This window comes from Terrapene carolina, unplaced genomic scaffold, assembly GCF_002925995.2.
Source record: "Terrapene carolina triunguis isolate 2854851 unplaced genomic scaffold, T_m_triunguis-2.0 Scaffold32982, whole genome shotgun sequence".
NCBI classification, from domain to species: Eukaryota; Metazoa; Chordata; order Testudines; family Emydidae; genus Terrapene; species Terrapene triunguis.
Genome location: NW_020697333.1, coordinates 1 through 70,541, shown reverse-complemented (window position 1 = coordinate 70,541; position 70,541 = coordinate 1). Strand labels below are relative to the sequence as shown.

General features: G+C 49.8%; 1 protein-coding gene across 1 annotated transcript; it reads left to right on the top strand.

The window, feature by feature from the left end:
- Positions 1–34,279: 34,279 nt before the first annotated feature.
- Positions 34,280–66,441, top strand: LOC113409400 (the record flags this gene model as incomplete). The annotated part of the gene is made up of 8 exons (XM_026663259.1): positions 34,280–34,291; positions 48,554–48,665; positions 50,201–50,457; positions 50,898–50,986; positions 54,991–55,098; positions 58,322–59,926; positions 64,793–64,866; positions 66,344–66,441. Coding segments are annotated over exons 1-8 (2,355 nt in total), but the record flags the coding sequence as incomplete, so codon positions are not given.
- Between the last annotated feature and the right edge of the window lie 4,100 nt (positions 66,442–70,541).

Below are 70,541 nucleotides of genomic sequence, written 5' to 3'. Positions count from 1 at the left end.
AAGGGGAAACTGAGGCACACCCACTCACTGATTTGATGGCTGAATGCCAAGATGGGTCAACTCTGGAAAGTATGGAAATCTGTAGTGAGCTGACACCAGTTGAAAAGGAAGGAAGCGTTGTCAACGCTGCAAAGGTACAGTGAGATATTTTCCAACAAACCAGGGAGGACACACTTGCTGTCCCATAGAATCCTCACGAAAGGGGCTCAGCCCACCCCTTCCAGGCCTTACAGGGTGAAGGTGAAGGAGCAAATTCGGGCTGAGATACAAAGCATGTTGGACCTGGGGATGATTAAGGAATCTGACAGTGATGGGCTTCAGCTGGGGTCTTGGTCCCCAAAAGGGTTGGCACTGTAAGATTTTGTGTAGACTCTAGGAAGCGCAGTGCTGTCACTGTAACAGATGCCTACCCCATGCCAAGAACTGATGACATGCTGGATGTGCTGAGCCAAGCCAAGTACCTGAGTACCTTTGATCTGACCAAAGGTTATTGGCAGATCCCTTTGGAGGGGGAGGCACAAAAAAATCAGCTTTTATCACGGACATAGGGCTCTATGAATTCACAGTGTTACCTTTTGGTCTGGTAAATGCTGGTGCCACCTTCCAGAGACTGGTCAACAGAGTGTTAAATGGTTTGCAGAATTATGCTGGGGCATACAGAGATGACATTGCTGTATTCAGCAACCCCTGGGGTGACCACAAGGAGAACCTGGCAGTTGTGCTATCAGAGCTCAAAGAAGCTGGGCTAACTGTGAAACCCTCTAAGTGCAAGATAGGGGCAGCCAAAGTCCTTATCTGGGACACTGGGTAGAGGGGGCAAAATATCCCCCGACCCTCTTAAGGTGGAAGCCATCCTAAAATGGCCTATACCCCAACTAAAAGGCAAGTCCAAACCTTCATAGGCTTGGCAAACTATTACAGGAGGTTTATGGAGGGGTTCAGTGACGTATCCCCAATCACAGACTTATGTAAAAAGTATCAGAGGGGTAGCCGTGTTAGTCTGAATCTGTAAAAAGCAACAGAGGGTCCTGTGGCACCTTTAAGACTAACAGAAGTATTGGGAGCATAAGCTTTCGTGGGTAAGAACCTCACTTCTTCTTGCATCTGAAGAAGTGAGGTTCTTACCCACGAAAGCTTATGCTCCCAATACTTCTGTTAGTCTTAAAGGTGCCACAGGACCCTCTGTTGCTTTTTATGTAAAAAGCATCAACCTAATAACGTAATTTGGTCAGAGGCGTGCCAGAAAGGCTTTGACAAGGTAAAAGCACTCCTGTCTGCGGAGCCTGTGCTGGTCAGCCCTGACTTCGATAAGCCTTTTGAATTGTGTACTGATGCATCAGACACAGGGTTGGGTGCTGTGCTGATGCAGACAGGGGAAGACAGCAAGAAGCATCCCATTGCCATCCTAAGCAAGAAGCTGTCCCCTGCTGAACAGAATTACTCTATCATAGAGGAGGAATATGTAGCCTGATTTAGGGTGTTCTAATAATATTAATTTAATTGATCAATTTTATTTTATTTTAATTAATATTAATAATAATTAATTATTAATAGTATGGGTTTTAGGTTCACCAATCTGTTTGATCAGAAGATAAAAGTTCTTGTCCCAAATCAGGCTGCACAGAATTTACAAAGGACCCTCGGGGGTATGACAGGAAGCTCACACTGAGACAGATCTAGTCATAAAGACTTTTTATTAAAATCAGTAATAGTAAGTAAATGGTAAAATACTCAGAGTCACAAAGTTACAATTGCATTACTGCTATTCAAAAGATACATATGATAATATAGTATTATATTTCACAAAGCTTTGGTTAATATACTCACACCCTTCCTTGATAACCTGGTGGTAAGAGACACAGGACCAGCCTTGCGGTTCAGGTTTCTCAATTCTTGAGTGAGGGATGCCGTGCTTAGAAGAAACTAATGCTAAGAGCTATCAAAGCTGACTACGGTTTACTTGACTAACTTAAACTTAAAATCAAAACCTAATAAACAAACTAAGAAAAAAACTTAGGGAAACCAAACTTAGGCCTGGTCTACACTAACACCCCAATTCGATCTAAGGTACGCAACTTCAGCTACGTGAATAACGTAGCTGAAGTCGACATACCTTAGTTCGAATTTACCGCGGTTCAGACGCGGTCCACACACGGCAGGCAGGCTCCCCCGTCGACTCCGCGGTACTCCTCTCGCTGACGTGGAGTACCGCAGTCGACGGCGAGCACTTCCTGGTTCGAATTATCGCGTCCACACCAGACGCGATAAATCGAACCCGGAAGTTCGATTGCCAGCCGTCGAACTACCGCGGTAGTGTAGACAAGCCCTTAGGCTAGTTCCCTTGAAACTTAAAGTTTAAGAAGAACAAGTACAGCCTACGAATAGTAGTAGTCATAGTAGATCGATAGAATAAAATAAAATAGAAAGAGTGAGTGAAAGTAAGATAGAGTAAGTGAGAAAGCAGTACTCTATTGAAGTGGGTTACCTCTTTTATAGGGCACAAGTGCCGGAAATCCTTCCTCCTATGCCCAAATTTCATTCCTCACCCACGAAATGTTAGAGTACACTTACCCCATAGGCTAGTATGTAGGTGCGTATTGATGACATGTACGTACACACATAAGTTTCCTTGTGGTGTACCTGTTAAGTCTGTGGATACAACATTAAAAAAAACCCTATGCCATTCTTCATTGTCAATTGGTCTAGATAAAAGGTCTTAGACATAGGCGTCGGTACTTATCTATTTAGGTAACAAGATATAGGTCAACTTTAATTTCTGGGTAGAAGGTCTTAATATAGATATGTTAACTTTGCTTTAGCTTAACATACAGGATATGGCCTGTAGGTCTCTTGCCTTACAGCCAAACTTACTTTAATATAAATCTATAAACCTATTACAATTAACCAAATATTTAAACTATAAGAAAAGATATATATATGAAGAAAGCAGGTTGGTCCTATAGGCTACAAGTGCTATACCATTGTGTGGGCAGTCAAACAACTAAGGCCTTACCTCTTCAACAGGAGGTTCAGGATACTAACTCACCATCCACCTTTGGTATGGCATCACCGGACTAAGGGCACAAACTCCAAACTGCTACTCTGGAGCCTGGTCCTGCAGGAATTTGGCGTGGAGATTATGCATATTAAAGGAAAGGAGAACTTGGTAGCAGATGCCCTGTCCAGAAAAGAGGAATTTTAGGTATACTGCCTCTGCCATGGACAGTGTCCAAGTCTCTGGCAGTAAGTTCAGGAGGAGGGTGTGACATTATTGACATGAATTGTGACTGAGATCATTGTTGCAACCAAGGTCCTATAGATGTACCAAATCTTATACAAAGAGATCGAGAAGGGTGTCTATAGAAAGGTTGTAATTTGCTGGTTATGATTATGCTGTCTGTATGTGTGTATCATTTTTGTATATGAAGTTATGAATATTGGCTATGTACTTGTATCTCAATGTGTTTGATTCTAAGTAGCCTCAGTGAAGCTTCTTGAGAAAGGGCTATTCTCAGTAAGTGCCCAATCAAGAAACACTTAACTGACAATGGACTTTGGGAGACACCAATCCACATCTGAGCTTTCTTAGGAATGTTCAAACTAATATGTAAACAATGGCGTTGGTCTGCAAAAAGCTGAATCATTCGTGGACATGTGGCTTGCCCAGGTGGCTACAAACTCCATCTTGTTGCTGTGATTTTGCACAGAAGAACAAAGGGATTTCCACCCACAAGAGAGAGAATATAAAAGGCCCTGGAAGCCCCTCCATTTTGTCTTCAGCTGGCTCAAGAAATTGCCTCTCCACGCCCAAGAGATGCCTGAAAGAAACTGGAACAAAGGACAGTAACAATGGGGGCGGGGGGTGACTGGTTGCTGGACCCAGACTAGAAAGGAGTCCAGTCTGTGAAAGAAGCTTATTTGAACATCCCTGGGGGTGAGTTTTCATCTGTAATCATTTTCTTAATGTATTAGGCTTAGACTTGCATGTTTTATTTTATTTTGCTTGGTAACCTACTTTGTTCTGTCTGTTATTACTTGAAACCACTTAAATTCTACTTTTTATACTTAATAAAATCACTTTTGTTTATTAATGAACCCAGAGTAAGTAATTAATACCTGGGGGAGCAAATAGCTGTGCATATCTCTCTATCAGAGTATCACTTTATACAGAGTAAAACAGATTTATTTGGGGTTTGGATCCCATTGGGAACTGGGTATGTGGGTGCTGGAGACAGGAGCACTTCTTAAGCAGTTTTCAGTTAAGTCTACAGCTCTGGGGCACATGGTCAGACCCTGGGTCTGTGTTGGAGCAGACTGGCATGTCTGGCTCAACAAGGCAGGATTCTGGAGGCCCAAACTGGCAGAGAAAACAGGCTCAGAGGTAGTCTCAGCACATCAGGTGACAGTCCCAGGGGGGTCTCTGTGAACAAACCCGTCATACAGCTAAACACTGCGGTTCTGAAAATGTTGATGAGGCACTCATCCACGTGGTGTGGCGATATGCGCTCCAGGCGCATGATTTCTAAGGCGCACTAATGTGTTTTGCATTAATTGGTCCTTAATTGGACTACAATATGTCGACCAACTCTGGGGGAAAATGGTAGGTTTCAGAGTAGCAGCCGTGTTAGTCTGTATCCGCAAAAAGAACAGGAGTACTTGTGGCACCTTAGAGACTAACAAATTTATTAGAGCATAACCCACTTCTGGGGAAAAAGTGATCAATGTGCCAGACGCTAGCTGTGCAAATACCATATTCCTTCCTCGATGTTAGATAGTACGGTCCTATAGAATAAGTGTAACTTGTCGGCAGGTGAGATCGAACCTATGAAATCTGGAGCTTAATGCATGAGCCTTTTCTGAATGAGTTAAAAGCCAACTACCTCTCATCTAACATTGTAGAGCAGACTAATTTGATCTCTCCAAGTGCCACTAGATGGGGCGGAACACCACACCCAGGAGATGTGTGGGTTACATAAGCATCCCCCTCTCTTTCGTGTCCTGTTGAGCATCTGGTTTTGGGTCTGGGCAAAACCAGATTGGGCCCAATCTGTTTGCCCCTTCAGAGCTGTCGGAGTCCAGAATCTCCAAGTCCTCTGAAGAACCACTGCTCAGCTGCTAAAAAATGTACAGTAAGAAATACATGTAAGACATCTTTGTACTTTTTCCTAACTTTTTAAAAAACCTTTTTAAAAAACTCCTTCAGCTTGCAGCTTAATAAAACAAAACAAAAACAATCTGTCGCTGTGCAGGCTTGATCCAAAAGCACTGGTGACCAGGACCCCGCCAAATCCCCCTTGAACATTCTTACATAAAATGTACGGGTGCCTCGTCTTCATACATCCCTTTGTTTGAATCATTTGGGTTCTCCTGGTCGGCGTCCGGACTGTCAAACAAAACTTGGCTCAGCGGTCTGGCCTCGTGTTTCTCCTCTGTGTCATTCTTGTGGTCACAGACAGTTGTCATTGGCTATCATTGTTTCGCCACTCCCATGACCCGTCTCAAACACCGTTTGTGTCAACGGTATGTTTGTTTCTTCAGGTCCCATGTCACCTGTATAATGCCTCTTCATGAGCGGTTAGGCTGCTGGTGTTGGCCGGGGTCTTGCCATCTTTAATCAACAGGTTTCCCCGCATTTAAATGGCTCATCCTCTTTCATACAATGGACGCACGATACTCTTAGCCAATAGTCTAGGGCTAACAATTCAGAAGTAAATCAGTCTCTCTCCCTAAGTAAGGAGGAGCTTCTATTTAAAGACATAGGAGGATGGAAGCTGTTGCACCTTTAGTTTTGTACTATTTTTATACCCTTATAATTAATTCCTCTTACACTTTTATTGTAAATGATATTCGCCCTTTACAAAGCTAAAGTCAGTTTTCAGTAAACGAAATAAAGAAGTTTGATATAATTTTCACAAGTGTCTTTAACAAAACTAAAGAAGGAATCTACGCACCTGTTCCCTTTAATTAATGTTTTAAAAGTTTGTCCTTGGTTTAGATTTAAAAAAACATTAGGAAAGAAGAAAATGTGGGATGGGGGGTGTCAATTTTTATCTACCTCCTTCACACAATTTTCTTCTAGGGAAAAAAACGTGAGGGGACCTATTGCTACATAATTCCTCTCCTTTAAACTTTTATTGTAAAACAGTTAAAAATAACATGTTAAATACTTTTTTTTCCCCCCTGTAAATGGTTATATTGCTATTTCTTTACAATTGACATTCCTGTACACAGGGGTTTCTTACTAGGCATGGCCGTTAGACTAAAATCTTTATGTTGCAGAGATAACTATTTAGTTATGGAAATTGAGTAAACTTAGGATCTTTTTTAAATGTAAAAATACGCTTACATTATTTTTAAAAGTTGTGATAACATAGCTTTTAATCACTTTATTTAATTTTATGCCTGTGCTTTTGCTGCAGCTTTAAAAAAAGCGTTCAGCTTCCAATAGGCCTCACTGCATATGAAACATTCCTAAAAGATGCCTTGTAATATTACAGCTCATTCAAGGCTGTATTTTCATGTTAAAATTTTGAATAACTGTATTTGATATGATACTGCATGTTTAACAAAAGTGTTAAATGAAGGGGGGGAGTCAGCAAGGAGCGGGAGGGGTGTTTCTTCAGATAGGCTATCTGAACTTCATGCAGTCACAAGAACATGGCTCTTGTCTTTTCAAATTTGTATAAAGTTTTATTCCTAAGAAACATTATTTTGTGGCAGTAGTTAACAACTTCAAATAATATGGGAGGGGGATATTTATCTTACTCCTTCGTGCAGTTATTCATTCCTCTTACACTTTTATTGTAGATGATATTCACCCTTTACAACACTAAAGTCAGTTTCCAGTAAATGAAATAAGGATGTTTGATATAGCTTTCATAAGTGTCTTTAACAAAACAAAACTAAATAAAGAAATTTACAAGCCTGTTCCTTTGTGCTTCTTTAAATGTTTTATATATTATTTAATTTCATAGAATCATAGAAGATTAGAGTTGGAAGAGACCTCAGGAAGTATCTAGTCCAACACCCTGCTCAAAGCAGGACCAATTCCCAACTAAATCATCCCAGCCAGGGCTTTGTCAAGCCAGGCTTAAAAACCTCTAAGGAAGGAGATTCCACCACCTCCCTAGGTAACCCATTCCAGTGCTTCACCACCCTCCTAGTGAAATAGTGTTTCCTAATATCCACTGAGAACAGTTTAGATCCATCCTCTTTGGAACCCCCCTTCAGGTAGTTGAAGGCTGCTATCAAATCCCCCCTCACTCTTCTCTTCTGCAGACTAAATAACCCCAGTTCCCTCAGCCTCTCCTCATAAGTCATGTGCTCCAGCCCCCTTATCATTTTTGTCGCCCTCCGCTGGACTCTCTCCAATTTCATTCCATAATGTATATAATATGAGGCATTGTGCTGCAGGGAGGGGGGTGGGGACTCAGTAGGGGGCGCTCTCCCCAGCAGTCAGTGCTGGCCCCAGTGCCCCAGGGAGTGCTAGGGGAAACTGTGCTGCATAGCAGAACCCCGCCGAGCCGAGGACTGGCCAGAGCTTCTGGAGCCACCTGCTGACCAAGGCACTGAGGAGTCGCTGGGCCTGCCACTGGCCTTCTACCCTGAGGAAATGGAGAACCCCCATGGATCCAGGTACACCCCAAGGGGAGGGGAGGAAGTGGCTCAGGGGCACCTGACCCCAGTCTGGCAGGGTTGCTGGGGTGGCAATCTCCCCTCTCATGGCAATCTTGTGGTCGGATGTTCTGTCCAAAACCTCCCAGAAGCTGGTGTCAGTTCATGTTTCTGTGGTTGGCTGATGTCATTATCCCCCCTTACGTTCTTCCAGTTCCCCAAAACTTATCCATTACCTAAGTTTATCTATGCCAAAGGCCTCAAGCCTCATGTTAGCTGCTGAAGCCAATGTCTTACAGGAGCCAAGCCTGTCTATATATAATAATATAATCAAGCAGAATATAATGCAAAGCCGAGGTAAGCTGGACCCCTGGGCTACAACAGTCATGACCAAGGAGTGAGGTGTGTAGAGTGCTCCAAAGCTGGCAGGGTGGGACAGGATCTGGCATCCAGGGAGCTCAGGTTTCAGGAAGCAGAGGGCTGATGATTTGCCATGGGTGTGGCAAAGTGGTGAGGTGGCAAGCCAACTGGCGAGCAGGAAATCCTCTAGGGGGTGGCCAAGGGGAGGAGCCCCCAAGGGAGGCTGTATATATGGGGCTGGGGCTCCAGGGCTGGGGCAGTGTGGATGGGACAATGGCTTCGCTCGCAGCCACGTGTGTCCTAGCCTGGGCCCTGGCACTGCTCTGCGAGGGGACCCAGGGTAAGGGAGGCAGGGGCTGTCTCGGGTCGGTGTGTGTTGGTGTATAGTGTGGTAGAGTGTGTGGCAATGCAGCAGGGTGTTGGTGTGTAGCAGAGTATATGTTGTGGAGCAGTGTGTTGTGTTGTGAGCAGTGTGCTGTGTTGTGTAGTAAAGTACATGTTGTGGAGCAGTGTGTTGTAGTGGAGTGCATTTTCTGAAGTGGTGTGTTGGGGAGTAGAGTGCATGTTGTGGAGCAGTATGTTGTTGTGTTGTGGAACAGTGTATTGTTTTGTAGTGTATTAGAGTGCATGTTGTGTTGTGTAGTAGAGTGTGTGTTGTAGTGCAGTGAAGTGCATGTTGGGGAGTGTTGTGTTTTGTAGTGTAGTAGAGTGCATGTTGTGAAGCAGTGTGTTGTGTTGTGGATCAGTGTGTTCTTGTGCAGTGGAGTGCATGTTGTGCTGTGTAGTAGAATGCATGTTGTGGAGCAGTGTGTTGTGTAGTGTAGTAGAGTCTGTGTTGTGGAGCAGTGCGTGGTGGGTGTAGTAGATTGTTTGGCTCTGCAGCAGAGTGTTGATATGCAGTGTCAGAGAGTGTGCGCTGAGGAGCAGTCTGTTGATGTGTAGCTGTGTGGTGTGAAGTGTAACAGACTATATTGTGAAGTAGCGTGTTGTGCAGTAGAGCCATATGGTGCTGTTCAGGGGATTGTTTTGTTGTGGAGTGTAATACACTATGTGTTGTGGAGCAATGTGTTGTGTTGTGGAGAAGGCTGTTGTGTTGTGTAGTAGAGTGCATACTGTGAAGCAGTGTGTTGTTGTGTTTAGTAAAGTACGTGTTTTGGAGCACTGTGCTGTAGTGCAGTGCAGTGGAGTGGTGTGGTGTGTAGTAGAGTAGAGTGTATTTTGTGGAGCAGTGTATTGTGTAGTGTAATAGAGTCTGTGTTGTGGAGCACTGTGTTGTAGTGTAGTAGATTGTGTGGCTCTTCAGCAGTGTGTTGGTGTGCAGTGTAGAAGAGTGTATGCCGAGGAGCAGTCTGTCGTTGTGTAGCTGTGTGGTGTAAAGTATAACGGACCATGTTGTGGAGCAACATGTTGTGTTGTGGAGCCATACGGTGCTGTTCAGGGGACTGTTTTGTTGTGGAGTGTAATACACTGTGTGTTGTGGAGCAGTGTGTTGTTGACTAGTAGCGTGGTGTGGGGATTGTGGTGTAGTGGATGCTGTGTGGCAGTGTGTGTGTGTAGTGCAGTGTGTGCTGAGGGACGTGCTGTCGTTGCGTAGAGTAGCACAGTGTGTTTTGTGAAGCTGTGCGAGATATACCAGCCTGGCAGGAGGTCGGAGATGGACAACAGGAGTCCTGGCTCCCAGACCCACCCTCCCCCACCAGATCGCCTCGCCTCCCAGAGCCAGGGAGAGAACCCAGGAGTCCTGGCTCTCAGCCCCCCTGCTCAAACCACGATGTCCCCTTCCCAACCTGAGCTGTGGCTAGAACCCAGGCGTCCTGACCCCTGCCAGGGCTCTCCCTGCTGGGCTTTGAGGGGCCCCCTGGCAGCCGTTGCCCCTTTTCTGATCTCTGCCCCTTGTTCATGGGCAGGTGCGGACCCTGCCCCCTGCGTCTTCCCCTTCACCTACAAGGGCAAGGTCTACACGGAATGCACAACCGTGGACAGCAGCCGGCTCTGGTGTGCCACCACCGCCAGCTACGACCGAGACAAGGCCTACAGGTTCTGCTCTGAGAAGGGTGAGCGCCCAGAGGCGGGAAAACCAGGAGACAGGAAGGGAGGGAAGCCGGGGGATGGGATGGGGAAAGGGGGTAGCCGGGACACAGTTCAGGGACAGGGGCAGCCCGTGGACAGGATGGGGATGGGAAAGAAGCCGGGGGATGGGGGGCAGCACCGGGCAGCATGGAGGAGCGTCATGTTCCCCGTTTGTGATCCCACACGCCCAGAGTTGGCGGGTCTGGCCTGTGTCCTGTCTTCCCGCCACCTGCCCCAGCGACGTCTCCAGAGCTGGGCAGGGCAGAGCCACCCAGTTGGTCTGTCTGTCTAGCCCCATATACCCTCTGTCTGACTGTCCAGCCCAATACACCCCACCCATCTGTCTGTCTATGGGTCAGACCCTTGCAGGGTGGCAGCAGAGTCCCCATCTCTCGTGGGCCTTACCACCCCCTGATGGTCCCTGTCTGTGTTTCCCCTCAGCCTATGGAGGGAACTCAGGCGGCCAGCCCTGCTTCTTCCCCTTCGTGTACAACGGCTGCACCTTCCATGCCTGCACCAGGTTGCAGAGCCACCTACCCTGGTGCGCCACCACGGCAAACTACGACACGGATCAGCGCTGGAGCTACTGTCCTGACACAAGTATGGTGCCTCCGGGGGCTCCCTGGCCAGGGGGCATGGGCAGGGGATACGGCCATGCCCAGTGTCCCCCCACGCACCCAGCCCTGCTGGTGCCCTTCACTCCTGACCCGCAGCCCCTGCTAGCCCAGCCCTGGGCTCACCCCCAGCTCTGCCTGTGCCCCTCACTCCCGACCCGCAGCCCCTGCTAGCCCAGCCCTGGGCTCACCCCCCACACAGCTCTGCCAGTGCCCCATAAGCCAGTCCCCCATTCCCTGCACTACCCCACGGTTGTTGGGGGCAGTGGCCAGGCTGTTGCGTGGCTCAGGGGAGACAAGGGGTTTTATTTACCTGGAAATGGGCTCAACTTGTGGTGATTCTGGTTTGAGTGTGAGCCGCATTACCCAGCATGCTCTCTGTCTCTTCTGTCTCCCACATCCCATCTCTCTCCCCCACTCCATCTTTCCCAGTGCTTGGCGGGAACTCAGAAGAGCCCTGTACGATCCCATTCAGCTACAAACGCAGGAGGTACACGGCTTGTACCATGGATGACAGCAAGCGGCCCTGGTGTGCCACCACGAGCAACTACAAAGCGGACCGTAAATGGAGGTACTGCGGCACAGCAGGTATGTGGGGCCAGGAGAGGCTTAAGGGATGGGTTTGCTTTGCAGCTGGTATGTACACAAACATTGGGGTAAGAGGCAGCATGGCCCAGTGGAGAGAGCACAGGAGAGGGAATCAGGACACATGGATTCTATTCCTGGTGTTGGCTCCGTGTCTAGGCAGCACCCGGCATGACGGGGCCCAATCTCAGTGACTGTGTGTCTGGGCAATGCTCTATTCTACTCCGGGGGATTTTAGTGTCTCCATTACTGTGGTATCTGAACAGTCAAACAAAATGAGTAGACAAGAAGCATTCATTTGTATATAGGTCCTGTAGGAGCAAGGAACATCTCAGTGCCCAAATTGAATCAAACCAAAATTTTGCCCAGTGCTGCCGATCGACACCTTGGAGCTTTTTCCTAGCCTAGAAATATTTCTGGGAATTCAACATTTTTCCCCTCTGGGATTGGAGGGGGGGAAAATGAAATCTCGAAAATATTCATGAACTGAAAAGCCAAACTCTCTTTCATTTCGGCTCAGTTAAAAAGTTTAGATTTGAAACCTTCTGTTTCCATTTCAACCTTTTTTCTTTTTTAAATTTTTTTTCACTCTAATTAGCTTAAATTCCTGTAACCACAGAGTCTGAGTGTAGGAAAACCTTTTAATAAAAGGAGGGAAGTACCTCTGCCTTAATTTGGGAAAACGCCACAAACAGGGTTCATAAACACAAACCATGAGCAAAAGACCCACCCCAAGTAGGTTGGGCAGTGTTCTTTTCCCCTGAGGGTCTTAAGTCCAACAACCAAAAGTTCCTTCAACATGCCCATCCCTTCTCTGCCCCCCACTCACAGTTGTTGTCCTTGGTCAGTGCAGACCTAGAGTTCAGACGTGCATCTGCCGAGTTCACCTCCCTCCCTGGCACCTTACTTGTTCCACTGCTCAGGCACTCACTCGCTGCCCCTCTCTGCGGGGCTCTGCTCTGGCCCTCTCCACCAGTTGCCCTGCTTGCCACTCACTAAGGGCCCATCACTTATTACAGTTCTCAGTGATTTCAGCTGTTAGTGGGGGAGCCTCACTGCTGGTGCACATGGGTCAGTCTCTTGCATCAGAAGCACTGTCCCAAAGCAGGCCTAATATTTAGACCTAGATATCAGTGATTTTAGCTTTGCAGCATGTAACAAGACCCTCAATTGACTTAAATTAGCTGTGTTATTACACAGTGGAGAGAGGAAGAGTCAGAGAATCTGGGGGCCTTGGGCACAGCCCGCATCACCACACACAAGCACCTATCCCCACCCTCCCTCTGTTCACTGGGCTTTGGAACCCATGTCCCCGGCCTAGTGAGTGCCATTCAATTGAGGGTGAATCCCACCATTGGGATATGCCAGGTACAGTTCTGCTGCCCTTGATTCACACAACGATAACAACCCTTTATTACTCCTGCCCCAATAACAAGGAGACTGGGGATCCCACACCAGCCAAAAGTGATCCTTGGGCCAGCAATCCCATCATGCTGAGCACCTAGGCAGGGTGGGTGTGCCCATGCAAGTGAGATCAGCTCCTGAAATCCTCTTCCACAGCTCACCACTAGATGTCAGGGGAGAGCTCATTCAGACTCTGCTTACATTTCAAAAGAAAAAGGTGCTTCCAACCGAGAACCCAGATAATTTTTTTTCCATTTCAAGCATGTCTAAACGTTTCCACTTTTTTCCCTCGACATTTTTTTCAAGTCGGGAAATGCGTCAAAACCAGCAACATTCATCAAAATGCTCAAACACTTTCGATTCCCATGAATTGGCATTTTTTCCACTTAAAAAAATCGTTTTGTTGGGAAAATTTGCACCCACTTCTTCCAGCAAATCGCCTGCCCTGCATCCTGCCTTCTGCCCTGTTTTTAACCCTTTCCTCCCTTGCCTCTTTCTCCACCAGCGGCAGGGGGAAATTCAGACAGCTCCCCTTGCATCTTCCCTTTCATCTATAAGGGCAATACCTACCACAGTTGTACGGCCGTCAATGACCAGATGGGAAGGCCCTGGTGTGCTACCACTTCCAACTACGACAAAGACCATCTCTGGCGCTTCTGCTTGAGCAAGGGTGAGTCCTGGTCGTGACCAGAGCGCTCCGTGTTGGCACAGAGGTAAAGAGTTTGTGGAGGACATGCCGGTATGTGGAGCTCTAGCACAGTTAGAGCTGTCACCCAGTCTTGTGGGCCAAATGAGCTCACTGGAGGGGCTGTGTGCTACAAATGGCTTCCCCTGTGCAGCCAGATTGCCTGGCACCTCCTTGTGATGCGGCCATTAGAGACGGGATGCCAGGCTAGATGGGCCCCGGGGTGATCCCATGCTCCTAGGAGCAATGCCATTCACCCACTGTACAAAATTATCTTTGGCTTTCACCGCAGCAGTGAGATGAGACACCCCTACCCCAGCTTTTCTTCTTTGCTAAGAAAACGGCCACGACGGTCACTCTCTTTGGCATTCCTGCTGTTCACTCTGATTTACTCGTTGCCTTTGCAGCCTATGGGGGGAACTCGAATGGCCAGTGCTGCATATTTCCTTTTGTCTACAAATCCCGGCTATATCACAGCTGCACCAACGCTGGAGACAAGATGGGAAATTTCTGGTGTGCCACAACCCAGAACTACAACCAGGATAAGCTGTGGAGCTACTGTCCAGATATCAGTAATGTATCCACTCTCTTTGTATGTTCCCTTTGGGGCAGATCTGACTCTGGCTTTTCCCATATAGCCGGGCAAATAACTAATTTGTGGTTTGCTGGTGATTCTGAAAAATCGGGGTGGGGAGATGAGCTTGTCGTGGATTGCCATGAAAATGAATTTTTTGAAATTGTCATTGAATCAAAAAATGGGGGAGGGAAATCATTTCAGGTAGATCATGAAAGTTCATTTTTTAAAAAAATTTTCATTGCATTGAAAAATCAGAAAAATGGTTTAGAGGACATTCCTAAAATGAAATTTCTGAAATTTTCAGTGAGACAAAAAATTAGAAAAAAAATTGTCTCGGGTTGTCCAGAAAATGAAATATTTCACAGTTTTTACTTAATCAAAAAAGAATCAGGGGATAATGTGTTTTGGGAGGATTCTGGAAACAAACTTATTTGAAATTTTCCATCATTTGTAAGATCGGGGAAAAAACATTTTGGGTGGATCCTGGAATTGAAATTTTCTTTGATACTTTTTGTGAATTAAAAAATCAGGAAACAAAATTGTTTTGGGTGGATCCAAAAATGATTTGTTTTAAATTTTCATTGAACTGAAAATTTAAGGGAAAAAAATCCCTTTGGGTTGAATGAAACATTTCATTTAAATTTTGAGCATCTTTTAAACTTTTTAAATTTTGGTTTTAATAAAATAGAAGGAGATTTTGAAAGCAAAAGTTGTTTGAAATTGAAGAATTGACTTTTTCTGAATTTTTAGTCATTTTTCCAACACGAACAACCCCACAAAACTGACACAAATTCACAACACATTTTGGCTTCACTGAATCCTTACTTTTCGCCAAAAACATTTAATCTGAAAAGTTGCATCCACCTCTATTTACCCAGTTGTCCAGGGTCCTCCAGATCTCCTGTATGATCTCATCACATCTCTGCTGTGCTCCTGAGCCAATGAGGAGTTGTGACACATTGATACCAATGGGAGTTGGGCAGTGGGAGTCTATCTGATTGGTGGGTGGGATAGTGGCTTACAACACACCCCTCCCAGCAGCTGAAGGAGCCTCTAAGGATTCCTTCAGGAAAGGTTCAAAGCCAGGGTCTAGGAGCAGCCATAGAATCAGATCCAGAAGCGATAGAGTCAGTGGGTTTTGGGAAGCCAGGTTCCTGTTGGCTCTCCTGGAAGACGCTTTGGCCATGATGATGTCTTCAAATCCAGATTGGACACCGTTCTAGAAGATACTTGAGTGAAACCCAAGTTATTGGGTTTAACACAGAGAGAACCAGGGGAAATTCACTGGCCTGTGTTCTACAGGTCAGACTAGATGATCACAATGGTCCCTTCTGGCCTTGGGATCTATGAAAGCCTACCTGAGATTTCTTGGCTGTTGGTGATGGGTGGCTGGGTCATAGTGGGATGCGGGAGCTGTTAGTTCGTAGGCAGGTGGGCGTGTTGGTGGTGTCTATAACCACCTCCCTTTGTCTCCCTAGTCCTGGGTGGGAATGCAGTAGGAAAGAGCTGTGCATTCCCCTTCGTCTATAAGAAGAAAGTGTACTACACCTGCACCAGCGACGGGGAGAGCTCGGGAAAACTGTGGTGCAGCACCACCAGGAATTACGATGTGGACAAGAAGTGGACTTACTGCTCCATGCCAGGTAGGACAGGGGATGAAGGAAGCTGAACCTTGCGGTTAAGGTGTTTGGCTCAACGAGGTCTGGTTCAATTCATGGCTCTGTCATAGACTCCTTGGGTGAGTCACTTAAGAGCAGGTTGGTTGGTTTTTTGGTCCCCACCCTCCGCCCTTTAGGAAAAGCTGAGCAAGCTGAAGTTCATGGATAGCAGCTGTTCAGCAGTTCTTAAAACCATCCCCCAAATCACCCTAGAACTGTGGGGCTCCTTCTTTTGGCTGTTTAGATTGGCAGCGCTTTGAGACAGGGCCTGTCGGTCTCTGTCTGTCTGGGCAGCGCCTCGCACAACCCTGATCTTGGTGATTTTGTGTCTGGGCAGTGCCTGGCACGATGGGGCCCCAATCTTGGTGATTTTGTGTCTGAGCAGCGCCCAGTGCGATGGGGCCCTGATCTCAGTGACTCTGTGTCTGGGTGGCACTCAGTGCCCCAATCTCAGCAACTGTTTACCTGGGCAGTGCCCAGCAGAAGGGATTCCAGATCTCACACTAGTATCTAGAAGCCTTGACTAATGCATGTAATAACCACAGAGGATGTACCCCGAAAACACATCTGGGGTGTGGCTGTGTCTAACCACCTGTGCCTGTATAAACTGGCTAAACGGACTTCCCACGGACACAGAAACCACCTAACACATTTTGCATACGTAACCCCCAACAGCAGAGACATTGTTTGCCTGTCTCCTTGGCATCTTTGAATCGTTAGCCCCATGTTGCAGAAGTGGGGAAACAGAGGCATGGAGCTGGGCCGTGCCTTGCTAAAGGTCACCCAGCAGAGCCAGGCATAGTACCCAAGTCTCTCGTTGCTCTGCCTGGCGCCCCTGTCATGGGGCCGCACTCTCTCCCGTAGCCCTAAGCTGTATGGGGAACCATCTAACAAAGTGTCCCCTGCATTTGCTATGTGCTGCCTGTGATTCTGGCCATTGTACTCACCTGCTGTTGGTGTGTTTGGTCTGCAGACTACGACAAGCCCTGCGTCTTCCCCTTCATCTACAAGAATTTTAAATTCCTCACCTGCACCAACCTGGCGGAGGGCAGCGGGAAGTTCTGGTGTTCCACCACAGACAACTACGACCGGGACCGTCAGTGGAGCTACTGCCCTACCTGAGACAGGTAGGACAGGGCAATGGGATGGTCTCTGTTTATAGCATCTCTATCTGGACCAGGGGTGCGTGTGATGGGTTCGGTCACAGAGATCCCCTTGGGACGGTCACCTGATGTGCTGAAATTACCTCTGAGCCCATTTTCCAGTGCCAGCTTGGGACTTCCAGAACCCTGCCTTCTTGAGCCAGACACGCTAGCCTGCGGCAAACACAGACCCAGAGTCTACACCACACCTCCAAAGCTGCAGACTTTAACTGAAAACTGCTCAGCAAGTCACCTATCTTCAGCACCCAGACACCCAGCTCCCAGTGGGATCCAAACCCCAAATCAATCTGTTTTACTCTGTATAAAGCGTACACAGGGTAAACTCATAAATTATCCACCCTCTATAATACTGATAGAGAGATATGCCGAGCTGTTTGCTCCCCCGGGTATTAATCACTTACTCTGGGATTATTAATGAACAAAAGTTAGTTTATTAAGTATAAAAAGTAGGATTTAAGTGGTTTCAAGTAATAACAGACAGAACAAAGTAAGTCACCAAGCAAAATAAAGCAAAAACACGCAAGTCTAAGGGCACGTCTATACTACCCGCCGGATCGGTGGGTAGAGTTTGATGTAACGGGGATCGATTTATCGCGTCTCGTCTGGACGTGATAAATCAATCCGCGAATCGACGCCCGTACTCCAAATTGGCAGGAGGAGTAAGTGGCGTCGATGGGGGAGCCACGGCAGTCGACTCGCCGCCGTGAGGACGGCCAGGTAAGTCGAACTCAGATACTTCGACTTCAGCTATGCTATTCGCATAGCTGAAGTTGCGTATTTTAGTTCGAACCACCCCGCTAGTGTAGTCCAGGCCTAAGCCTAATGCATTAAGAAACTGATTACAGGTAAAATCTCACCCTCAGAGATGTTCCAATAAGCTTCTTTCACAGACTAGACTCTTTCCTAGTCTGGGCCCAATCCTTTCCCCTGGTACAGTCCTTGTTAGTTCCAGCAGACATCTCAGGTGGTAAGCAGGGGGTTTCTCATGACTGGAAGCCTCTTTTGTCCTCCTCCACGCCTTTTTATAGCTTTGGCACAAGGCGGGAATCTTTTGTCTCTCTGGGTCCCCACCCCTCCTTCTAAATGGAAAAGTACCAGATTTAGGATAGATTTCATTATCAGGTGACATGGTCACATGTCACTGTAAGACCCCTAGTCTCCATTCCCCATGGGCTGGCCCACACATACACAGGAAGGCTTTCAAGTAACTAAGGCCATTTACAACTGATTGTTTCTGGAGCGCCCTTAATGGCCTCCAATTAATATGTTTACATCAGTAATACAAGTTTATATCTTATTCTCCTAACTCCAGATATAGAAATAATACATGCAAACAAATAGGATGAACACACTTAGTAGATTACAAGCTTTCTAATGACACCATACAAGGAGTATTTATTCCAGTTATGTCATATTCATAGGCATATTTCCATAAAGCATATGGAGTGCAACGTCACAGGATGATCTTCCTTCTTTTGTCTATTTATACTGGGAACTCGTCCAGGCAGGGACCGTCTGCGGCACCCGGTGCAAGGGACCCCCGATCTCAGTGACTCTGTGTCACGGCAGTGCCCGGTGCAACAGGGCCCCAATCTGGTGACTCTGTGTCCATCCATCTATCACCACATGCATCCATCTATCCTTCCCCATACACACCCATCCATACATTCCCATACGCATCCATCCACCCACTCATACATCCCTATCCACAGTCACCCGTCCAACCATCCCCATACACATCCACCAGATACCCAACTATGGAGTCAAGTGATATAGGGCTGGAAGGGACCTGAAGAGCCTCCCTCCCTCTGCCCCATGCTGAGGCAGGACCAAATATACCTAAACCATTCCTGACGGGTGTTTGTCCAACCTCCAATGACGGGGATGCCACAACCTTCCCCTAGGTAACCTGCTCCAGAGCCAAACTATCCGTAGAGCTAGCAAGTTTTTCCTAGTATCTAACCTAAATCCCCCTAGCTACAAACTCAGCCAATTCCTCCTTGTCTGTCCATCGGTGGCCATGGTGAACAATTTATCTCCATCCTCTTTCTAGCAACCTTTGGCATATTTGAAGACTGTTATCAGGTTCCCCCCTCAGCCTTCTCTTCTCAAGACTCAACCTGCCCAATTTTTTCAACCTCCCCTCCTAGGTCAGGTTTTCTAAACCTCTGATCATTTTGGTTGCTCTTCTCTGGACTCTCTCCAATTTGCCGACATCTTTCTGCAAATGCAGTACCCGAAACTGGACACTGTCCTCCAGCTGAGACCTCACCATTGCCAACTACAGCAGGACAATGACCTCCCATGTCTGACATATAATGCTCCCGTTAATACACCTCAGAATTGTTTTTGCCTTTTTCACAACCTCACCATGCTGTCAACTCATATTCAATTTGTGATCCACCCTAACCCCTAGATCCTTTTTTGCCGTCCCACTGCCTAGCTAACGAAGTGGCGCTGAAGGTGTGTCCTTCTGTCCTTTTCAGGTGACAGCCCCAGAGCCAGGAGGAGACAGAACGATGACATTAGAAATTAAATGAAAGGTGTGAGCCCTGCTCTGGACACCTCTGCTCTCCCAACAAAGATCGCTTCTGATCAACAGATACCAGTGGCATAATCACCCTTGAATCCAAATCCAAATGTGCTCATTTCTCTAGTTGATTTTAGTAAATTCAAATAAAGCATCTTCTGAAACATGGCATCTGTGAGTTCTGTGTCTGGGCAAAAGGCAATAAATGACCTGTCCATTTCCCTAGGGTGAGAATGACAGTGCGATGGCTTTTGCTTCTGATGCATATTGGTCATTTCCCAATGAACATGGCTTATTGGAAGGGTTATAAATCCTCATGCTTCAGGGTTGAAGATGATCACTCTTAGTGATCAGTGTGACATTGCACTCCATATGATTTTATGAAAATATGGAAATGAGTATGAATATAATGTATCAGGAATATGCTTCATGCAAAAGGTCTCTTGTAAGGTATCATTACAAAGCTTATAATCTACTGAATGTGGTCATCCTATTTGCAAGAATGTATCCTTGTATCTGAAACTAGAAGTATGAAATATAACTCTGAGGTCCTACTGTAATTATGCAAAGTGTGGGCCATGTAGACCCCTTATAGTCCATGTAGACACACCGGGGTGACACCCACTAGGAGAGATGCTTCCAGTTTAGACAGCTGGTTGTGAAGGACCTATTCAAGGTAGCGGTCCATTAGGGGAAACAATAGGCCTTTGAAGACGCTTATTCCGCACCTGGTGAGCCTTCCTGAAAATGCTCCAGACAGCCTATGGATAATGGCTGCTATGACATGCAAGGGCATTTGACCAGCCCACATGACACTAAACTCCATTTTGGTACCTGTATTTTTCCACAAACTGGATTGGGAACTGAGTTTGGAACAAAGGGTTCCTGCCATATGGAAAATCTATAGAAGGCAGGATGTGACATCATCTCAGGACCTCACTCCCCACACAAAAGAACTCCTGGAAACACCTGAGGACCAAAGACTGAACTGGGGGAAGTGCTGGTCGCAGGCTAAAGGGATTTCTAGCCTGTGTATGAAAACTTGGTGGACTGCTTGTATCATTAGTCAGGGTGAGAAATTGCTAATTCAAATCCTATTCATCTAGTATGTTAAGCTTAATTGGCGTTTTTTGTTTTGTTTTGTTTTTTTGCTAGATAATCTGCCTTGATCTGTTTGCTGTCACGTAAAATCTATTTTTCTGTAGTTAATAAACTTGTTTTATGTTTTCTCTTTATCAATGTGTTTTGATTGAAGTGTCTGGGGAAAATCTCAGCTTGGTTAACACAAGCTTGTTGTGTATATGTTTCCCACATTGAGGGAACTATAGAGCAAACTATATTAATATACTACATTGTACAGATCCTTGTTCAGTGCAAGTCAGTATAATTCTGGGTTTATACTCCAGCAGGGGTGCAAAGCTGGGACACTTGATTGTATGTCCTGGAGTGGCTTAGGTAAAGCACTCAGTTAAGTCATTTGGGCTTGTGGCACCACCTGCTGTCATGTTGGGTGATACACTCAGCCTCCTCAGTGCCTGTTGTTTCCAGCAAAGCCCACAGTAGTTCCTGCACCTCCCAGACTGCACCCCAGGGGTGATAACCCACCCCAGGGGGGATAGGGCGCAGTGAGAGGAGGGGGGATTATGGAGGGGGGATAAATGGGGAGGCGTGGAATGGGTCCTGGTTTGAAGCACCGGGGCTATCAGCAATTTTCCCTCTAATTTTTTCCAGACTTGTGTGGAATGAATTTCGTTATGTGCACCGTATTGAGGTAATGCGCATGTGATTAACTAAAACTCATGTGATTAAAAAAAAAAGCAATTAAAAATGAATCGTGATTAAACTCGCTGTTAAACAACAGAATACCAATTCAAATTCATTAAATATTTTTGGATGTTTTTCTACATTTTCAAATATATTGATTTCTATTTCAACACAGAATACAAAGTGTACAGCGCTCACTTTATATTATCATTTTTATTAAAAATATTTGCACTGTAAAAATGATAAACAAAAAAATAGTATTTTTCAGTTCATCTCAAACAGGTACTACAGTGCAATCTCTTTATGGTGAAAGTGTAACTTGGAAATGTAGAGGGGGTTGTTACATAACTGCACTTAAAAAAAAAAAGTATAAAACTTTAGAGCCTGCAAATCCACTCAGTCCTACTTCTTGTTCAGCCAATCTTGTTCAGCCAATCGCTCAGACAAAACTGAGTGCTTTACCTAAGTACGGGAGATACTGCTGCCTGCGTCTTATTTACAATGTCACCTGAAAGTGAGAACAGGCGTTCGCATGGCACTTTTGTAGCCTGTGTTGCAAGGAATTTATATCCAAATATGCTAAACATTCATATCCCCCTTCATGCTTCACCCACCATTCCAGAGGACATGCTTCCATGCTGATGATGCTCATTAAAAAAATGTGTTTATTAAATCTGTGACTTTTTTGAAGTTCTTGGGGGAGAATTGTTTGTCTCCTGCTCTGTTTTACCCACATTCTGTCATATATTTCATGTTATAGCAGTCTCGGATGATGACCCAGCACATGTTGTTCATTTAAGAACACATTCACTGCAGATTTGACAAAACGCAGGCAGTACTGTAACGGGGTATTGACTCATCACCGCTGGCGCCCCGCGCTGGTTGCTCTGGGAATTAGCTCTTGTCAGTCATGGAGCGCCCTCGACGCATGGTGTCTCATCCGTCACCTGCTCTGCTGCTTTGGGAACCGCGTTGCTGCTCACTTCAGGACACTGCCCTCTGGCAGTGCCCACTACTCCAGTCTCACCCCCTTCCAGGGGGGTTAACAGCAGTCTTTCAGCTTGCACCTGCCTTGGTGGCCAACCACAACCCCAAAGTCTAGCCCCTTCTCTCAGGAGTCAGTTGCAGTCTATCTTGGCCACACTCCTCTGTGGCCAGGTACAGTGTAAAGGGGAGACCCAGGCCCACCTGCTACTCTGGGTCCCGACGCAAGGACCCTCTAACGGCAGCCTCTCTCTTCCCTCCTTTGCTCCCCTCTTGTCCTCCTATTTTCCCTGGGCCACTTCCCCTTTGGCCCCATGCACCTTCTCAACCCTTTTTAGCAGGGGCCGCAGCCTGACAGGTAATTGGGCCAGAGCTCTCCTCTGTTCCCCCAGAGCCTGCCCAGCACTGCTCTGTCCAAGGTGCTACCTCCTTTCCTCAGGAGCCAGTCCTTCTTGCTCGTCAGGGAAAGACTGCCTGCTCCTCTGCTAGGCAATCTTTATATAGGGCCCAGCCTGGCCCTGATTGGCTGCCTCTTTCTTGGCCCTGATTGGCTCCCCACAGGCCCTTGCCGATAGGCTGCTGGGCTGCGCAGCCTCTCTGGCCTATTGCAGCCCAATTACTCATGGAGTGGAGCAGCAGCCCCACTGCAGTACCAATGTGAGATTTCTAAAAATAGCTACAGTACTTGACCTAAGGTTTAAGAATTTGAAGTGCCATTCAAAATCTGAGCAGAACGAGGTGGAGCATGCTTTCAGAAGTCGTAAAAGAGCAACACTCTGATGCGGAAACTACAGAACCCGAACCACCAAAAAAGAAAATCAAGTTTCTGCAGGTGGCAGCTGACTCCGATGATGAAAATGAACATGCGTCGGGCCCCTCTGCTTTGGATCGTTCTTGAGCAGAACCCATCATCAGCATGGACGCATGTCCTCTGGAATGGTGGTTGAAGCATGAAGGGACATATGAATCTTTAGCGCAGTGGTTCTCAAACTTTTGTATTGGTGACCCCTTTCACACAGCAAGCCTCTTGAGTGTGACACCCCCTTATAAATTAAAAACACTTTTTTATATTGAACTCTATTATAAATGCTGGAGGCAAAGCGGGGTTTGGGGTGGAGGCTGACAGCTCACGACCCCCCACATAATAACCTCATGACGCCTTGAGGGGTCATGACCCCCAGTTCCAGATCCACTGCTTTAGTGTATCTGGCAGGTAAAAATCTTGTGACACCAGCTACAAGAATGCCATGTGAATGCCTGTTCTCACTTTTAGGTGACTTTGTAAACAAGACGCAGGCAGCATTATCTCTTGCAAATGTAAACAAACTTGTTTGTCTGAGCGATTGGCTGAACAAGAAGTAGGACTGAGTGGACTTTAGGCTCTAAAGTTTTACATTATTTTATTTTTGAATGCAGTTATTTTTTGTACATAATTCTACATTTGTAAGTTCCATTTTCATGAGAAAGAGACTGCACTATGGTACTTGTCTAAGGTGAATTGAAAAATACTATTTCCTTTGGTTTTTACAGAGCAAATATTTGTAATAAAAATACACCTCTACCCCGATATAACGCGACCTGATAGAACACGAATTCGGATATAATGCAGTAAAGCCGCGGCTCCCGGGGGGGCGGGGCTGCGCGCTCCGGCGGATCAAAGCAAGTTCGATATAACGCCGTTTCACCTATAACGTGGTCAGATTTTTTTGGCTCCCGAGGACGGCGTTATATCGGGGTAGAGGGGTACATATAAAGTGAGCACTGTACACTTCGTATTCTGTGTTGTAATTGAAATCAGTAAAGGTAGAAAACATCCAAAAATATTTCAATAAATGGCATTCTGTTATTGGCTAACGGCGTGATGAACGGTGCGATTCATCGTGATGACTTTTTTTAATCGCGCCATTAAATTGCGATTAATTTTTTTATTCACTGGACAGCCCCCCTGGCAACCCTTAGATTTGAACAGCTTGTTATTTTGGATCTTGTTCCTCACACTGTGGGCCCTGAGAGCCCGAACCAAGGATCCCTGGTGTCCCTGCAGGCCCTGGCAGTGTCCTGAGCCGGTGACTCCCCAGACCGGCTGGGACTGCGTGAGACAGGAGACAAGATGCTGGGACTGCCTTGATACAGGGAATCATAGAATCATAGAAGATCAGGGTTGGAAGGGACCTCAGGAGGTCATCTAGTCCAACCCGCTCCTCAAAGCAGGTGGCAAGAAGAGACCGGGGAAGGGACTGGCCCAGGGGACCAGAGCTGGTCAGTGGCAGAACTTAGGAAAGAACCCAGGTGTCCTGACCCCCAACCCAGCGTTTTTGGGGTCTAGACCAGCCCTTGAGACCCCTCCCAGCTCTTGCTATCCCATGCTGTCTCTGTGCGTTTCTGGCCGAGAGGTCCAGGATCTCCCACGATCCCAAAGCCTGTCATTCAGACACAAGGTGCTCAACCCTGGAGGACCTTCTCTCCCCAGTGCAGATGGATTTATGGCCCAGGACAGGCAGAACAAACAGACTTCCATGCACCCCACCCCCAGGAAACATGCAAAGCAGGGCACGTCCTGGCAGCCCCACCACAGACGTGTCTGACAACGACTCCAGGTTGTGCCTGTCAACGTGGCACATGCCTGCGAGAGCTGGGAAGGGGCCTCTGACTTCCGACAATGGGCCAGGCCCCGGGCTGACGTTACCGGATCAGCAGTGAGTACAGAGCCGGGATTTTGCTCCCCTTTATCCCACCGAGCTCTCCCTTCAGTGAACCCAAGTTCTGCACGTGTTCAGGACATGCAGCTTCCCTGCCGCTGCCTCAGTCTCCCCAACACGGCCTTCTGGCTAGTGGGAGTGTTTGGCCCCCCCAGAGCAGAACTCCCCCAGGAATAGGGGTCTGTCTCTGCCCCATGGCCCCACTCAGAAGCTCCCTGCCCCTGGCTAGGTCAGTCTCACATGCAGACACCCTCGTTCCAGAGGGGATGGGCCAGCAGCGGAGCCTCCTTCCAGAGCCACAGCCCGTGCATGCCGGCTGGCTGGCTCTCCCCACACTAGTCCTTGCTGAGACACAAAGCACCCCCTGGCAGGCATCTGGGATTGGCCCCTGGCCGGCTGCTCAGACACGGTCAAACTCCCTTCCAACACACAACACGTCCTGGGGTCAGGATGCTTGGCGCAGGCCTGGCCCAGGTGGTAACAGAGGGAAACAGTTCACCGCCTTCCTCTCCGTTCTCCATGCCTGGGCCCGTCTCTCCAGCTGACCGCTGCCAGAACCGCTGGGTTTTTTTTTTTTTGGAATTACTCAGCAAAGCCCTTGCAAGTTCCCCAGACATTCACTGGGCGAGAGCCAATTCTGTTGTCTCTGGACTGGACCCACAAGCAGACGGCATTCTCCAGAGTGCAGGCTGAGCTGGGTGCCCTGGATTTACCGCCTGTGCCATCGCCCTGCTCTGCAAACATCGCCTTGCCAGTGCTAGGCTTAGGGCCCCCACCCCTGTGGGGGGCAGAGCGGGGGCGCCAGGCAGTAAAACCCCTCTGGCTTGTGGGACCAGTTCCACAGCCGGATCGAGCTCTCCAGAACTCAGACTGGCCGGAGGTTAAACAGTAACTGAACGGAGTGAAGTTGATTTATGCTGGTGCCAGCCTGTGTCAGCAGAAACCTGGCTTCTCCCCCTGCTACCCCTGCACCCCACCTCCCTTAGCCCAGCAGCGAGTGGCAGACGAGCGCCCCCTCTTGGCCACTCACCAGAATGCTGTGAGGGGACCCAGCCACTGGATCTGGGAGTCTGAACAGACCCCAGACCCAGGTTCTGTCTTGGGGTCCTCGGGCACACTCTCGGGGTGCAGATCCTCTGTCTAGCACCTGCCCTGACAGCTTAGACACACGGCGTCCTGCCCAGCCCCTGCAACCAGGAGTGACCCCTCAGAATCTCCTGTAGCTTAATCACCCCCCTGGCAGAGCTCCACCAAAAGGTGGGAGCCGGGGGGGCCCTCTTCATCGGCCCCCCTGGAAGGTGCAGCACAGACACACAGACACTGAGCACAGAGATCTGACACAGATCTACACACCCCTCCCTATCCAACCCCTGCCTCAGTTTCCTCCCTGCTCTGGATTGGAGACATCTGGAGCCACCCAGGGGCCTTCTGCTGCCATTTATGGCTTGTGATCTGAAACATGGGGCCGGGCCTGAGGGTGGGGGAGGCCCCATCACTGTGAGCAGAAAATTCTCATCTAAAACTCTTGTTAGAAACCAAACACCTGAGAAAACCAGGAAAGTCTTTTCTTCTGGAAGTGGGGCTGGGGAATAACCTGGGCTGGGGGAAGGGAGGGATGCAACAGAGGAGAGTAGGAGGGGGATGTGTCTGGTGACAGGGGATGTCTGACCACAGTGATCGATTACTTGGGCAGCTGGGCCAAGCACTCATCACACAACTGGCACTGCTGGGATGTTTACAGGCACTAGAACGGGTCCCTCTACATGAGCTGAGAGTCACGCCTCCCAGTCAGTGTTGCCCGATACCAGGTATCTGGTTTTCCACAGGAACACCTGGTCAAACAGGGACCCTGGTGGCTCCGTTAAAAGTCCGGTTGCTGGTGCAGGCAGGCTCCTTACCCGGCTCCGTGCAGTTCCCGGAAGCAGCCGACATGTCCCTCCAGGGTGTGGACTCTAGGCACGGGGGCAGCCATGGAGGCTCCAAAGCTCCCACTGGCCAGGAACCATGACCACTGGGATCTGTGGGGGCAGCGCCTGTGGACAGGGGCAGCACGTGGAGCCCCTGGGACGTGCCACCCCCTAGGAGCTGGAGGAAGATGTCACAACTTCCTTGGAGCTGCCTGAGATCAGCACCACACAGAGCCCGCTCCCCAAACCCCCTCCTGTACCCCAACTGCCTACCCCAGCCTGGAGCCTCCTCCCACACTCCAAACCCCTCATTACTGTCCCCACCCCAGAGCCCGAACCCCCAGGCCAGAGCCCGTACACCCTCCCACATCCCAGCCAACTGCCCCCACCCCAGAGTCTGGTCCCCAAACCCTCTCTCACACCCCAACCCGCTACCCCAGACTGGTGAAAATGAACAAGTGAGCAAGGGTGGGAGAGAGTGAGTGAGGGGGATGGAGTGAGTGGGGGAGAAGCTTGGAGATGGGGCAGGTCAGGGGGTGGGTCAAGGGGTTCAGTTCTCTGCTATTAGAAAGTTGGCAATGCTGCAGTTGCTGTGCAGACACTTACCTGTCACATCAGTCACCTGTGGGCCCTGGCTCTGTGCACACACTGGTGGGTTGTCATTTCCGTGGCTGCCTTCAGATTTGTGCTGGTTGTTAACTCCCTTATAAACCTCACAAACGTTATAGATCCAAATTTAGAGAGGGGCAAACTGAGGCACCCAGACAGGAGGGGACCTGCCAGAGACAGGCACAGAGCTAAGGCTGGAACCCAGGTGTCCTAGCACCCGGACCCAGGTGTCACCCCCAGGATCATTCTTCCCACCCTCTGCAGTGGAAGGGCCGGTGTCTGGTCCGTGCCCTGAACAAGTTTCAAGAAGCAAAACGTAACCAGGGGCTGGAATCTGTCTGGATGAGGTGCCGTGGCAGTGACACCAGAGCTAGGGTTCTGTGCAACACGTTTGTGTTTGGGCAGTGGCAAGGGTAGTTAATCTCTTGTGTTGCTGAGTGAGTTCTAATAAAACAAAACCTGGGTTGTAATTTTTGGCCCGTGATGGAGAGAGAGAGAGACAGAGACAGAGAGAGAGTGTGTGTGTGTGTGTGACATTTGCAGATATCATAGTTCACAGACCAGATCTATGGTCTCCAAGAATACCATTGTTAGGTACTTGCGTGTGGTTTTTTTAAAATACTTTAAAGGGATCATGGTAAATGTTGTGCCTCAGTTTGAAGCTGCCAAATTTCAATTTGATGACAAAAATGTGGTGTGTGAAAAATGGCAAAAAATGTCCAAGCCCCAGGTCTCTAAAATGACAGAAGCCTCTTTGATCTGCTGCTGCCCCACTCGGTCTGTCAGAGTTTCCAATCCAAGTTGAAGTCTCAGATTTCTAACCACTAAGCCACACTCCTCTCCCAGAACCCAGGGTGGGGAGAGAATCCAGGATTCCTGGGTGCCAACTTCCTACTGCTGACAAGTGAATGCTTGGGTAACCCACTGAGACAGCACTACTCGCGTCCTTCTCCGGTGGCTGCTTGAGGAAGGGGCTAGTAATTGCTCCTGGAGCTCAGAACAAGCTGGGGATCTGAGGGATTGAAACCCTGCTGCTGATCTATGTGGGGGCTGAGTGTCTTTTCCTTCTGGGCTTGTACAGCACCTAGCACGATGGGGCCTGGTCCAGGACTGGGGTCATAGGTGCTACCACGCTCTGGTTTCATGTGATTCACGCAGTGAAAAGCCCCCTTGAAAACAGGTTTTGTGCTTCACAACTCTGACGCTGGGTCAGATACAGTGTGAATCACTGACACACGCACGTCAGGTGTTTGTCGCACGCTTTGCCTGTGGAAGCCCCGGCATGGGTGTGTGGTCGGCCTCCTGCCCCGGGCCCCACATGCAGACCCGGGGAGTCTGTGACAAGGCTCAGCCTGGGAGCCTGGAGTTGTTGGTCCAGTTCCTAGTGTTGGCCGTGGCGGCAGCCAGCCCAGTGGCAGGTGTCCCTCATTAGCCTGCTCCAAGGGGGTAAGGTTTGGTTCACATGGGAGGGCAGGGGAGAGCCTGGGCAGATGGGCTGGTGCCACGCAGGCCCGGCTGCGCCTGACCGTAGCTAATTTCCCTGAGCGCTTTGGGAGGTGAGTGATTATGTAATACGTGCCCCACTAATGCAGCCTCTGAGCAGTGACCCCTCTGCTTGTATCTCCATTACAGCAGCCCGTCCCACAGCCACACACTGCATGCACTGGCACCATCCTTGTGCCCGGACCCAGCAGAGGTCACTTTGACGGTGCTGCCTTCCCTGCAGGTTCGGTGGAGCTGGGGATGGATTGTTCTTGGGTGTCTGTCGGGGAAGGCCGTGAGAGGCGAGTTTTGGGCAGCCTTGTGGGCAATGGGAAGATGGGGAGGGACGCACAAGTCTTTCCCTGTCACTTCCTACTTGTGCGATTGAACAATCCTTGTAATTTTCCATTAAATAGAATTCGTTCTGATTGCTACAATCCCTTCCCTGCGCATTGCCCAGATTTTAAAGCTTTATCGGGTTTCTCTTGTGTTTGATTCGAGCCGCCTTCATGGAACAGAAACCTGTTTCTTCTCCTCTGAATTGTCTTATGAAGCCTGGGCTTTAGCGACAGGTACCTGACCCTAGCCGTGGCCTTTGTCACACATCTGTCCACGTCAGCGGATCCCTGCCTGGTTAACAAGCAGGTGAATCTGACTCAAGGAGAGAAGCTGAAGAAACGAACAGGCATGTACGACTCACCAAGCCAGGGCAGGCCCAGGTTTCTGTCTAACTGGCTCTCCTGCCCCCTGTTCTCATCCCCCATCCCCAGCGCAGCATCTCAGAGCCTCCAGCCGCTGACTGGAACCTTGTCCTGTCAGTCCGAGAAGCTGCAGGTCCCCGCGGAGTGATGGGGCACCTACATGCCCCACTGCAGGTGGACGTGCGCCCAGTGCTGGAGCCCCAAACTGAGGTCTGCCCATTGTGTTTTTCATGTGTCTATCTCCACATCACCAGCAGATGGCAGGAGATGGCCAGGTTATTCCATAGCGAGCTGGGTGTCTGGCAAAGGGTGCCCTGCCTCTCTCCCAAGGGGTGACTCTGTGCCAGGGGTCTGGGCTCAGGGGGAGCCCCAGGCAAAAAGTGGGGGGCCAGGCCTGGCCTGATGAAGGGGGCACTGCCAGGGAGACTGGGGGGCCTCCCACACTGAGTAAAGTCCAGACGCACGGACAGAGAGGAGGGAGACAGACACATGGACAGAGACACGAGGCTCCAGGAGGCTCCAACACTTTATTCGTGCTAATCATTCAGGATGGGGGGACTCTGCAAAATCACAGGCCTTGAGAGAAGAAATGTCCCACCCCCTCCATTCCCTGCATCCCCCCATGTCCCTGAACCCTCCAACGGTGGCTGCTGCCCCAACCCCTGACAGTGTCCCCTGCCCCATAGCCCCCCCAACCCTCCAATGGAACCTCCTAACCCTCCATCCCCCTTTCCCCCAATGGCAACCCCTGGCCCGCCATCCCCCCAACCCTCCAGTGGCGCCCTCAGCCCCGCCATCCCCCAAGCCTCCTGCCCCACCGTCTTCCACACCATGGATTCCGCCCTATGCCCAACCATGGCTTACACTCCCAACGGTGCCCCCCACCCCTCCATCGCCCATGCCTCCGATGAAGCTCAATGTCCGGCCATCCCCCCAATGTTATGATGGCACCACCGGCCCTGCCGTTCCCCCAACCCTCCAATGGTGCCCCCTGCCCCACCATCTCCCCAGCGCTCTGAAGGGGCCCCATGCTCTCCCCTACATCCTCTGCTCTCCCCTCTACCCCTTGCTCTCCCCTCTGCCCCCTGCCAGGTAGGTGCAGCGGCTGCCTCATGGCTCGCATCTCATCCAGGCAGGCATTGGTGTCGGTGTTGGGGTCGTTCCCTCTGCAGTCCCTGCAGCCCTTGGCGTCGCAGTGCAGCAGGGGCATGTTGGGCAGCCGGTGCCAGGCCTCCAGCAGGCTTTGGGGATCCAAGTCCCGGTCCTGGCGGTAGATCTGCCGGAAGACGAAGACCTTGTAGTTGTTGTCGATGGGGCGGAAGGTGTCGCTCACCATCTGTAGGATGTTGTGGGGCCTCTTCACCAGCAGGCACGTCCCCGCGCAGGGCGAGTGGACGGTGAAGAAGATCAGGCAGCTTCTCTCGTTGTAGGGCCGGGCTAGGAGCTTCTGCACGGGGCTGTTCTGGTCGCCCTGGAGCAGGTGCCACTCGGCGTGTTCCCCTCCCCTGCCCAGGTGCTTCATCCGGGCAGCCACAATGGGCCCTTCGTCTGGGTCATGCAGGACACCCTCTGGGTTAATGGCCGCCTGCATGTCCTGCAGTTTGTTCCTGTGCAGCATCTGTTCCAGACCAGATGGGTTCTCACAACTGGCTTTCTCCAGGCTGACGGCGAAGGTGTATTCAACAGCCAACCCATCCCTAAGGGAAGGCAAAGCAAAGGGCAGTGAGGAGACGGGGGGCTCTGAACTGCTCTGCCCCCAGCCCTGAAGGGCAAACTTGGGCTGGGTCACACATGGCGCCGTCACTGGCCGGTTCTAGGCTCTCAGGGCTCCAGCCTGGGTGAGGGGATGTTTGCTCCCTGGGAGAATGAAATAAACGTGGAGGGTGATTTTAAGAAGAAACTGCCACAGGTGCCCCCAGGGATCATCAGCCTGGTGTGAGCTTTGGTCTCTCAGCGCCACAGGGCTGAGTGTTACCGCTTGAGCTCCAGGAGCAAGCCGGAGCTTTTATGCGGAGCCACCCCAAGAGAGGGACGTGACACACAGTTGGCCCCGGGATACACAGCGATTTGCTGGAGAGCTGAAGAATACTGGAGATCGGGGCTCCTCATTTCTCCCCCCAGCTCTGGGAGGGGACTGTGACTGTGGTTAAAGGGAGGATAACAGTGGACATATATGTGGCACATTCAGTGTGAAAGGCTCTGTGTCTGCTACGTTAGAGAGCTGGGTTCTCATCCTACCTCTGCCTGAAGTGGCCTTGTGCAACTGAACTGGGGATGGTTGGGGGCTCATAACTGACTGAGGACAGGGCACTAATCTGTAAGGTCTGAGGCCTTTTTCGGCAATAAACAGTGGCAGCCGTGAGCCAGGAAACAGAGAGTCACATCCTCATATTCCTTCTAAATTATAAAAAAACAATGCAACATCGGGCTGTTAAGGAGGCGCTTCTGTCCTAACAGTCCCCACCATCACCAGGTCTTAATATCTTTAATCAAAACTTTGTTTGACAGCATTCAGCAGTCTGGCAAGAAACCATTTATCAGCAGTTGTCATTGTTCAATCTGTACTTCTATTGTTTTGCCTTTATAGTCCCCCACTTCTCTACTGTTTATCTAGATGGACTTTGCCTGGTTCTTTGATTGTTTCTGTCAGTTGCATAACTAATTTTGCAAGATTTAAATCAATTAAGGTGGCTGGTTATGATTGGGTAAAGAATTGTTTTGTAATGAGCTAGGATTGGTGAAAAACACGATTTTGTAGTATTTCAGTTTACAATGATTGGGTCAGGTACAGCTAAGCAGGACTCAAGTTTCACTATAGAAACTGGTGTCCAAAAAGAAGGAAGTTCTTTGGACGCTAACTCCAGGGCACAGCCCAAGATCAGAGCTGCCAGACCTCAGCACCCTGCCAGCCCTCAATGCAGCAGCTGGAGCGCCAGATGACCTGACACTGGCTGGCCCCCAGGAAAAGTCCGTCTGCCTTATTGGGAGCGGTGAGCATTGTCTGCTTCCCCTGTGTGTTCTGTTTTGGTAACTGTTCGTAAATAGAGGTTAAGGATATGACTGTACAAGGCTCTTTCACTGGTAAAAGGCCCCACAAACCTGCAGAAAATTACTCCCTGACCCCTAGGAACTGGGAAAGCACAGGGGTACCTAAATGAACCGGGTTACGCCTTGAGCCCATGGAAGGGTAAAGGTGGGTGGAGTGTGCAGGTAACAAATCAGTAACAAGGGCTGTGATGAGCACTAGACAGCAGACATGGCAGCAGAGCTCCTGGCTCCCAGCCCAGTGCACCTTCGCCTTAGCTATGATCTACTGAAAGGGAATCTTGCTCTGGGTGTACACAGCATGGGCTTGGGGGAGCACAGGTGTCACCCGTGGGGGCAGGGTGAGCCCTGAGACCTTCATCCTCTAAGCTGAGCTCCCCCTCCCTCTGCAGCCCCCAGCCTCTGGAGCAGGGGGTGGGAATGAAGCCGGGTTCATGGTGTTTTGTCCTATTATAGGACCTGAGCGCTATCGTGAATATTCATGCTAATGCTCAGCCTCCCATGTCCAAATCTAACATCCTCAACCTGATAATACTGGGGGGCACTTATCCACCAGGCCAGATCTTTTCAGAGTCTTGGGTGCAAGGTATCTGGTCCTCATTTATTCCAAAGGGAGTGTACAGCAAGCACATGACTATCGCTGGTCAAAATTTTTCTGACAGAAGAGTTTTCCTTAGGGAAAGGCTGATTCTACAAAATCTAAACGTTCCAAGGGAATACATCGATTTTGTGTAATTTTCTGATGAAAAATTATCAGAACAATTTGTTTAGATTGGAACATTTGGTTATGACTTTATTTGTTTTACTTTTGTTACGTTATATTACTATTTATAATATACAGGTGAAAACATCTGGACTTTCATATTATATTATATTATATTATATTATATTATATTATATTATATTATATTATAAAGCAGGAAATTCAAGTTGCTAAAGCTGAAATGGAAATATTTTGATCTTACTGAAATGAAATATTCAGATATGGTCCAACTGAAATCTGTTTTTAATTTTTCCAAAACAAAATTTGGAATTCCCATTCCGTGGACGTTTTCAAAGTTTAGTACTAATTCGGACTGAAAAGAAAATAGAAATTTTAGAATTTCCAAGGGAATTGGAATTCCAGTTTCCAACCAGTTTTTAACAATAGTAATGAGACCCACCTCCCACCCCCGTGCACCCCTAGAATCACCCCTCTCCCAGCTCCAAGCCCCAGCTCCCCCTGCACCCCAGAATCACCCCTCCCAGCTCTGCCATGCACTGAGCCACCTATGCCATAGAAAATCACATAGGGCAAATGTGAAGCATCTTCCTTCATTTACCACCCGGGGAGAGCAGAGGGGTCACATGGGAAATGCTCACTCACTTATGTGCATGATCCACAATGTCTCTGAGCGCGGCTGGGTTGATGCTCCCGACAGTTTCTGGCCCAAAGCAGAGGAGAAGGGGCAGCAGCAGGAGTCCAGCCCTGGGCAGCCATCCTGACACCTGCACAGGACCCCACAGAGTCAGCGTCAGCGCCCCTGAGCCTGGTGGAGATTGATGGGGTGGGGTGTGAATGGCAGACAGGTCTTCTGTGGGGCTCCATGGGCCAGGAGTGGGAGACAAGGGGGATTCACCTGGAATTCCATAGGGCAGGAGGAGGCGGTGGGGATTCACCAGGTTTCCATGGGGCAGGAGGTGGGGGGGACGCCTCACCAGGGTTTCCATGGGGCAGGAGGTGTGGGGGATGCCTCACCAGGGTTTCCATGGGGTAGGAGGTGGGGGGGATGCCTCACCAGGGTTTCTGTGGGGCAGGAGGAGGCGGGAGGGACTCATGAGGGTTGCCATGGGGCAGGAGGTGAGGGGCAGCAGGGACTCACCAGGGTTTCTATGGGGCAGGAGGAGGTGGGGTCAGGGAGGACTCACTAGGGTTTCCATGGTGCCGGAGCAGGGGGTGCTGTCACTCACTGACAGAGGCTCACACCGGATCCCCAGTGATGGGCTCTCAGCTCCCAGCCCCTCTTCTTATAGCCCCGTTCTCCCCCCTCCCTTGCTGCAGAGGGGTGGTGCCCACTCCTGCTGTCCCCGTGCCCAGTCCAGCAGCAGGGGAAGTGGGACTCAGCTACTTCATTCAATATTTCCTTGAAAGAAAACTCCATGGGGCTGAGCCAGGACGGGTGGGGCAGACAGGGGAATGGGATGGAAGGTGGCCAGGGGGAGGGCAGACATGGTGGGGGATGGGAGGTGGCGGGGCAGATGGGGAGAGGGAGGGGAGGTGATGAGGGCTAGTACAGATGTGGGTGAGAGATGGGCCAGGGCAAAAAGCAGTGGGGGATGGGCAGTGGTGAAGGCCGGCCAGGGCAGACTCCAGGCTGGAGCGTTGGCCCCGTCCGGGTGGGGTTGGTTTGTCTCACGCTGGTGGTGACAGGGTGAAGTTCCTGATTCTCCTCCTCATGAGCAAGGCCTGGGGCCTCACATCTCTGTCCCTGTGTCTGGCGCTGTGGCCCTCTGTGCTCCAAAGCAGCACCCTGGCACCCCCATATTTACCATGGTGATATAATTATGCTATGTTGTGTACACATTGTGTCTTGTGAGGCATCATTCACAAAGGCTTGATCTGTTCAACATTAATGTTCTGGTGGATTCTATGTGCTGTCATTGTATGGGCAGTTATGAAGTTGTGCTTGGTGTGTGTCACTGGAAAATATTGTGAAGTTGGGAACACCCACAACCAGTCTTTCAGGGACAACAGTGTAGAAGCCAGACAGTGCTGATGGCCCATTAAGGGGAATGCACACTCCCAAGGATTATCACATGTGTTCAATGAAGGCTTCTCAGAGGGAGCCCGTAGACGATGGACACGGCTTGATTCATGTCATAGCAAAAGATCTTTCCAGCAAGCTGGAAGAACCTATAAAGGAAGGAAAGTGACTTTTGGCCTCTCGCCCCCCACAACTCAACATCTGGAAGCACGTCTGGAGAATCATAGAATATCAGGGTTGGAAGGGACCTCAGGAGGTTCTAGTCCAATCCCCTGCTCAAAGCAGGACCAATCGCCAACTAAATCATCCCAGCCAGGGCTTTGTCAAGCCTGACCTTAAAAACCTCTAAGGAAGGAGATTCCACCACCTCCCTAGGTGGTAGAACAAAGACTGTGAACAGGGGAGATGGTTCCAGGCTGCAAAGGAGAATCCCAGCCTATGTACTGAGGAACTCGACCATCTATCGGGTGTAGCCAATGATTACAGTTTGGTATTCATTTATCGTGTGATGTTACGATTACATTCTATATGCTCATTATATGTTAATCAGAATTGATTTATAGGATTATAATAGTATAAGATTAAGCAATATTTCGAGGAACTAGGTAATAAGTCAGACAAGCTGAAACACAAGAAGACTGAAGGCTGAGGCCGGCTGATAGACTTTAGCTTATCTATTTTACGCCTTGGATACAAGCTGGCGACCTAAAAATGACCTGATCCCCTAAAATTCTAAGAAAAGAGGCAGAAACAGGTAATATTGAGAAAATAAAAGTGGGAAAGTTAAATTTAAATCATAAAAATTCTGTAACAACAAAATGTGCTTATAACACGTGCCTTAAACCACAAGACAAAGGCGGTACATCGACCTACCCAGCCTATAGAATTTGGGGTCCCTCGTGTCTGCAGGGAATATAGACCAATAAGAAAGAGAGGGACGATGCTGTCATGTACATGTGCAGACTATAGATATAGACAGAGTCACAGTATCAAAAAGGATGCCCAAAGAAGGCAAATTGAGCTTCCTATGGGAAACTCCAGCAGAAACCACTCCCATATTGACAATCAATCCATGCGAGGACCGACAGATTTTGAGAGGGCCGACAGATTCTAACGCCACCTAGGAGGATGTAATTATGTCTATAGTTATAATTAGTGCATGGCACATATCTTGATTTGGAATTATATGTGCGGTAAAGTTTTTGATTATATTGGCAACTTTAATAAAACTACTAAAAGATAAGTTTTAAGCTCTTGTAATTGTATGTGTTACTTGCCTATGGTTTCCTGTGTTCCTGTGGGTCCCAAATCTAGAACAGAGACATAGAATCATAGAATAACAAGGTTGGAAGGGACCTCAGGAGGTCATCTAGTCCAACCCCCTGCTCAAAGCAGGACCAATTCCCAACTAAATCATCCCAGCCAGGGCTTTGTCAAACCTGACCTTAAAAACCTCTAAGGAAGGAGATTCCACCACCTCCCTAGGTAACCCATTCCAGTGCTTCACCACCCTCCTAGTGAAAAAGTTTTTCCTAATATCCAACCTAAACCTCCCCCACTGCAACTGGAGACCATTACTCCTTGTTCTGTCATCTGGTACCAGTGAGAACAGTCAGACAATTCTGTTGAACCTGAGACTGTAGCCACCAGAGCTGAACCCAAGGAAATGTGATTGACGTTAAATAGAATGAAAGGCGACTGATCTGGTGCCAAACCCCAGGACCATAGAAAACACTTGAAACCATAAAGAACACGTGGAACCATAGTAAACATAGAAACCCGATTCCCCCCGCTGGCCCCTGGGCACCTGGCTCCACAGGAACTTGAGTGCCCTGGGGCCCTGCTCCAGGTGGCCAGGGCCCAGGGGAAGGGATCCTCAGGGGTCACAGCTCCCCTCCTGGGAAGGGGCGGCCAGGCTGGGAGCCAGGGACCAAGCTGAGGGACTGCGGGGCAGACCGAGCAACACCCACATTTCCTGCTCTCCTCCTTGCCCCCTACCCTGCCCCCTGCTCTCCCCCAAACTGCCAGAAATACCTTCTCTGCATCCCCACGGAGACCCCATCACTGTGCTGCTCTACCCCCTCTTGTCCAGCCCACTGGGCATCCTCGCTCTGCCCTGGTCCCTCCTTCTCACCCGGATCCCAGCCACATTCTCCTGGGGGGGTCCCTTTGCCCCCAGAGGAAGGGTGAGGGGATCAGGAGGGAAGCCCTGGCCTGCTCCCCACTCCCTGCCACAGACAAGGCCACCAGTGGCTGGTCCCTCAGGAGTGGAGGCTGCCGGCCCCACGGCTCTTGTTCCACCACCCTGGCCACAAGGGTCGTTTATTTCTCAAGCTGTGGCTGCGCCAGCAGGGGAAGCTTGGGACCATCACAAGCCAAACCTTCATCCCAATGTCCCCAGAAGGCTGTAGGGGGCAGAGATGCTGCTGGCGTGGGGCTCTCGGTTACATTTCTCTGTCCTGGACCCACCCCAAACCTCCGTCAGTCCTGGATCCTAGCGAAACGCCGTCTGGTTTGGCAAAGGTGGTTCTGCGTTTCTGCCAATCCCTGCAGGGCGCTTTCCAGAGGGAAAATCTGCCCCTGCTGAGCACCAGTATGGAACCCACACATATGTGCCAGGCTCCAATCTAGAACCCCTCCTCCCCGAGTGTGTAACAGCCTCCAGTCTAGAACCCCTGCCCCTCCTGAGTGTGCACCCGGCTCCGATCTAGAACCCCTGCCTCCGTGTTCATGTGGCTCCTATCTAGAACCTCTGTCCCATCTGGAGTGTGCACCTGGCTCAAATCTAGAACCCACACCCCATCCTGACTCTGTTCCACACTCCAGTGTAGAACCCCCTCACTTCTTATCGACCTCTGTGCTTCAGTCTAGAACCTCTGCCCCTTCCCCGAGCAAGAGTTGAACTCCAGTCTAGAACCCCCACCCCACTTCACTTCAAGCTCCCCGCTAGAACCTCTCCCCACCCCGGGGTGACCTTGGAGTGAGGATTCACAGCTGGAGCAGCTCCACTGAGGTCAGGGCCAAATGGCACCCGCTGGGACCTGCCCCATTGTCTCCAATAGCTCGGGGCCGATTGGCACCCACTGGGACCTGCCCCATTTAATCCAATGGCTTGGGGCCAATTGGCACACGGTGGGACCTGACCGACGTCCCATTTCGTTGCACAGTGCTGCTGGCACAGACAGCCGCAATCCAATCTCGCTTGATCTAAATGTTTTTGTAATGCTTGCAGGTAGGCTTTTAATTTTATTTCCTCTACCTCTGAGTCACTGGTATACCACAAAAGATGCTCTGGCATTCGCATAGTTTGTTTAGCTATAACCTCAAAGGGTGTGTGATCTGTGGAGGCAGCTGGAGTTGCCCTGACGGCCATTAAAATGAGAGGATGTTCCAGTTCCATTTACTGGCATCTACCAGTTTTCGCAAGCATAAGTTTGATGGTGCGATTTGTTTGCTTTGCCATCCCTGATGATTGAGGTCTATATGGAATATGCAATTTTTGTTGCACTTCCAATAATGGTAGGCATTTTGGAAACACTTGTTCAGTAAAATGTGTTCCTCTGTCTGACTCTACCCCAGCAGGGAGTCCCCAGCGAGAAAATATTTGTTCAGTCAAGATTTTGCAGTAGCTACAACAGTATTTGCTTTTAAAGGAAATGCTTTTACCCACTCGGGTTAATAATAACCAAAAGGGATTGGTTTTCCCTTGGAGTTTTTGGTAAAGATCCCACAAAATCATTTTGAAAAGCTTGCCGTGGGCGCTTATATATTTGAGATCTTAAAGGAGCATTTTTTGTGGGGGTAGGAATTTGTTTTGTGCACAAACCATACCAAGTAACTGGTCAGATCTATAATGTATCCATATTTCCTTAGAAAGTTTATTCCCAGTAAGTTATAAGGTTCTTTTAGATTTGCTAGTGCAAACATTTCCTTTTTAAGTCTTCTATTTTTATCACCACTGGTTTTGATAATACAGCTGTGATCTGGTTACTTGCAAAGGCTGCTAACACTTCGGGTTGTCCTGATGATAAAGGGGATAATTCTGGATTTTTGTCATTGATTATGTTGATTGAGGCTTTAGTATCAATAATAAATTGAAAATGGTGACCCCTCACCATTGCTGAGAATGTGGGTTTTCCATTTACATTTCTTTCTAATGAGGCTATAATTTTACATGGGGTCTTTTGGAATTACATATTCTGTTCCTTTAGGCGTACATTTTTTTTGTTTCTTGGCTTTTATGCTTCATATGCGGTGTTGAAATTCAGGCTGCCAGTTCAGTCCCTACTACAATGGGCTGAGGTGGGGTGTATTGGTTGTCCAACATTATGGCATTCATTTGCTGTTGTATTTCTTGCGTTTCACGTTTGTGAAAATCTAGCGTTTTTCCAATTTGGCGAAGTTCTTTTATAATCATCCATCCTAGGACTAGGGGGGTTGATCAATTGGGCTTCTCAGATGGAAGCGGTAACGATTCATGTCAGGCATGAATTGTTTCCTGCTTGTGATTGGTGAAGATGGTATGGAGCGTGTCCCTGTCTCATCATTCATGTTTCTAGGGTTATAATATCTGGGATTTTGAAGTTGGGGATGTCGTGATATGGCCCCTTTTTGGTCTGATTTGATTTTAATATTATTTAACCCTCTTGGACTAGATGATTGGCCTTGTGTCTCAGTCTGTGAGCCTTCTACTTTAACTATTGCTTTATCAGAGGCTCCTTGAACAGTTGCTATAGGAGGACGATTTCTCTTTGGATTTTTTTGTTGGGTTTCAATATAACTCTAAGCTTTAGACAATAAGTCCAGCACTTCTGGAAGAGTGCTTCCAGGGTTAACATGCATTATTACTTTACCCCGAACTGCTGGTAAAGAATTGTTAACAAACAAATTAATACATTGTGGGTTTGTTTCCTGGCCAGGCATTTCATTAGAGAGCCAAGCGGCTGAAAGTCTATTGTGAAATGTATGCGGTGACTTGCCTTCCCATTGCTTCATGTAAGCTACCAAAGTCACTCCTGCCTGGCCTGGGGACATGTTGCTTTTTAACAACCCTACGGTGTCTTTAAATGACTTGTCTTGTTTTGAAACTTTGGGGGCAGTGTATTTCATAAAGCCCTGTCTGCAGTTAACTGTAAAATCTTAACCTTGTCTTCATCTAACTGAAACAATTTGACTACAGTTTCTAAATGTACGGTGTGAGCAGCCACCAGATTTGCTTTTTTTTTTTTTTTTTTTGGCCCCACCGTTTTGATGTCATCTTCTGAGGTTTTTATACTTGTTACTATGGCTACTGGAGAGATATGGTTACTGGGTTCTATAGATTCCACATTAGAAATTGATTCTTTTTTCTCTTTTACAGTTACATTGGGGAGTCTGGGTTCCTCTTCCTCTAGAGGAATTGGTATCTGCCAAGTTTGGGCAACTTTAACAGTGGACAATTTAGGTAGGGAATTTTGCTGTAACCTTTTACATTTTCGTTTGGCTGGGGTAGGTGCCTGCACCTTAGAAAAGTCCGGCCCTGGCATGGGTTTCTGTGGAGGCTCTGGTTTGGGCTCTAAAGTGTCTTGGGGTACAATGGACATGTTAGATTTAAAATGAATGATGCCACTTGTTCTTTTTATTATGGCTTCTGACTTGATTGGCTTAGCGATATTACAGTTACTTTTAGATTGCAAAGACTATTGTCTTTCTTGAGAGATACTGATATCCAGAATTTCATCCTTACAGGTTTTTACAGCAACTTCTACAGTTCCCTGAGTTTCTTGCAATAAATGACCCTGTTGTGGATGGGCTTGCAAGATATTTGGCTTACCCATTTTTGTTCTTCCCCCTCCTCTTTCACAATAGATACTAATTGTCATTATCTTTATTTTCTGGTTTAATCCTTTAATAAAGTTTTGATCAAAACTTTCACTAACACTGGCTGTGACCTGCTTTTTTTTCCCCACTAACAGCTTTTTCAGATTCCCCGCTTCCCCCTCCCCTGAATTTTTGGCAACTGTATTTGCGTCTGATACTTTCTCTATTCCTAAGTTTCCTGTTGCTCTTCCTGTCTGATTTTAGTTTTCAGTCTGCTTGAAAAATAAGACTATAGCAGTCGGGCTATATTACCGCCCACCTGACCAGGATGGTGATAGTGACTCTGAAATGCTCAGGGAGATTAGAGAGCCTATTAACATAAAAAAGTCAATAATAATAATGGCGGATTTCAACTATCCCCATATTGACTGGGTACATATCACCTCAGGAAGGGATGCTGAGATAAAATTTCTTGACACCTTAAATGACTGCTTCTTGGAGCAGCTGGTCCTGGAACCCACCAGAGGATGGTTCCCCTCCAGGAGCTCCCAGTGCCGTCCCTGCCAATGACATCCCTGTGGGGACCACCAGGGAGCCATCGGGCTGTGTCCCCCATCTGCACCCAACCGGTGCCCCCACCCCAGGGAGACTGTGGGTGGGAGGCAGGCCCCCAGCTGGGACAATGGGGCAGGGAGGTTCGTGTCACTCATGGGCAGGGCTGGGGCCTGTCCTGGTGGGGTGCTTGCCCTGACAAAGGGATTCATGGCCCAGCCTGCCCGGTTGAGACCTCCACCACCACACCATGCCAGACACAGGGCGTCCTCACTGGCCAAGCTCCCCCCGCTGTCGCAAATGTGGCTTGGGAAGTAAACGGCCCCTTGCGATGGTGACGGTGGTGCAAGAGCTGTGTGGCCGGGAGGCCTCACTCCTGAGCCTTACGCCAACCCCTCGCCTCAGCCCTGGCCGAGCTTCCCCTGTGGCCTAACCTTGGTTTGAGAAAGAAACAGCCCTTGTGGCCGTGCTGGTGGCGCAAGAGCCGTGGGGCCGCCAGCCTCCAGCCCCTGAGGGACCAGCCTCTGGTGACCTTGTGTGTGGCAGGGAGTGGGGAGCGGGCAAGGGCCTCCCTCCCCAGCCCCTCATCCTTTCTGTGGGGACAAAGGGACCTCCCTGTCCCCAGCCCCCTCCTAGGGTGACCAGATAGCAAGTATGAAAAATCAAGACAGGGAGCGGGGGGGGGGGGGTGTAATAGGCGCCTATATAAGAAAATTCCCCTCAAAATCAGGACTGTCCCTATAAAATCAGGACATCTGCTCACCCTACCCCCTCCAGAGGAATTCAGCTGGAACGGTCTTTGGCCTGGGTCAGAACCAGGGAACAAGTGACGGGCGTCTCACACAGCACGTACCCGTCTGACTCAACCCCTGGATCATAAACAGAAGCTGGTCTATTGGACCAGGTGCTGATGGGCCGGCTGCTGTCCCGGCCGCCGTGCCAGGGGCTGAGTCGGGTCTCCTGTGCTACAGGCACAAGCTGCTGCCGCTTGGGAGCCAGCCTGGGAAGAGGTTTTCTGGGCAGAGCTGGATGAAGATGTCCTGGCATCCAACCTCTGGGCAGAGATGCCAGGGGCCAGGACCATGGGAGCTTTATTGGCCTCCGTCGCCAGGCAGAGAATCAGCAACTTCATCCATCACACATGTAATGAACAGAGTGTGATGGAAACTCCTCATGACACTACCCCGATGGCGCCCCCTGCCCTAGGGACCCCCAACCCGACTCCACCCTCTGCCCTGGAACCAGCAACCCTCTGCACCTGCTGCCTGGAGACACCCAACCCCATGGAACACCTGCCCTGAGACCCCCCCAGCCCGATGCTATCCCCTGCCCTGGGACCCCCGCCCAACTATGAGTCCTGCCCATGGACTTCTAGCTCAGGTGCACCTCCTTCCCCAGGTCCCCTGTAACGATGCTGGTTCTGGGGGACCCAACTGAGAGTGCCAATTCAGGACAAATTGCTTAAACGGGGCAGTTACAGCCCAAGGCTGGGGTTTTTCTACCTCTAAGGCAAACCAAACCAGCCAGACTAAGAGGACTTTGGTCTCAATCCACTGGCTAACCACAAACAATTCCCTTAGACACTCCAGTTTCCCAGTATCACCACCAGTGCCACTCGTTATGGGGACAAATGGTTATGAAAACCAATACCCCAGTAAAAGAAAAAAGGTTCTCTCGATCCCAAAGGACCAAGCCCCAGACCCAGGTCAATATATAAATCAGATTTTCCCCACAAATCATGCTGTTGCCAATCCTTTAGAATCTAAAGGTTTATTCATAAAAGGAAAAAGATAGAGATGAGACTAGAATTGGTTAAATGGAATCAATTACATACAGTAATGGCAAAGTTCTTGGTTCAGGTTTGTAGCAGTGATAGAATAAACTGCAGGTTCAAATCAAGTCTCTGGAACATCCCCAGCTGGGATGGGTCATTCAGTCCTTTGTTCAGAGCTTCAGTTTGTAGCAAAGTTCCTCCAGAGGTAAGAAGGATTGAAGACAAGATGGAGATGAGGCATCAGTCTTTTATAGTCTTTTCCAGGTGTAAGAATACCTCTTTGTCCTTATTGTGGAAAAGTACAGCAAAATGGGGTCTGGAGTCACATGGGCCAGTCCCTGCATACTTTGCTGAGTTGCAAGGCATATTTGCCTTCTCTCAATGGGTCAATTGTATAGCTGATGGTCCTTAATGGGCCATCAAGCAGGGTAGGCAGAGCTAACACCAACTTGTCTGGGATGTCTCCCAGAAGCATAGCATAAGTTTGAAATACAGACAATATAGAGCCAATATTCATAACTTCAACTACAAAATTGAAACACACATATAGACAGCATAATCATAACCAGCAAACCATAACCTTGTCTTAGACACCTCATTTGACCGCCTTTATACAAGATTTGGTGCCACTACAGGACTTTGGTTGCAACCATGTTCTATATGGTCCCAGATTATGTCAATAACGTCACAACCCCCATCCCAATTTCACCCCCCTGCCTGGACCCCCCCCCCCCCCCCCGACTGTGTCCCCTGCCCCAGGAACTCTATCCCCACACAGACTCTGACCCCTGCCTGGGACCCGCTCCTCAACTGCAGTCCCTTCCCCAGGACCCCCCAACCTCACTGTGCCACCAGCCCCAGGACCCTCATCCCCAACAGGGCCACACCCTCAGGTGGCATCCACCAGGCTCAGGGAGCCCCCCCCCCCAATCCGGACCCATAACCCTCTCCCCTGCCCCAGTTCCTCAGGGTTTGATCACCTCCCTTTGCACCAGTGAGGGGGCACTGGGTCTTGTGAGCCATGGTGACAAAGATGGCTGCCTCCTCCCCCTGGGGGGGATAGACTGTGTGGGGCCCACACAGGGGGCTCCTTCACCCCCAGATGCCACAGGATCAGCCCCACAATGGGATGGGGGGGCAAGAGGGATATGCTATAATAATGGCTTGAAGCCCAGGGTGACAGAGCCCCCAGATTGGCCTCAGCCCAAGCCCCCATCCCTGACCTCTTGGGCCCCCAAGCAGGTCAGCCTGTCCCCGCACTGGCTGGACTCCAGACATCAGTGCGGCCAGGCAGGAGACACTGGGTCAGTCACCCTCGAAGGGCTTGGGGCCAGGCCGAGGCCTCCTCAGCCCCACAGGTCCATTACTAGTCCATCTGGCATTGGCAGGACCTCTGTGGGTGCTGTGGCCAGGGGGGTTCAGAGGCTGGTATTGCCGTGGGCCCCATGGGGGCTGGACATTGCTAACAGCCCGGAAATCAGAGCAGTGTGAGCCAGTGGGCTTCCCACACGCCGCAGGGACCGACGCACCAGCAAGGGCTTTGGCCACAAGCGGGTTGGTAACCGTGCTGCCAGATGGGCCCCAGTACAGGCACCCCTACCAACTGGGGCTGGCTCCAGGACAGCGAGAGGAATGGGGCCACCCCATCCATCACTGGCAATTTTAAAACAAAGATTGGATGTTTTTCTAAAAGTTCTGCTCTAGGAATTGTTTGGGGGACGTTCCCTGGCCTGTGCTATACAGGGCTCAGCCTGGATCACCCTGGTCCCTGCTGGCCTCGGGATCTATGACTCTACGGGCAGAGATAGATGGAAAGCGGCATGGCCGCTCCACGGGAAATGTGACATTTCCGGAATCTGTTGTCAGTCCGAATGCAAATGAAAAGCCGACGTTTCAAAATTGTTTGTAGAATGTTTTCTTGTTACCCTTTATGTCTCTAGCTAGTTTGATCTCCTTTTGTGCCTTGGCCTTTCTAATTTTGTCCCTGCATACTTGTGTTATTTGTTTATATTTATCCTTTGTAATTTGACCTAGTTTCCACTTTTTGTAGGACTCTTGTTTGATTTTTAGATCATTCAAGATCTCCTGGTTAAGCCAGGGTGGTCTCTTGCCATACTTCCTATCTTTCATATGCAGTGGAATAATTTGGTCTTGTGCCCTTAATAATGTCTCTTTGAAAAACTGCCAACTGTCTTCAGTTGTTTCAAATGTTGCGCTTTGATTTGTTATAGATAGATAGATACCATAACACTAACATTCAGATTTCAATATAATATAAAAGTTGAAATGACAAGAATTGAAACCATAAATTCAAAATGAAACACTTTTTTAGAAGGAAATGTCTCAATTAATATTTTGTAATAAAGTAACGTTTGTAATAAAATGTTTCAGTCCAATATTTATAAAACATTATACTTTAATAAAAAATGAAATATAGATGACATACTATAATATTAATATTTTGTTTCAGTATGGTAAAATGCTTCATTCTGACCATTTTGAAACATTAAACTACAATATAAAATAAAATATATAAAATATATTTACAATAATATAAAAATCCAGATTTCAATATAAAAGTTGAAATGAAAAGAATTGAAACAATAAATTCAAAATGTAATGTATTCCCCTCATCAGAAGGAAACATTTCAATTAATAGTTTGAAGTAAAGTAACATGTTTCATTTGGATAATTAATTAATATTTTGTAAAAATGTATAATGTTTCTGTCCAATAATGTCAAAACATTATACTATATTATAAAATAAAATATATACTATGATGTTAATGTTAATATTTTGTTGAAGGTAAAATGCTTTGCTCTGATCATTTGGAAACTTTAACTATAATATCAAATAAACTATATAAAACAGGAGATATATATAACATATTAAAATTCACATTGTATTATTACAATGTAATTAAAGTCAAAATGAAATTAACTGAAATGATAAATTCAAATTGAAACGTTTTTCCCTCGTGGGAAGGAAACTTTTCTGCATCATTGCAGTGAATTGAGACCCTCAAAGGGACTTGTTTCCAACCTTTCTCATATAAAATCTCATCTAAATCAACACCTCAAAACCAACACATTTTGCCGAACCTTCATTTTCCGATGGAAAACTCATTCGGTCGGCAATTTTACCAACCAGATCTACCGACGTGCATTAACTTCATCACCTAATGCTGGAACATGATCATGAGATTGCTCGTTTTCATGGAGGTTTCCAGTATTAATGTGGCGGGGGTGGAGGGAGGGGACACAGGGACTCTCAGCCCCACTCGCACCAACTCACTGTCCCTGGCTCCGCCTGCTCCCCACTGGTTGCCTGACCCACAGCCCTGCCCGGAGCCCTTAAACTGTCCAGTGTGAAACTGGGGTCTGGACTGGAGGTGCTGCTCTGTGAGCTTCCATCCGTCTGATCCAGCCAGTGGGGGGCTGGCTGGGAACATGCAAACTAGGGTCTGCTCCTTGCATTAGTCACGTGTCCTCCTCCTGTTCACCAGCAGATGGCAGCAGGTGGCCAGGTTAATAGGTTAATTAATAGAAGTTCGGAGCCTCACTCTGCCGCTGTTGGGGTTGACTTCGGATTCACCCCTAACAAGGCCCAGAATCTGGGGTCAGAACCTGTTGGGCCCCACTGCAGTTAAAGGCCTCAGCATTTCTGGGGTGAATAATCTGCAAAAACAAACCAGCTCAGGGCCAGTTTGTAGAGGACGGGAGTGAAGATCTCCCCGTTTAGTGCTGGCGTTGTTGTGTGGGAATTTACCATATACAATTCAGCTGAGCCGCACCCATTCACACTAGCTGGGGACCTGGCCCATTGACGCCAACGGAGTTAAGCCGATTTGCAGCAGCTGGGGACATGGCCCATTGACCCCTTTTTCTCTTGAGTGTGTCGCGCTGTAGATCCAAGAATGCTCTTTCAAAGGGGGTGGGCACAGCATTGTTGGTTGTGGTTTCTCCCTACTAAACAAGAGGTCCTGGGGTCATATCCCAGCAGTCTCTGCTCTAAGTGTTTTTTTGTCTAAAGGGAGGGGGGGTAATTAACCATTGGAACATTCTGCCGAGGGTCATGGTGGATTCTCCATCACTGGCAATTTTTAAAATCGAGATTGGATGTTTTTCTACCAGCTCTGCTCTAGGAATTGCTGTGGGGCCATTCTCCGGCCTGTGTGATCCAGGAGGTCCAAGTGGATGATCTCAATGGACCCTTCTGGCCTTGGGACCTCCTAGAGGGACAGGGGGGCCCCCATGTTCGAACACATGCACACAAAGTTAGGGAGAGAGGATCAGACCTCCCCCCCTCCAGATCTTGGCAGACAGCTCCTATTCTCCCCCAGTCCCTCAAACCATGTCCCACTTCCCAGTGTCCCACTCCACCTGACCCCCCAACTCTCTCCTACCCACCTCTCCCCATAATCCCCCCTCCACTCCCTATTCCTGCCTACTTTTCCACCCCAATCACCCTCTCCTCCCAGTGCGGATTTGCACCTGTAATTTATTCTCTGTTCAGAACTCTGTACAGCTCTGCCTGGGTATTCGGCTGTGCTCAGATTTCATTTCCCCTGTGGCAGAGGCAGCACGTAGCAAGATGCCTTGTTTAATTTCCGATTTCTGCCTTGGGTTGGGTTTGAGCTCACAGTGCTAACTCTGTGTTGCGTGGATCCAGAGGCTGCTATAGTCCATGCTGAGCTAATCACACACAGTGCAAAGTGTTCCGTGCATGAGCCTTAAAACTGCTCAGCACACGTCTAACTGGAGACCCAAACTTCAGCTAATGGCACTAGAATTATATTTCTCCCCAGAGGGCTAAGTGGGGCTGTGCCCTCGGTTGGGAGTGAGCCGCAAGCAGCTAAGGCCCCAGCGCGATGGTCTGGGCCCCGGCTTCATCTCTAGCCACATCCAAAAACAAAAAAGTTGAAAAAAAAAAAAAAAAAGGGAACTTTAAGCCAAGCTGTTTTTTTCAGGGGGGCTGTAGCTTGGGGACCCCTTGGTCGAATGGGACCAAATTTGGAGGAGAAATCGAGCCCCCTGTTCCCATGAGACACACCAAGTTTCAAGGCAATCAGAGTAATCTTGCAGATTTTAGCATAATTAGAGTCAAGCTTTAGACAGAAAGCTGGTCTGAGCCTTCATTACAGCAGAGTGCCTCGTTTGTCTGTTCCTCGATCTGTCTGCTTCCCTCACAGACTCAGCCTCTCCCTGCTGCACTTTCCCGTTTATTTAAAAGGGGCGATTGTACTCCTCGTGCACCACAGATGGACAAAGGGACAAGAAGCTCTGGTGGACAACCACCGACAACTATGACAAGGACGACTGGTGGAGGTTCTGCTCTCCCATGGGTGAGGCCTGGCTGCCTCCGCTTCTCGCTCCGTTCTCCTGCCCAGCACAGCAGCCATTCCACTGGGCCCTAAGGCCAGGGAAGCCGGCCCATCTGCTGCAAGGAAACGTCCCAGCTCCAAATTCACTGGTCAGACTTTTCTGAGACCATAACTTCCAGCTGGAGAGAGGTGCCTTGGGAAACGCTCCTTAGACACCTGCCTGCGCCTCTGTGAGCCTAAAAACCTTTGAAAATTTAGTCCCAGGCGCCTAATGCCCGGATTTTCAAAGATATTTAGTGGTTGCTGCCTTGGTGTTGCAAGGCTAACTGATTTAAGAGCCTAAATGTCATTTTCAAAATGCATTTAGGTCCTTAGGAGCCAAAATCTCATTGACAATCAATGCGATTTTCATCTAAGTGCCTAAATCCCTTTGGAAAATGAGATTTAGTCTCTCACCACAGTTGGCTTTGCAACACTGAGCACAGCAATGCCTGAATGCCTTTAAAAATCTGGGTCTAGATGACTTGGAGAATGGGACTTACACACCTAAGATGCTGTGGGTACGTCTACACAGCAAAAAAACCCCCCAAAAAACAAAAAACACAGCAGCAAGTCTCAGAACCCGGGTCAACTGACTCAGTGGCTTCCTTTCTAATCCTGGGTAAATCACCGCCCCACCCCGTGCCTCAGGTTCCCCTCCCATCCTTTGTCTGTCAAACCTAATTTGATTGTGAGCTTTGACTCTCTCTCCCTGTGTGTCTGGGCACTGCTTGGCACAGTGGGGCCCTGATCTTGGCTGGTGACGAAGCTGAGTGAGTTTCCTGGGAAATAGTTTAGTTGCTGAAAAAAAAGCAGCATCAACTGACCCAAAACCATTTAATAAATTTGCGTCTAGCTCCCGAGAATGACTCTGGAGCCGGGGCGCTCGCCGAAGCCGGGGGAGACTTGAGGCCGCGCTCTGGCTATTTCATTCCCATTCGCTTTCTCCACTTTTTTCAGGCTGACGAAAAATCTGAAACACGTTGGTTTGGGTGCAACTGAAACGAAACTTTTCTAGAACATTTTCAGAACTGCCAGTGAACCGAAAAGCCATTGTCATCCCCGCTGTGGGGGGAGGGAGAGTGTTTTACTACTAATGAATCCTGAGATGAGAATGTGGGTCTGACTCCATTGCAGACTGATTCTAGAGTCACTGCACTCAGCATCTGGCCCCCTTGTGCTGAGCAGCAGTTAAATCAGATCAAAGCCAGTTGCTACAGGACAAAGAGGACTTGGGGGTCAGATCAATTCTTAAATGAGAATGGAGAACTCCCTGTGAGTGGCAGTGTAGCTGTCTCTGGGGATCGAGCTGGTTCCTCTCCCCCGCCCCCTCCACACACACATCCCCGCCCCAGTGTTACCTAGGGCCAGATCCTCAGCTGCCGTAAATTGGCATCGCTCCATGGGTTTCACTGGATCCGCACTGCTTTACGCCAGCTGGGATCTGGCCACTGGCCTCAATGGCCACTGCTGATTGTCACTTGCCTTTCCTTGCTCTCTCCCCATTTCACTCTCAGGTCCAGACTCTCTGCCCTGCACCTTCTCCTTTAAGTACAAGGGGAAATCGTCCTCGGCCTGCACCAGGGACGGAAGCACCGACAAGTGGCTCTGGTGCGCGACCACCGGCGACTACGACAAGGACGGCAAATGGAAGTTCTGCACCCGGAAGGGCGAGTCCTTGCACTCTGTGTCGCGCTGCCTAGAGCGGGTCGCAGCTGAGAACACCCAGTCTCAGGACAGATCGCCAGAGAACAGGGCAGACACCCCCAAACTGGTGGGCTAGTCTCTCATTAGATTCACCAAGCCAGGAATAATGGAGCATGCCTGGATCACTAGGCTAGTTCTACCACAGAATACAGACAATCCCCTTCATATTCCAGCCCGTTTATCACCCAGGCAAGCTGGACTTTATGATGTAAGGCCGTGGCTCCCAATGTTTCCAGGCTACTGTACCCCCTTCAGGAGTCTGACTGGTCTTGGGTACCCCCAAGATTCACCTCACTTAAAACTACTTGCTGACAAAATCAGATATAAAAATACATAAAGTGCCACAGCCACACTGTTACTAAAAAATGGCTTTGTTTCTTGCCATATAGTTATAACATAAGTCCATTGGAATATAAATACTGTACTTCCATTTCAGTGTACACAGTATAAACAAGTCATTGTATGATATTGTCGTTTGTACTGACTTTGCTGGTGCTTTTTACGTAGCCTAGTGCAGGGGTTCTCGACCTTGGGCCTCGGCTTGTTCAGGATAAGCCCCTGGCAGGCCACGAGATGCAGGCCATGAGCATTGGCAGGTATGGCCGCTCGCAGCTCCCAGTGGCCGCGGTTCACCGTTCCCGGCCAATGGGAGCTGCGGGAAGCGGCACAGACTGGGCCACTGCATGGCCAGCACCCTCTTTGCCCTTGTGTCAGGGCCTCAGTCTGCAAACCCCAGCAGCCAGCCAGGAGCTGTCTCTCACGCCCCCAGACCTTGCTAGCAGCACTGCTCTGTCCAGGGTGCTGGCAGTTCTCTCAGCCCTCCAGAGACACAGTCCTTCCTCCCTGGGCTCCCAACAGAGAACTGCTGCCTCTACCCTGCAGCTCCCTTTTTATATGGGCCTGCTTCACCCTGATTGGCTGTTCCCCTCAGCCCTTCTCTGATTGGCTGCCTCCTGCGCAGCCTCCCTAGGGCTGCTTTTAACCCCTTTCCTGCCAGTGTGGGGCAGATGCCCCATCAGAGGGGATCTCAGTCCAATAGCTCAAACTCTCCCTGTTCAGAGGTCAGCAGAGATGGCAAGTCCATGCCCAAGGCTTCTCTTTTATAGTTGAAGCAGGTTAATGAGCTGACCATTATCATCAACTTGCTTCGATGAGGAAGGCAGCAGTGCACACAGCTTGAGTTCCCATTGGTCAATGCCATGACTCATGCATCTGTTCAATCCAATTCATGCAGCCATTCAAACTACAACGCTGGTTTGCAGGTGGTTTTTCAATGTAAATCACATGTTTCAGATAGACCAAGACTGTGGTTCTCAGCCTACTTATCATTGTGGGCCGCGTGTGCAACTCTCTGTGGGTTCTGTGGGCTGCATCCCCACAATATGTATACCACCTGTATGGCCCTGAGGATGTCACATGGGCCGCAGCTGTGTGCTGAGTGGGCCACAAGCCAACCACAGGCCGCAGGCTGAGAACCACTGGAAGACAATAACATCCTCATTCTAGTAAACTTCATCTAACTGATAAGTGCAGGCCTTTGATCTCATGGCAATTAGACAGACGCACACGTGATATAGCGGTAACTGCAGAGTGACATCAGGGTACGTTACACAGGAAGTTGGGGAATACAGACAAATGCAATTAGCACCTACGCTTGATTCTTATCAGCACAGATCAATGGGCTGGATTACACCACAGTGCCTCTTGGCCTGCCTTTAAGGATTACACACACCGGTGAATCAGCCAGTTAACTTTATCCTGAGCTGGTTTGCCAGCGCCACAGTCCGCACCTCCTGCTCCGTTCCCCTGCAGGGCACAGCACCATTCTGCACTACGGTAACACCAGGGAAACAGCCCCGCTGGCTGCAAGGAAACAGCCCCAGCTCCAAAGCCGTTGGCCAAGCTTTCTGGGGTCACCAGTTAATCCTCTCCTAGCAGCATTGGGCTTAAGGATCATTCGCCTTCTCTCCCTCTCTCCATTTGCACGAATATCTGTCGCTCCCACCCAGCGCAATCAGATGACGGTGCTCCGACGATGCCGTACCCTTCAGACACACACAGAGAAGGAATGAGACGCGGCAGGGAATGCGTGGTAATGTCACGGATATTAAAGTCTTAAGAAATACGGCTCTCTAATCTATCAGGCCAAGGTTTAGCCAGATCCACTGGCAGGCAGATGAAGCTACACAAATTCCAACGAGATGGATAATTAACCACTGGAACAACTTGCCACATGATGGAGGATCCCTAGGTGTCTATCTGGAGACTGGGCGTCTTTCTCAAAGATCTGCTCCAGCTCAGCTATAAGCTATTGGCTGGATGCAGGAGCCACTGTGTTATATAGAAGAGCTGATGAGATGACCAGAATGGTCTCTTCTGGCCTTAACATCTATGAATCTATAAAGATTTGAGCCACATGAGTTTGACTGGACCACATTAGTCCAGGAAGAAGAGGCAGGAATTAGTGTTTTTCAGCCAAATTCATGCCGACAAAACCTCGCCCACACAACACACCCCAGCCTTTTGTATCCACCTGCCACACATCTGGCGGGAGGTAGTTTAGCAAAGTTTCAAAGAGCGTGTAATGGGGTGAGTGACTTCCTTCGGGACATGCCTGCTCGGTCATGGAACTGCTGCTGAGTCTCCCACCCTGAACAGGTTCGATCTTTCCTATCTCTGCCTGGGAAACCTTCCGGCCATTAGACCAACTCCAGCAGCGTCCCTGGGGAACCAATGCAACGGCTGCGTTTGGGAAGAGAGAGCGGGGCTGTGGGAGAGGCAGGAAGGAGGGGGAGAGAAAACAGGACTGAGGATGGAAAACAAAAGCTGGGAAAATACAAATGAATGGAAAAAAAGGAGACAGAAAAAGAGAGGAGGGGAAATAGAGAGAGAAACACTCAGCCTGGCTGCTGCTAATGCTAATGAGCTCAGATCTCCAGAGACTGGAGAGCCTCTGGGTTTGTTATTTGTAACGATCGTCAGTCTCCATATCTGCTTTTGCTGCCAGGACTAGCGCTCTGCCCTGCGGGTCAGGACACCTGGGGTTTAGCTTTGACCAATCCACGACTTCCTTTGTAACCTTTGGGTCAGTCACATCCCTGCCCCGTGCCTCTGTCATAACTATAAAGGGAAGGGTAACAGCTCTCCTGTGTACAGTACTATAAAATCCCTCCTGGCCAGAGACTCCAAAATCCTTTTACCTGTAAAGGGTTAAGAAGCTCAGGTAACCTGGCTGACACCTGACCCAAAGGACCAATAAGGGGACAAGATACTTTCAAATCTTGGGGGGGGGGAAGGCTTTTGTTTGTGCTCTTTGTTTAAGGGGTTGTTCGCTCTTGGGACTGAGAGGGACCAGACATCAATCCAGGTTCTCCCCATCTTTCTAAACAAGTCTCTCATATTTCAAACTTGTAAGTAAAAAGCCAGGCAAGGCGTGTTAGTTTTACTTTGTTTTCTCAACTTGTGAATGTACCTTTTACTAGAGTGTTTATCTCTGTTTGCTGTACTTTGAACCTAAGATTAGAGGGGGGTCCTCTAAGCTCTTTAAGTTTGATTACCCTGTAAAGTTATTTTCCATACTGATTTTACAGAGATGATTTTTACCATTTTCTTTAATTAAAAGCCTTCTTTTTAAGAACCTGATTGATTTTTCCTTGTTTTTAGATCCAAGGGGGTTGGATCTGTATTCACCAGGAGTTGGTGGGGGAAAGGAGGGGGATGGTTAATTTCTCCTTGTTTTAAGATCCAAGGGGTTTGGATCTGTATTCACCAGGGAATTGGTGAAAGGTTTCTCAAGGCTTCCCAGAGAAGGGAATTAGCTTTGGGAATGGTGGCAGCGGACCAGATCTAAGCTAGTAGTTAAGTTTAGAAGTCTTCATGCAGGCCCCCACAGTTGTACCCTAAAGTTCAAAGTGGGGATACAGCCTTGACAGCCTCAGTTTCCCTTCCCACCCTTTGTCTATCTCATCTGTTTTGATTTTAATCTCTCTGAGGCATCCCATGTTTCTCCACTGGCACAATGGGGCCCCAATCTCGGTTGGGGTCTGCGCAGCGCCTGGCATAGTGAGGTCCCAATCTCAGTTGGGGTCATTCTAATAATAAATTCTGAGATGAGGGTCTGAGGCTGATTCTAGCTGCAGTCGTGGCATGACTCCAAATTGACTCTGGAGTAACTACAGTCCCGATCTGGTCCCTAGTTCCAAGATGCAGTTATGTCCCTTAGCATTTCTAGTGTAAATAAATCTGCAATAACGAACCAGATCAGAGGAAGAAAGTAAAGAACAGGGGTGAATTTGCACATCAGACCAGTTCCTTAATAGGAACAAAGACCTCCCTGTCCGTGCTGGTGTCACTACTAGCTGCTTTCCCCCTCTCATAGGGCCAGATTCGCCACTGGTGTAAATTGGCATCGCGCCGCCGGCTTCAGGGGATCTGTGCCGATTTATAGCGGCTCAGAATCCGGCCTTTTAATTCAAATGGAGCCAGGCCAATTTACACCCACTTGGGGATCTGGTCCATTGACTCCAATGGCGTGGGGCCAATTTATTTTGCTTGTGGTTGTGATTTGTCTCTTTTGATCTCTCGCCTTTTCTCTTCTCAGTCTCTCCCCCCTGCGCCTTCTGGTGCCATCCCGGGTGCAGGCCGCGCTGGTGCGCGACCACCATGAGCTACGACACGGATGGCAGGTGGAGGTACTGCAGCGTGACGGGTGAGTGCTGGCAGGCTTCACCTCTTACACCCTTCCGCTGCGCGGCACAGCGGCCGTTCGGCTCGGCCAGGGAAACAGCCCCCGTTCCCTGCAAGGAAACGACCCAGCTCCAAATCCGCTGGCCAAACTTTTCCCATACGCCAGTTAATTCCCTCCTGGGAGCATTTGATTGAACGATCGATCGGTCCCCCTCCCTCTTGCCACTCGTGAGCATATCCACTGCTCCTTCGTGTGCAAAAATCCACTCTGGCTTGGCCCAGTGACACAATGGTGCTCTCACAATGCCACACACTCGTGCCCCGAAAGCACACACACACACGTACACATGGGGCGGGAATGAGAAAGCACACATGCTGCGATGACATCTTATAGTACAAAAGACAGTATTCAAATATTAAAAAATAAGGCCCTTGGAATGCAACGGGGAACAAGTATGCCCAAGGAGTAGAAGGCTTTGGCCCAGCTATCCCCTTCAGAAGACTTCCCCAGACTGACTTAGGGATACTGGTGTGACTTCACCTTGCAGCCCCCAAAGAAAGAATTGGGTGGACTAAATGCACAGTGCCCCTCTATATCTGAAGCCTAGCAAGGGAGGTACGTGGATCCCACTAGAATTTAAAATGAAAAGTAAGGGAGGGGAGGCTCTGCTAGAGGACCTGGCCAGCTTTAGATAAAGTACCCGGCACGTAGGAGGATTTCCACTTCTGAGCCATGGAAGCAGAAATTGACTTTTCCTTTCCAGATTTAGCTAATATTCAGAAAGGGAATCTAGCACCTGCCTTCCAGATTTGAACACCTCAAAATTCAGGAGTGGTCAAGCTCAATTTGGGCAGCTGTTACTTCATTTCTCCCAAATCAAATATACTGATCCACTGTAACTTGCTGTAGAAAAAGTAGGATAAAATTGAGCAAGAAATGCTTCCCAGTGGTTATAAGGACTGGAATTGCTATTTTCAACAGCCATTGCCCTTTTTTTAAAAGTTTTATTTGTTTAAAAGGAAGACAGTGATATTGCATTGGTAAATTCCCCATAGAAACAAAGAGTGGAAGAAAAGAATAATAAAGGCACCTCAAGGTTTCCTCATTTATGTAGGCCAGTCTTATAATATGCATCCAGATATCCTCCAATCACACAAGCTGAAAATTGTTCCACTTTACTGCAGTTCTGTGACCATATGGGAACCAATCCTGTCTGTGTTCTGTGGCCCACCGCGACAAATCAAAAGCGGGGGGGTGGGGGGAAACCCGCCCCAGTAAATTTAAAGAAATGGAGGAAGATATCTTAGGAGATGTAAGTAAGGCTCAAAGGGAACTTGTACGGAAGCTCAAAACCAGCCCAGATGGGAAAATCGGGACCTCCCATGAGGTGAGAAATTTTCCCTTGAGACAGCTCCCTGCGATGGACGGTGGGGTAACGGAGGTTCATGCCCCTTGGAGCCCAACAGATATGTGTACTCTGGGCCTCAAATTCCCAAAAATTCGGGATGACCCTCTCCGCTTTAAAGAGGAGTTAGAGGTTGTTATTAATTGCTATAACCCCACTATGGGAGACCTAGACCAATTCCTGAGAAGCGTAATGCCCAGAGAAACACAAAGGCGTCTTTATGAGACAATGGAGTGGACAGACAAAGTGCAACCAGATAGAGAACAGTTGGCCGAGATGAGGGGAAATTGTTAGAAGCTATTCTTAAGGTCTGCCCACCAAAGGCCGATTGGACTAAAATAAACACTTGTAAACAAAGTAAAGGGGAGAACCCTGCTGATTATTTGGACCGGTTAAAATCAGTCTTTGAAAAATATTCAGGCATTAATAACGCTGAAACCCAAGCAGAGCAAGCCATCGTGGCCATTTTCGTCCAGGGTCTCCGCCCAAAAATTAGCGAACAGTTACGCCTGGGTCTAGTGGGTTGGGAAGGAAAGGGTTTAAGGGAGATCCTAGCTGCAGCCCAACATTATTTCCACCAAAGCGAGAAAAAAAAAGGGAAGACGCGGAGACGCACCTAATGGCTCTCCAAATCAATAATTTAAACCCCAAAATACAAGAAAGGAAATCGTACAATGGGAAGGAACCCAATCGACCCTATAGGTATGGGGAAGGAAACGCCAGGGGAGAAATACCCCCTGCTGCCATGCCATGGATAGGCGGAACCCCCGGACGCCCGCCAGCCTATTACTGCTTTGGATGTGGAGAGGGGGGGCATATCAAAAGGGCCTGCCCCCATCGGGATCGATGGGACTATAGAGAGCAAGGAAGGCCCCAGGCCCCGCAGTGGGAGGGCCCGTTTGCTGCAGCTCCACCACCCACACAGGTGGACTATAGATAGGACAGCCGTGAGACCTCATGTGACCTTATTGCCCCCGTTATCTCCTTGGATCAATCTGGCCCTTATGTTACCTGTACCATTAACCAAAGCCCGGTAAAGTGCTTAGACGACACCGGGGCTTCTCGGTCCACACTGCGAGTGGAGGAGTTCCCCTCCCTTCCCTTATCTGGGGAAGTTATTAACGCAGTAGGAGTCGGTAATGTCCCTATCCCCCATCCTGTGTCAACCCCACTGTTGATATCAATAGGCCCTTTGACAGAACAACATGCTTTCCTCCTTAGCCCTTGTTCCCCCGTCAACCTCCTGGGAAGCAGGGCCGGCTCCAGGCACCAGGCACCCAAGCTGGTGCTTGGGGCGGCACCTGGAGGGGGGCGGCGGCGCGGCGCTCTGGCCGCCGGGGGGGGGGAGAGCCGAGCCCCAGCCGGGGCTCGCTGCCCTGCCCCTGGCGCTCTGGCCGCCCTCCCCCCCGGCGCCCTCCCCCCGGCCGCCTGGGGGAGAGCGGAGCCCCCGCCGGGGCTCGCTGCCCTCCCCCCGGGGCTCCGGCCGCCCCCCCCCATGGGGGGGGGGGGGCGGCCGGAGGCTTTTTCGCCTGGGGCGGCGAAAAAGCCAGAGCCGGCCCTGCTGGGAAGGGACCTGTTATGTAAATTAAACTTTTCTATCTTTTGTACTCCTAAAGGGGTGTTCCTGGAGGCTCCAGAGACTGCACAGCACGAGGTCTTGGGGGTCCTGCAGGCACACTCCCCCGACAAAACAACAAGCCCAGATCTCTCCCCAGTACAGAAAGAAATATTGGCCCAAGTTCCCCGAGCTTTGTGGGAGGATCATCCAAATCAAGTGGGCTGTATAGAATCGGCGCAGCCTGTTAAAATTCGGTTAGACCCAACTAAGCCCCTTCCCAGGATCCCACAATACCCCCTTTCTAAAGCAGCTAAGGAGGGGATCAGGCCAGTTTTGGTATCCCTGATTCAACAGGGGGTTATTGTTCAAACTAGTAGTGAATGTAATACCCCAATCCTGCCCGTCCGAAAACCAGGAACAGGGAAATGGCGCTTTGTTCAAGACCTGCGAGCTGTAAATGCAGTAGTCCACCCCCTGTTCCCGGTTGTGCCCAACCCTGCAACCATTCTCTCTTCCATTCCCCCCTCAGCTACCTACTTCACAGTAGTAGATCTATGCTCAGCCTTTTTCTCTATCCCCATTCACCCAGAAAGCCAGTATCTGTTTGCCTTTACTTTCCAGGGCCTGCAGTACACCTGGACCAGACTGCCACAAGGTTACACGGAATCGCCTACCATTTTCTGCCAGATCCTCAGGAAGGACCTGGAGAATGTTACGCTTCCTAAAGGGTCCACTTTAGTCCAATATGTGGACGATCTCCTGATAGCTTCTCCAACGTTGGAGGCTTGTCAGGTGGATTCTCTGGCCCTGCTGCAGGCTCTGGCAAAAAAGGGGCATAAAGCTTCCAAATCAAAGCTGCAACTTTGCCTCCCCCGAGTCCACTACTTAGGGCACGATTTGACTGCAGGAGAGAGACATTTATCTCGCGATAGAATTAAAGCATTACTGCAGGTTCCCAGACCCGCTACTAAAAGGCAGCTGCGTGGCTTTCTTGGAATGGCAGGCTATTGCCGGCAATGGATAGCTGAATACGCCTCTGTTACCAAACCTTTACATAACCTAACCCACAAGGATGTGCCTGAACCCCTCCCCTGGACCCAAACAGCTGAAACCGCTTTTAAAACTCTTAAAGAACTATTGGCTAGTGCCCCCGCCTTGGGCATACCCGACTACTCTAAAACCTTCACCCTCTTTTGCCAGGAAAAGGATGGAATAGCACAGGGGGTGTTGACTCAAAAACACGGGGACTCCCAACGGCCTGTCGCTTATTATAGCGCCCCTCTAGACTCGGTGGCGGCAGGACTGCCCCCGTGTCTTAGAGCAGTAGCTGCAGCGGCAATTTTGATGGACACCTCGGCCGCACTCTTTCTGGGTTCCCCTCTCCTTGTGTCAGTACCCTATGCTGTAACCGCACTCCTCCTAAGAGGAGCGACCCAACACATGTCCAATTCTCGCTTGACTAAATATGAAATGTTGCTCCTAAATGCCCCCAACGTAACCCTAGTCCGTTGCCCTGTTCTCAACCCGGCTTCTCTGCTCCCAACAGCCTGGGATGGGGAGCCTCATGACTGCCAAGCGGTAACCACTGAACTATGCTCTCCCCGGATAGATTTGGGAGAGACCCCTTTACCTAACCCCGAACTAATATATTTTGTCGACGGGTCCTGTTTAAGAAACCCCAAGGGTATCCTTGTAGCAGGTTATGCTATATGCTCACCCCACAACTTAGTGGAAGCTCACTCTCTTCCAGGGGTGAACTCCGCTCAAGTGGCTGAATTGATCGCCCTTACCCGTGCCTGCACCCTAGCGGAAAAACGGTCCATTAACATCTACACCGATTCCCGCTATGCCTTCGGGGTAGTACACGATTATGGGCAACTCTGGAAGTACCGTGGGTTCCTCACTTCTGCAGGGACTCCCATCCGAAATGGGCCTTATGTTAATGCACTTCTTAATGCTCTTTTACTCCCTTCTGAGATAGCCATTATAAAATGCGCTGCCCATCAAATTCCTTGTGATGAGGTCACACGAGGAAATGCTCTGGCTGACGGATCAGCCAAGCAAGCGGCCCTTTCCGGGTCTCCGGCTGAATTTTCTGCTATTTGTTTTATAGCCCTAGATAACTCCAACCTAGGCCTGACCCCTGTCGAACCATCTTCTCCTGACATGCCCCCAACCCTCATACGAGACTTGGCGGACATGCAGGAGTCGGCAGAGGAAGGGGAAAAGAACTACTGGAGAGCAATGGGTTGTGAAAAGTCTCCTGACAACGTATGGCGCACACCGGATGGTCGCCCGGTGGCACCTGGAGGCTTGCTCCCTTACTTGGCCCTCCTGGCCCACGGGCTAACCCATGTAGGGAGCAGGGGAATGATACAATCAATCGAACGGCATTGGTATGCCCCACATTTTGCAGCAATGGCCCGACATTACTGCGGCACCTGCCCAGTGTGCCTTGCTCATAATGTGGGAAAGCCTGTGAAGGCCAAGCCTGCAGCCCATCCCTCTCCATGGGGCCCTTTTGTAAATATACAAATGGACTTTGTCAGCATGCCTAAATGCTGCTCATTTGAATATATTTTGGTGTGTGTCTGTAGATTCTCAGGGTGGGTTGAGGCCTACCCCTGTGCCAAAGCCGACTCCCTGACGGTGGCAAAGAAACTGCTACATGAATTCATTCCCCGGTTTGGACTGCCCCTGCTCCAGTGGACTCCTCCTGTCACGACTTGCAACCAGGAGAGTGGGTATACATCAAAAGATATCAACGAAAGAATTGCTTGGAACCTCGCTGGAAAGGCCCGTTCCAGATATTGCTAACCACCCACACCACTGTCAAGTGCCACAACCTGCCCAACTGGATCCACACTTCCCAGTGTAAGCGAGTCACGGCCCCAGTTGACATCAGAATCTCACCTCCACTCTGGGAAGCTGCGGAGGAGGCTCAAGACCTCTCCTATAAAAGCCCTCGCTACTCATTAAGAGAAAGAAAAAAGAAAGGCCAAAATAAAGCCTCCTGAAAATCCTGTGGCGAGCCAAGTGCCCGCAGGTACAACCGTGTAACGATGACAGACCCAGCCGATAGAATTAAGGAATCTGCTAAAGTACAGAAATGGCTCATGCCTTCCATCTGGTTTATGTGCGTGACTATGCTATTGCTGCTCATCCTAAACTTTCATGATTCGCTTGTTTTCTTTTGGACTTCCGGGTTGACTCCTGCCCCAGCCTCAACCCTCGGACCGGCACCCTCTACATCCCAGCCCCAGGCTTCCCGGAGAACCCGAGTCGCCCGATCTTTGGATGCCCTGAAGGAAAAGAGACTGATTACAACAGAAGACATTAAAAACTTGCCATGGTACCAGCGAAGAAGTATTATTACCTGGCAGGGAGGGACATGTGGTTTGACTTCTTGGGAATGTGGGGTTCACTATTACCTAGGATTTCTCCCGGGGGAAGCCCCTTGCTGCTACCCCCAGGTTCCTTCCTGGTGCACTGCACTCCCCAATTGGGTGGACGAGTCAGTTACCGGTCAGGTTGTCACCCCTTCCCCTCTAAGCCGCATGGGCACTCCCCTAGCTAGATCCCAAGCCACTGTTGTAAATGCTTCCGACTGGCCTAGGCCAGAAGGTTCCTTTTTAATTGAAAAATTTTGTTCTACCCTATTCTCAACAGAACCTAACGGCCACCTGTATGGCCACACTATCAAGTGGCGTAAAAACAAAACCGTCACTAAGGAATCCTTCCCCTTTTCCCTTACCGACACCAACCTTGAGGCTCTAAGGGAAAACTCCCGTACAGGAATTGACATATTAGCAACAGCTGGCACCTGCAAACTGTCTTGTAATGAAGGAACTTCCATGCAATGCTTTGTAATCAGTTACCTACTTTTTGGTATTCCTACCACTTATTCCAGTTGTCACCCTAAGTTTACCTTCACTTGCAGGAGAGGGACCCCTACTCTACATGACTGCCTCATAGCCCATCGTTACAATCCCCACTCCCCAGTTGCTCCCCCTCATATCTTCTCCAATTCCCATACAAATCTATCTGGCCGTGGCCTCAGAGAGATTCAAGTCTCAGAACAACAAATGTGGTATAGCGCACCCTACCGACAGGATAATCATTTCCATCGGTGGATTGTGCTAAATGCTACTATAGGGACCACCACTTTCTCATTTCCCATTTCCGCTTTCCAAATAACTACCCTATACCCCAATTGCACCCAAGGAGCGGCCATTCGGTTAGCCCAGCTTATGCAGTGGGAGAATTTTCGGAGGAAAAGAGGCTTGCTGGAAGGGGCCTTGCATGGTCTAACTGGGGTAGCCGCTATCTGGACAATAGACAAGGCCCAAGACCATGAACAACGCCTGGGAAATTTGGAAAGGGCATCAGGCCTCCTTACTGAGGCAGGGTTAACCAGCACCCACTCAAATATAGAAACCCTCCATGCCCTGTCAGGACTGGGAGCCACAACCCAAACCCTCTTAACAAAATTAATAAACACCCTCGTTTTAATAGGAAAAGACACTGGATGGGATTCAGCTTGTAGCCAGATGCAGGATTTCTTTAATGGTCTCTTAGCAGAAATGCGGAGCGATGTCCTCAGTCAGCGATGGCCCAAAGCCCTTAACACTACTGCAGGAGTGCCACCCAAGCTGTGGAAATGGAGGCATACGTGGGCATTGTCAGGGTGGGCCTGCGACTCCTCAAAATGCTCTTTCCAGGCCTCAGGGCCTGTCAATGGCACATGGGCCCCAGTGCACTTACTTTTGCCGGGACCCTGGGAGGGCTGTCTATGGGACTGGGTTATCAGCCGGCAGGTATGGGAAGTCAAGCCACCCCATGAACCTAGCCGTTTTATCACCACTCCCCATGATTTCGCTGCTCAACACGTCTGGGTGGGAATCGGAACCTTGTGGTCCTTGTGGCCCTTGGAACTCCCACAGTTGTTTTGTCTCCACAAGTTACACCCTGGGGAATTACTGAACATCTTTGATACAGTTTGTTGGGAGGGAGAAGCAGTAGGTAAAGCCCCAGGAGGAGAACTCCTATTTAGCGAAAAGGATGGTTGCGCCCTGCCATCGAATCGCCACACTCCTCTTCCCTTTCATCTTAACTTAACCACTACCCAGGGTAGCCACTTTATCACATGGCCTGCAAATCCCCAAATCTATCTAACCCTCCACCCAGCCGTCCCTCTTACTTTCGATTGGACTTTCCTCATCCTGAACTGCTTCTTAAATTTGACCTTTCTGATTTCCATCCTCTCCAGCATATCTCACCTCCAAAACCAAATACATCTAATAGAGGTTGAATACAACGGGGAGGCCAAAGCATTTCAAACTGCCTACCGGGTGGGTACCCTATGCTCTTCCCACAACGTGTTGTGTTTTGCCTCTAAAGAAATCACCCAAGCCATGCCCAGCCGCTTCACTTCCTCAGTCTTAAAAATACTAGCTGGTATAATGATCGCAATCGCTGGCTGTTTATTAATTATCTCCCTTTGTTACATGTGCAGGGTGTGTCGTTTACCCCAGCTACAGGTTCAATCACCACCCCCAGCCCTTCTTTTTCCCATCGATACCCCCAACACAACACTATACTTTCCTACAGACCCAGAAATTAGTCACCTTAGTGTCCACCCCTCCGGTACTGCCAGTCTTGTGTCCACTGATCTCCTTTTACAAGAAACTAAGCCTAAATACTGCACTATGGCCTCTTTAGCAAATTATAATAATGATGCCTACATGGCATCAGAGGAGGGAAATTGTGGGGAAAAAGAACTAGGTGGCCTTCTTTATGACAGCCAAAGTAACACCGAAGGCCCAAATTCAGACCCTCTGACAGAAGCTGACTATACAGACGGCCTTTACATAAAACAGCCAGGGCCTGAACAAAGCTAAGCTGTGCAATTCCCTGCCAAATACGGTCATGGGCTTTGACCAGAGGAGGGAGGGGAAGGAAGCAATGCAATAGGCCTTAGCAACAGAATAACTGCTTGTTTATGAAATACATGATAACGGCTTGTCTGTAAGAACACGATAACCACTTGTTTATAAAACATAATAACCGCCTATATGAAGAAATTGCTTCTAGTAAAGGTCAGCTTCTCCTATAGTTCCAGCTATCTAATCATATATCATCTGTGGGCGTCCCGTAATAAACTCCTATGACCCCGGAAAAAACAATATGTACCCTGACGAGAACAACACCCCAACTGGTGCCAAGTACCAACCATGTCAGAAACCACCAAGAACCCACCCCCCACCCAATAGGCACCCAATTCTCGTAAATAATGACGGCGCTACCGGGAAAAAGGGACAGACCCCTACTCTTATTTTCGCATAAATGACGTATTATTTGTACTATGCTTGCGGTTTGACGGAATAAAGGCAGCCTGCGTGCTGTGCTAGGTGTGGTAGTTTTCGGACTGCTACCCCAACGCGTTGGTATGTATTGCAATAAACTGGCCTCAGGCTTGAGTCTGTGAACTAAAATCAATGCGTGGGTGACTTTTTCCACCACAGCATCGCTCCGCCGGCTTCAGGGGATCTGTGCCGATTTATAGCGGCTCAGAATCCGGCCTTTTAATTCAAATGGAGACAGGCCAATTTACACCCACTTGGGGATCTGGTCCATTGACTCCAATGGCGTGGGGCCAATTTATTTTGCTTGTGGTTGTGATTTGTCCCTTTTGATCTCTCCCCTTTTCTCTTCTCAGTCTCTCCCCCCTGTGCCTTCTGGTCCCATCCCAGGTGCAGGCCGCGCTGGTGCGTGACCACCATGAGCTACGACACGGACGGCAGGTGGAGGTACTGCAGCGTGACAGGTGAGTGCTGGCAGGCTTCGCCTCTTACACCCTTCCCCTGCGCGGCACAGAGGCCGTTCGGCTCGGCCAGGGAAGCAGCTTCCGTTCCCTGCAAGGAAACGATCCAGCTCCAAATCCGCTGGCCAAACTTTTCCGATACGCCAGTTAATTCCCTCCTGGGAGCATTTGATTGAACGATCGATCGGTCCCCCTCCCTCTTGCCACTCGTGAGGATATCCACTGCTCCTTCGTGTGCAAAAATCCACTCTGGTTGGCCCAGTGACACAATGGTGCTCTCACAATGCCACACACTCGTGCCCCGAAAGCACACACACACACGTACATACGGGGCGGGAATGAGAAAGCACACATGCTGCGATGACATCTTATAGTACAAAAGACAGTATTCAAATATTAAAAAATAAGGCCCTTGGAATGCAATGGGGAACAAATATGCCCAAGGAGTAGAAGGCTTTGGCCCAGCTATCCCCTTCAGAAGACTTCCCCAGACTGACTTAGGGATACTGGTGTGACTTCACCTTGCAGCCCACAAAGAAAGAATTGGGTGGACTAAATGGACAGTGCCCCCTCTCTATCTGAAGCCTAGCAAGGGAGGTACGTGGATCCCACTAGAATTTAAAATGAAAAGTAAGGGAGGGGAGGCTCTGCTAGAGGACCTGGGCAGCTTTAGATACAGTACCAGGCCCGTAGGAGGATTTCCACTTCTGAGCCATGGAAGCAGAAGTTGACTTTTCCTTTCCAGATTTAGCTAATATTCAGAAAGGGAATCTAGCACCTGCCTTCCAGATTTGAACACCCTCAACATTCAGGAGTGCTCAAGCTCAATTTGGGGAGCTGTTACTTCATTTCTCCCAAATCAAATATACTGATCCACTGTAACTTGCTGTAGAAAAAGTAGGATAAAATTGAGCAAGAAATGCTTCCCAGTGGTTATTAGGTCTGGAATTGCTATTTTCAACAGCCATTTTTTTTTTTTTAAGTTTTATTTGTTTAAAAGGAAGACAGTGATATTGCATTGACAAATTCCCCATAGAAACAAAGAGTGGAAGAGAAGAATAATAAAGGCACCTCAAGGTTTCCTCATTTATGTAGGACAGTCTTATAATATGCATCCAGATATCCTCCAATCACACAAGCTGAAAATTGTTCCACTTTACTGCAGTTCTGTAACCATATGGGAACCAATCTGTCTGTGTTCTGTGTGCATCCAAAATTCCCGCTGAATGACCCGCCCTGGGAGCAAGTTACCAGTGACCCAGGGCTGGGGCAGCAGGAGGATGCAGTTGAGGGGGGAGAGCCCAGGGCTGGGGCAGCAGGGTGGTGTGGGTGGAGGGGGCCCAGAACTGGGGCGGCAGGGGGTGCGGGTGTGAGGGGGGAGAGCCCAGGGCTGAGGTAGTAGGGGGATGTGGTGGGGGAGGCCAGGGCTGCGGTGGGGGGCAGCCAAAAAGTTTTTTGCTTGGGTTGGCAAAAAACCTAGAGCTGGCCCTGCTGCTGCACGACATGCCCCTGCTGCCCTGTGACAACAACGCCTGCCAGGACTGCAGAGGGAACGACCCCAACACCAATCGCTGCCTGGTGAGGATGTGAGCTGTGGGGCAGGAGGGAAATCAGGGGACACAGGGGAGAGCAGAGGATGCAGGGGCAAGCAGGGGGCACCATTGGGGGGGGGAACGGGGCTGGGGGTGCCGTCGGAGGGTTGGGGAGGTGGCGGGGCAGGGGGCACCATCAGAGGGCTGGGGTGGTGGTGGGGTAGGAAACGCCATCGGTGGGTTGGGGGGATGATGGAGCGGGGGGCACTGATGGGGGTATGCAGGGTTGGCGGTGGTGGTGGGATATTTTTTCTCGCGTTCTGTGCCCCCCACCGTATGATTAACACCAATAAAGTGTCAAAGCATCCTGGGGCCCCGTGTCTGTCTGTGCGTCTGGTGCCCTCGTCTCTGTCTGTGCATCTCGGCTTTCCAGGTAGGGTTGCCAATTTTCTATGTGCACAAAACCGAACACCCTTGCCCCGCCCTCTGCCCCACCTGCCACTCCTACAAGACTACGTACCACCCCCACTCTCTCCATACCCCGCTCCCTCTGTCACTCGCTTTCCCCACCCTCACTCACTCATTTTCACCAGGGTGGCTCAGGGGGCTGGGGTGTGTGGGGGGGTGAGAGCTCCGGCTCGGGATGCAGGCTCTGGGGTGGGGGTAAGGATGAGGGGTTCAGAGGGAAGGAGGGGGCTCTGGGCTGGGGCAGGGAATTGGGATGCCGGGGGATGGGAGAGCTCCAGCTGGGGGTGCAGGCTCTGGGGTGGGGCTAGGGACAAGAGGTTTGGGGTGAAGGAGGGGGCTCTGGGCTGCACTGAGGGGTTTGGAGGGTGGGGGACCCCAACCCGCCAGGAGGGGAATCAGGGCTGGAGCAGGGGGTTGGGGCCTGGGAGGGGCTCAGGGGTGCACAGGCTCCAGCTGGCGCTCACTTCAAGCAGCTCCTGGAAGCAGCGGCATGTCCCCATGCTGCGCGCTGCACCGTCGGCAGGTGCCACCCCCGCCACCCCCATTGGCCAACGTTCCCGGCCAATGGGAGCAGTGGGGCCAGTGCTTGGGGCGGGGGCAGTGTGTTGAGCCCCCTGGCTGCCCCTACACGTAGAAGGAAGAGGGTGGACAGGGCAGCTGCTTGGCACGGAGGCTAGCAGGGAGCCTGGTAGCCCCGATGTGCAGCACCGCCAACCCGACAGTCAATGGCCCGGTCAGCAGTGCTGACCGGAACTGGCAGGATCCCTTTTCGAGCCGGTGTTCTGGTAAAACAAATGGACACCTGGTCACCCTATTTTCAGGGCGCGCAAGGCCTCCCAGTCTCCCTGGCAGTGCCCCCTTCATCGGGCCAGGCCTGGGCCCCCACTTTTTGCCTGGGGCTCCCCCTGAGCCCAGCCCGCTGGCAGAGTCACCCCCCTGGGAGCGACACAGGCCAGCCTTTGCCAAACACCCAGCTCACTGTGGCTGAACCTGGCCATCTGCTGCCATCTGCTGGTGAAGTGGAGGAAGACATGTGACGAGCACAAGGAACAGACCCTAGTTCGCATATTTCCTGCCAGCCCCTGCACTGTCAGCGGGGAGACCCAACCCTCCGTGGGAAGGGGCTGAGAGGGGATCGGGGCAGATCTGCCCTGTACACCCTCTGCTGGGAGCATGATGACATGGAGGCAATATGGAGGCCATACGCGCTGCCCCACGAGAACTGCTAGGCAAAGCACTCCAGCACTGGGCAAACATCCACCTGGGCGGGTCCATGAGATTGGCTGGCACGCGCCGCACCACGAGAACTGCTGGGCAAAGCGCTCTTGCTCTAACACTGGGCACATGTCCACCTGCAGTGGGACGTGTAGGTGCCCCATCACTCTGCGGGGACCAGCAGCTCCGCGGACTGATGGGATGAGGCTCCAGTCAGTGGCTGGAGACTCTGAGGTGCTGTGCTGGGGGTGGGGAAGAGGGGGCAGGAGAGCCGGTTTGATAGAAACATGGGCCTGGCCTGGCTTGGTGAGTCGTACATGCCTGTTCGTTTCACCAGCTTCTCTCCTTGAGCCAGTTTTACTGGCTTGTTAACCAGGCAGGGATCCGCTGACATGGACAGGTGTGTGACAAAGGCCACGGCTAGGGTCAGGTGCCTGTCGCTAAAGCCCGAGCTTCATAAGACAATTCAGAGAAGAAACAGGTTTCTGTTCCGTGAAGGTGGCTCGAATCAAACACAAGAGAAACCCGATAAAGCTTTAAAATCTGGGCAATGCGCAGGGAAGGGATTGTAGCAATCAGAACAAATTCTATTTACTGGAAAATTACAAGGATAATTCAATCTCACAATTAGGAAGTGACAGGAAAATACTTGTATGTCTCCCACCTTCCCATTGCCCACAATGCTGCCCATAACTGGCCTTTCATGGCCTTCACTGACGGACACCCAAGAACAATCCGTCCCCAGGTCCATCGAACCTGCAGGGAAGGCAGAACCAGCAGTGACCTCTACTGGGTCCAGACATGAGGATGATGCCAGTGCATGCAGTGTGTGGCTGTGGGACAGGGTCAGGGCCGGCTTTAGGGCAATTCACCCGATTCCCCCAAATCGGGCCCCGCGCCCCTAAGAGGGCCCCGCAACGTCCCTAAGGACCCTCCGCCGACATGCCGCCGAAGGCACCGGCAGCCAATTGAGCTGCCGCCGAAGTCCCGCCGCTGTCTTCGGCGGCAGCTCTTTCGAATCGGGCACCGCAGTGCCTAAAGCCAGCCCTGGATGGGGTGCTGTAACCGAGATACAAGCAGAGGGGTCACTGCTCAGGGGCTGTGTTAGTGGGGGAGTTCAGGGCACGTATTGCACAATCTTCACTCACCTCCCAAAGCGCTCAGGGAAATTGGCTGTGGCCAGGAGCAGCTGGGCCTGCGCCGCCCCAGCTGATTTGCTCGGGCTCTCCCCCTGCCCTCCCATGTGAACCAAACCTCACCCCCTTAGAGGAGGCTGACAAGGAACCAGGGAGGGATAGCTCAGTGGTTTGAGCATTGGCCTGCTAAACCCAGGGTTGTGAGTTCAATCCTTGAGGAGGCCACTTAGGGATCTGGGTCAAAATCAGTACTGGGTCCTCCTAGTGATGGTAGGGGGCTGCACTCAATGACCTTCCAGTTCTAGGAGATAGGATATATCCTTATATTATTATTATAACACCTGCCCGTGGTCTGGCTGCCAGGGTGGCCAACGTTGGGGACGAGACCAATGAATCCAGGGCTAAACACACGAGTCTTTACAGCTTGTGCCAGACTCCCAGGCTGAGCATCTGCCTGTGGGGCAGGGCATGGGAGACCGACCACACACCCAGACCGGAGGGGAAAGGTTCCACAGGCAAAGCGTGTGACAAACACCTGATGTGTGTGTGTCAGGGATTCACATCATAATTGCCCCAGCGACAGAGTTGTGAAGCACAAAACCTGTTTTCAAGGGGTCTTTTCACTGCGTTAATCACATGAAACCAGAGCGTGGTAGCACCTATGACCCCAGTCCTGGACCAGGCCCCATCATGCTACGTGCTGTACAAGCCCAGAAGGAAAAGACACTCAGCCCCCACATAGATCAGCAGCAGGGTTTCAATCCCTCAGATCCCCAGCTTGTTCTCTGAGCTCCAGGAACAATTACTAGCCCCTCCTCAAGCAGCCACCGGAGAAGGACGTGAGCAATGTTTTCTCAGTTGGGTACCATAGTATTCACTTGTCAGCAGCAGTGTATTGGTGCCCAGAAATCCTGGATTCTCCCCCCGGCTCTGGGAGAGGGGTGTGGCTTAGTAGTTAGAAATCTGAGACCCCAACCTGGGTTAGTCACTCTGAAAACAGCGTGGGGCCATAGCAGTGGCTTTTGTCAGCTTAGAGACCTGAGTCCTGGACATTTTTAGACATTTTTCCCACACCACATTTTTGTCATCAAATTCAAATCTGGCAGCTTCAAAAACCTGAGGCACAAAATTGCCAATGATCACTTTAAAGTACTTTAAAAAATATGGATGTTCCTAAAAATGGTATTCTTGGAATACCTGGTCTGTTAACTATGTTATTACACACACACACACACACACACACACACACACACACACACACACACACACACACACACACTCACTCTGCAGGTTTTGTTTTACTGGAACTCCCTCAGCAACACAAGAG